General features: G+C 40.3%; 1 protein-coding gene across 3 annotated transcripts; it reads right to left on the bottom strand.

Annotated features, from left to right (window-relative positions):
• Positions 1 to 13,256: 13,256 nt before the first annotated feature.
• On the bottom strand, positions 13,257 to 60,641 carry LOC124255824 (sodium-dependent phosphate transporter 2-like). Of its 3 annotated transcripts, none has more exons than XM_046689761.1 (14): positions 60,538 to 60,641; positions 39,333 to 39,562; positions 32,056 to 32,157; positions 31,235 to 31,375; positions 29,825 to 29,910; positions 27,451 to 27,547; positions 26,823 to 26,942; positions 25,981 to 26,073; positions 25,223 to 25,251; positions 24,743 to 24,803; positions 24,362 to 24,426; positions 24,040 to 24,164; positions 22,269 to 22,454; positions 13,257 to 18,613 (listed from the first exon to the last, which is right to left on the bottom strand). In XM_046689761.1, exons 2-14 carry the CDS (start codon positions 39,520 to 39,522, stop codon positions 18,376 to 18,378), a joined length of 1,533 nt encoding a protein of 510 aa, XP_046545717.1. In that variant the 5' UTR covers positions 39,523 to 39,562; positions 60,538 to 60,641; the 3' UTR covers positions 13,257 to 18,375. The 3 variants fall into 3 exon arrangements, with proteins under 3 accessions (XP_046545717.1, XP_046545716.1, XP_046545718.1); XM_046689760.1 differs by lacking the exon at positions 60,538 to 60,641 and adding an exon at positions 51,388 to 51,501; XM_046689762.1 differs by lacking the exon at positions 60,538 to 60,641 and adding an exon at positions 51,388 to 51,501 and having other exon boundaries at positions 24,362 to 24,423.
• Between the last annotated feature and the right edge of the window lie 11,066 nt (positions 60,642 to 71,707).

The following is a 71,707-nucleotide window of genomic DNA, read 5'->3' as shown; positions in this document are numbered from 1 at the left end:
AAAGGGAGACAACTCGTGCAGCCCTACAGTCAACAGACCAAGTGTTTGAAGATTGTGTTCTCCGCGTGGGAAGCTCATGCAAAGCACATAATTGTAATAATACAAGGAAAAAGCTGTGTCACCAAAAGTTGAATACTCTAAAAAATTGCTTTCAGGGAAACGAATTTTGTTGAAATGAATACCATCATGATTACTTGAACATACACGTACTGCATATCCCTGTGATGTTTTCCTGCAGACAGTTTTGCCAGTCTGATTGAATAAGATGAAAGCAGGTTGAACAAGAATAATTAGATTGCAACAGGATTGTAGGAAATGCACGAAAGGCTACCAGTGTAGGAACAGAAATACATAATGTAAACCCAAACAACAAAACGGAGAATGAGTGAAAAAGAAACAAGCTCCCGATGGAGAACTCTCATTTGACTGTTCAATAGAGGTTAGATGCTAAAGATGGGATTGTATATGCTGCAGTTAAAATGTCACTATATGTCCATATGTTATCTTACAGCATGAACAGTCATACAAAATGGACTGATTGTTGACATTGATTAAACTAGACAAGTACCTAAGGGTTAAGGGTTTTTTATTCTAGTGTGGGTCATTTGTGAGAAGAAAAAACCCCAACATTCTTTGGATATATACAATACTAAATACGGGTAAATGAAGAGGAAACAGTATGTATTATGATATTGAATAAGACTCAGAGAGAAAGCCTCTGTCTTCTGTAAAATGCCTTTTGTCTTGTTACTTTGAAAGTTAAAGTCAAAACCTGTCCAAAGTTGAAATGCCCAAACTACAAAATGAGCAAAAATAGGAAAAAGGTGAGTATCGAGTTGGCATGGTGGTATCCCCGCGGTTCGACCGAGGTTTCCCCAACGAGGATAGATCCAATGCTTTAGGCTCAGTGGAAGTAAGTCGGCAATCAATCCACCATGCTACGGCTCACCCGGCAGAGATACAGACAAGTTGTATACTTATATTTACAGGTTCTGCCCTGTAATACTTCCATTTGATTGTGCAATTGACTGTAAAGGGAGACAACTCGTGCAGCCCTACAGTCAACAGACCAAGTGTTTGAAGATTGTGTTCTCCGCGTGGGAAGCTCATGCAAAGCACATAATTGTAATAATACAAGGGAAAAAGCTGTGTCACCAAAAGTTGAATACTCTAAAAAATTGCTTTCAGGGAAACGAATTTTGTTGAAATGAATACCATCATGATTACTTGAACATACACGTACTGCATATCCCTGTGATGTTTTCCTGCAGACAGTTTTGCCAGTCTGATTGAATAAGATGAAAGCAGGTTGAACAAGAATAATTAGATTGCAACAGGATTGTAGGAAATGCACGAAAGGCTACCAGTGTAGGAACAGAAATACATAATGTAAACCCAAACAACAAAAACGGAGAATGAGTGAAAAAGAAACAAGCTCCCGATGGAGAACTCTCATTTGACTGTTCAATAGAGGTTAGATGCTAAAGATGGGATTGTATATGCTGCAGTTAAAATGTCACTATATGTCCATATGTTATCTTACAGCATGAACAGTCATACAAAATGGACTGATTGTTGACATTGATTAAACTAGACAAGTACCTAAGGGTTAAGGGTTTTTATTCTAGTGTGGGTCATTTGTGAGAAGAAAAAACCCCAACATTCTTTGGATATATACAATACTAAATACGGGTAAATGAAGAGGAAACAGTATGTATTATGATATTGAATAAGACTCAGAGAGAAAGCCTCTGTCTTCTGTAAAATGCCTTTTGTCTTGTTACTTTGAAAGTTAAAGTCAAAACCTGTCCAAAGTTGAAATGCCCAAACTACAAAATGAGCAAAAATAGGAAAAAGGTGAGTATCGAGTTGGCATGGTGGTATCCCCGCGGTTCGACCGAGGTTTCCCCAACGAGGATAGATCCAATGCTTTAGGCTCAGTGGAAGTAAGTCGGCAATCAATCCACCATGCTACGGCTCACCCGGCAGAGATACAGACAAGTTGTATACTTATATTTACAGGTTCTGCCCTGTAATACTTCCATTTGATTGTGCAATTGACTGTAAAGGGAGACAACTCGTGCAGCCCTACAGTCAACAGACCAAGTGTTTGAAGATTGTGTTCTCCGCGTGGGAAGCTCATGCAAAGCACATAATTGTAATAATACAAGGAAAAAGCTGTGTCACCAAAAGTTGAATACTCTAAAAAATTGCTTTCAGGGAAACGAATTTTGTTGAAATGAATACCATCATGATTACTTGAACATACACGTACTGCATATCCCTGTGATGTTTTCCTGCAGACAGTTTTGCCAGTCTGATTGAATAAGATGAAAGCAGGTTGAACAAGAATAATTAGATTGCAACAGGATTGTAGGAAATGCACGAAAGGCTACCAGTGTAGGAACAGAAATACATAATGTAAACCCAAACAACAAAAACGGAGAATGAGTGAAAAGAAACAAGCTCCCGATGGAGAACTCTCATTTGACTGTTCAATAGAGGTTAGATGCTAAAGATGGGATTGTATATGCTGCAGTTAAAATGTCACTATATGTCCATATGTTATCTTACAGCATGAACAGTCATACAAAATGGACTGATTGTTGACATTGATTAAACTAGACAAGTACCTAAGGGTTAAGGTTTTTTTTTATTCTAGTGTGGGTCATTTGTGAGAAGAAAAAAACCCCAACATTCTTTGGATATATACAATACTAAATACGGGTAAATGAAGAGGAAACAGTATGTATTATGATATTGAATAAGACTCAGAGAGAAAGCCTCTGTCTTCTGTAAAATGCCTTTTGTCTTGTTACTTTGAAAGTTAAAGTCAAAACCTGTCCAAAGTTGAAATGCCCAAACTACAAAATGAGCAAAAATAGGAAAAAAGGTGAGTATCGAGTTGGCATGGTGGTATCCCCGCGGTTCGACCGAGGTTTCCCCAACGAGGATAGATCCAATGCTTTAGGCTCAGTGGAAGTAAGTCGGCAATCAATCCACCATGCTACGGCTCACCCGGCAGAGATACAGACAAGTTGTATACTTATATTTACAGGTTCTGCCCTGTAATACTTCCATTTGATTGTGCAATTGACTGTAAAAGGGAGACAACTCGTGCAGCCCTACAGTCAACAGACCAAGTGTTTGAAGATTGTGTTCTCCGCGTGGGAAGCTCATGCAAAGCACATAATTGTAATAATACAAGGAAAAAGCTGTGTCACCAAAAGTTGAATACTCTAAAAAATTGCTTTCAGGGAAACGAATTTTGTTGAAATGAATACCATCATGATTACTTGAACATACACGTACTGCATATCCCTGTGATGTTTTCCTGCAGACAGTTTTGCCAGTCTGATTGAATAAGATGAAAGCAGGTTGAACAAGAATAATTAGATTGCAACAGGATTGTAGGAAATGCACGAAAGGCTACCAGTGTAGGAACAGAAATACATAATGTAAACCCAAACAACAAAAACGGAGAATGAGTGAAAAGAAACAAGCTCCCGATGGAGAACTCTCATTTGACTGTTCAATAGAGGTTAGATGCTAAAGATGGGATTGTATATGCTGCAGTTAAAATGTCACTATATGTCCATATGTTATCTTACAGCATGAACAGTCATACAAAATGGACTGATTGTTGACATTGATTAAACTAGACAAGTACCTAAGGGTTAAGGTTTTTTTATTCTAGTGTGGGTCATTTGTGAGAAGAAAAAACCCCAACATTCTTTGGATATATACAATACTAAATACGGGTAAATGAAGAGGAAACAGTATGTATTATGATATTGAATAAGACTCAGAGAGAAAGCCTCTGTCTTCTGTAAAATGCCTTTTGTCTTGTTACTTTGAAAGTTAAAGTCAAAACCTGTCCAAAGTTGAAATGCCCAAACTACAAAATGAGCAAAAATAGGAAAAAGGTGAGTATCGAGTTGGCATGGTGGTATCCCCGCGGTTCGACCGAGGTTTCCCCAACGAGGATAGATCCAATGCTTTAGGCTCAGTGGAAGTAAGTCGGCAATCAATCCACCATGCTACGGCTCACCCGGCAGAGATACAGACAAGTTGTATACTTATATTTACAGGTTCTGCCCTGTAATACTTCCATTTGATTGTGCAATTGACTGTAAAAGGGAGACAACTCGTGCAGCCCTACAGTCAACAGACCAAGTGTTTGAAGATTGTGTTCTCCGCGTGGGAAGCTCATGCAAAGCACATAATTGTAATAATACAAGGAAAAAGCTGTGTCACCAAAAGTTGAATACTCTAAAAAATTGCTTTCAGGGAAACGAATTTTGTTGAAATGAATACCATCATGATTACTTGAACATACACGTACTGCATATCCCTGTGATGTTTTCCTGCAGACAGTTTTGCCAGTCTGATTGAATAAGATGAAAGCAGGTTGAACAAGAATAATTAGATTGCAACAGGATTGTAGGAAATGCACGAAAGGCTACCAGTGTAGGAACAGAAATACATAAGTAAACCCAAACAACAAAAACGGAGAATGAGTGAAAAGAAACAAGCTCCCGATGGAGAACTCTCATTTGACTGTTCAATAGAGGTTAGATGCTAAAGATGGGATTGTATATGCTGCAGTTAAAATGTCACTATATGTCCATATGTTATCTTACAGCATGAACAGTCATACAAAATGGACTGATTGTTGACATTGATTAAACTAGACAAGTACCTAAGGGTTAAGGTTTTTATTCTAGTGTGGGTCATTTGTGAGAAGAAAAACCCCAACATTCTTTGGATATATACAATACTAAATACGGGTAAATGAAGAGGAAACAGTATGTATTATGATATTGAATAAGACTCAGAGAGAAAGCCTCTGTCTTCTGTAAAATGCCTTTTGTCTTGTTACTTTGAAAGTTAAAGTCAAAACCTGTCCAAAGTTGAAATGCCCAAACTACAAAATGAGCAAAAATAGGAAAAAGGTGAGTATCGAGTTGGCATGGTGGTATCCCCGCGGTTCGACCGAGGTTTCCCCAACGAGGATAGATCCAATGCTTTAGGCTCAGTGGAAGTAAGTCGGCAATCAATCCACCATGCTACGGCTCACCCGGCAGAGATACAGACAAGTTGTATACTTATATTTACAGGTTCTGCCCTGTAATACTTCCATTTGATTGTGCAATTGACTGTAAAAGGGAGACAACTCGTGCAGCCCTACAGTCAACAGACCAAGTGTTTGAAGATTGTGTTCTCCGCGTGGGAAGCTCATGCAAAGCACATAATTGTAATAATACAAGGAAAAAGCTGTGTCACCAAAAGTTGAATACTCTAAAAAATTGCTTTCAGGGAAACGAATTTTGTTGAAATGAATACCATCATGATTACTTGAACATACACGTACTGCATATCCCTGTGATGTTTTCCTGCAGACAGTTTTGCCAGTCTGATTGAATAAGATGAAAGCAGGTTGAACAAGAATAATTAGATTGCAACAGGATTGTAGGAAATGCACGAAAGGCTACCAGTGTAGGAACAGAAATACATAATGTAAACCCAAACAACAAAAACGGAGAATGAGTGAAAAGAAACAAGCTCCCGATGGAGAACTCTCATTTGACTGTTCAATAGAGGTTAGATGCTAAAGATGGGATTGTATATGCTGCAGTTAAAATGTCACTATATGTCCATATGTTATCTTACAGCATGAACAGTCATACAAAATGGACTGATTGTTGACATTGATTAAACTAGACAAGTACCTAAGGGTTAAGGGTTTTTATTCTAGTGTGGGTCATTTGTGAGAGAAAAAACCCCAACATTCTTTGGATATATACAATACTAAATACGGGTAAATGAAGAGGAAACAGTATGTATTATGATATTGAATAAGACTCAGAGAGAAAGCCTCTGTCTTCTGTAAAATGCCTTTTGTCTTGTTACTTTGAAAGTTAAAGTCAAAACCTGTCCAAAGTTGAAATGCCCAAACTACAAAATGAGCAAAAATAGGAAAAAAGGTGAGTATCGAGTTGGCATGGTGGTATCCCCGCGGTTCGACCGAGGTTTCCCCAACGAGGATAGATCCAATGCTTTAGGCTCAGTGGAAGTAAGTCGGCAATCAATCCACCATGCTACGGCTCACCCGGCAGAGATACAGACAAGTTGTATACTTATATTTACAGGTTCTGCCCTGTAATACTTCCATTTGATTGTGCAATTGACTGTAAAAGGGAGACAACTCGTGCAGCCCTACAGTCAACAGACCAAGTGTTTGAAGATTGTGTTCTCCGCGTGGGAAGCTCATGCAAAGCACATAATTGTAATAATACAAGGAAAAAGCTGTGTCACCAAAAGTTGAATACTCTAAAAAATTGCTTTCAGGGAAACGAATTTTGTTGAAATGAATACCATCATGATTACTTGAACATACACGTACTGCATATCCCTGTGATGTTTTCCTGCAGACAGTTTTGCCAGTCTGATTGAATAAGATGAAAGCAGGTTGAACAAGAATAATAGATTGCAACAGGATTGTAGGAAATGCACGAAAGGCTACCAGTGTAGGAACAGAAATACATAATGTAAACCCAAACAACAAAAACGGAGAATGAGTGAAAAGAAACAAGCTCCCGATGGAGAACTCTCATTTGACTGTTCAATAGAGGTTAGATGCTAAAGATGGGATTGTATATGCTGCAGTTAAAATGTCACTATATGTCCATATGTTATCTTACAGCATGAACAGTCATACAAAATGGACTGATTGTTGACATTGATTAAACTAGACAAGTACCTAAGGGTTAAGGGTTTTTATTCTAGTGTGGGTCATTTGTGAGAAGAAGAAAAAAACCCCAACATTCTTTGGATATATACAATACTAAATACGGGTAAATGAAGAGGAAACAGTATGTATTATGATATTGAATAAGACTCAGAGAGAAAGCCTCTGTCTTCTGTAAAATGCCTTTTGTCTTGTTACTTTGAAAGTTAAAGTCAAAACCTGTCCAAAGTTGAAATGCCCAAACTACAAAATGAGCAAAAATAGGAAAAAAGGTGAGTATCGAGTTGGCATGGTGGTATCCCCGCGGTTCGACCGAGGTTTCCCCAACGAGGATAGATCCAATGCTTTAGGCTCAGTGGAAGTAAGTCGGCAATCAATCCACCATGCTACGGCTCACCCGGCAGAGATACAGACAAGTTGTATACTTATATTTACAGGTTCTGCCCTGTAATACTTCCATTTGATTGTGCAATTGACTGTAAAAGGGAGACAACTCGTGCAGCCCTACAGTCAACAGACCAAGTGTTTGAAGATTGTGTTCTCCGAGTGGGAAGCTCATGCAAAGCACATAATTGTAATAATACAAGGAAAAAGGCCGTGTCACCAAAAGTTAAATACTCTAAAAAATTGCTTTCAGGGAAACGAATTTTGTTGAAATGAATACCATCATGATTACTTGAACATACACGTACTGCATATCCCTGTGATGTTTTCCTGCAGACAGTTTTGCCAGTCTGATTGAATAAGATGAAAGCAGGTTGAACAAGAATAATTAGATTGCAACAGGATTGTAGGAAATGCACGAAAGGCTACCAGTGTAGGAACAGAAATACATAATGTAAACCCAAACAACAAAAACGGAGAATGAGTGAAAAGAAACAAGCTCCCGATGGAGAACTCTCATTTGACTGTTCAATAGAGGTTAGATGCTAAAGATGGGATTGTATATGCTGCAGTTAAAATGTCACTATATGTCCATATGTTATCTTACAGCATGAACAGTCATACAAAATGGACTGATTGTTGACATTGATTAAACTAGACAAGTACCTAAGGGTTAAGGGTTTTTATTCTAGTGTGGGTCATTTGTGAGAGAAAAAACCCCAACATTCTTTGGATATATACAATACTAAATACGGGTAAATGAAGAGGAAACAGTATGTATTATGATATTGAATAAGACTCAGAGAGAAAGCCTCTGTCTTCTGTAAAATGCCTTTTGTCTTGTTACTTTGAAAGTTAAAGTCAAAACCTGTCCAAAGTTGAAATGCCCAAACTACAAAATGAGCAAAAATAGGAAAAAGGTGAGTATCGAGTTGGCATGGTGGTATCCCCGCGGTTCGACCGAGGTTTCCCCAACGAGGATAGATCCAATGCTTTAGGCTCAGTGGAAGTAAGTCGGCAATCAATCCACCATGCTACGGCTCACCCGGCAGAGATACAGACAAGTTGTATACTTATATTTACAGGTTCTGCCCTGTAATACTTCCATTTGATTGTGCAATTGACTGTAAAAGGGAGACAACTCGTGCAGCCCTACAGTCAACAGACCAAGTGTTTGAAGATTGTGTTCTCCGCGTGGGAAGCTCATGCAAAGCACATAATTGTAATAATACAAGGGAAAAAGCTGTGTCACCAAAAGTTGAATACTCTAAAAAATTGCTTTCAGGGAAACGAATTTTGTTGAAATGAATACCATCATGATTACTTGAACATACACGTACTGCATATCCCTGTGATGTTTTCCTGCAGACAGTTTTGCCAGTCTGATTGAATAAGATGAAAGCAGGTTGAACAAGAATAATTAGATTGCAACAGGATTGTAGGAAATGCACGAAAGGCTACCAGTGTAGGAACAGAAATACATAATGTAAACCCAAACAACAAAAACGGAGAATGAGTGAAAAGAAACAAGCTCCCGATGGAGAACTCTCATTTGACTGTTCAATAGAGGTTAGATGCTAAAGATGGGATTGTATATGCTGCAGTTAAAATGTCACTATATGTCCATATGTTATCTTACAGCATGAACAGTCATACAAAATGGACTGATTGTTGACATTGATTAAACTAGACAAGTACCTAAGGGTTAAGGTTTTTATTCTAGTGTGGGTCATTTGTGAGAAGAAAAACCCCAACATTCTTTGGATATATACAATACTAAATACGGGTAAATGAAGAGGAAACAGTATGTATTATGATATTGAATAAGACTCAGAGAGAAAGCCTCTGTCTTCTGTAAAATGCCTTTTGTCTTGTTACTTTGAAAGTTAAAGTCAAAACCTGTCCAAAGTTGAAATGCCCAAACTACAAAATGAGCAAAAATAGGAAAAAAAGGTGAGTATCGAGTTGGCATGGTGGTATCCCCGCGGTTCGACCGAGGTTTCCCCAACGAGGATAGATCCAATGCTTTAGGCTCAGTGGAAGTAAGTCGGCAATCAATCCACCATGCTACGGCTCACCCGGCAGAGATACAGACAAGTTGTATACTTATATTTACAGGTTCTGCCCTGTAATACTTCCATTTGATTGTGCAATTGACTGTAAAGGGAGACAACTCGTGCAGCCCTACAGTCAACAGACCAAGTGTTTGAAGATTGTGTTCTCCGCGTGGGAAGCTCATGCAAAGCACATAATTGTAATAATACAAGGGAAAAAGCTGTGTCACCAAAAGTTGAATACTCTAAAAAATTGCTTTCAGGGAAACGAATTTTGTTGAAATGAATACCATCATGATTACTTGAACATACACGTACTGCATATCCCTGTGATGTTTTCCTGCAGACAGTTTTGCCAGTCTGATTGAATAAGATGAAAGCAGGTTGAACAAGAATAATTAGATTGCAACAGGATTGTAGGAAATGCACGAAAGGCTACCAGTGTAGGAACAGAAATACATAATGTAAACCCAAACAACAAAAACGGAGAATGAGTGAAAAAGAAACAAGCTCCCGATGGAGAACTCTCATTTGACTGTTCAATAGAGGTTAGATGCTAAAGATGGGATTGTATATGCTGCAGTTAAAATGTCACTATATGTCCATATGTTATCTTACAGCATGAACAGTCATACAAAATGGACTGATTGTTGACATTGATTAAACTAGACAAGTACCTAAGGGTTAAGGGTTTTTATTCTAGTGTGGGTCATTTGTGAGAAGAAAAAACCCCAACATTCTTTGGATATATACAATACTAAATACGGGTAAATGAAGAGGAAACAGTATGTATTATGATATTGAATAAGACTCAGAGAGAAAGCCTCTGTCTTCTGTAAAATGCCTTTTGTCTTGTTACTTTGAAAGTTAAAGTCAAAACCTGTCCAAAGTTGAAATGCCCAAACTACAAAATGAGCAAAAATAGGAAAAAAGGTGAGTATCGAGTTGGCATGGTGGTATCCCCGCGGTTCGACCGAGGTTTCCCCAACGAGGATAGATCCAATGCTTTAGGCTCAGTGGAAGTAAGTCGGCAATCAATCCACCATGCTACGGCTCACCCGGCAGAGATACAGACAAGTTGTATACTTATATTTACAGGTTCTGCCCTGTAATACTTCCATTTGATTGTGCAATTGACTGTAAAAGGGAGACAACTCGTGCAGCCCTACAGTCAACAGACCAAGTGTTTGAAGATTGTGTTCTCCGCGTGGGAAGCTCATGCAAAGCACATAATTGTAATAATACAAGGAAAAAAGCTGTGTCACCAAAAGTTGAATACTCTAAAAAATTGCTTTCAGGGAAACGAATTTTGTTGAAATGAATACCATCATGATTACTTGAACATACACGTACTGCATATCCCTGTGATGTTTTCCTGCAGACAGTTTTGCCAGTCTGATTGAATAAGATGAAAGCAGGTTGAACAAGAATAATTAGATTGCAACAGGATTGTAGGAAATGCACGAAAGGCTACCAGTGTAGGAACAGAAATACATAATGTAAACCCAAACAACAAAAACGGAGAATGAGTGAAAAGAAACAAGCTCCCGATGGAGAACTCTCATTTGACTGTTCAATAGAGGTTAGATGCTAAAGATGGGATTGTATATGCTGCAGTTAAAATGTCACTATATGTCCATATGTTATCTTACAGCATGAACAGTCATACAAAATGGACTGATTGTTGACATTGATTAAACTAGACAAGTACCTAAGGGTTAAGGTTTTTTTATTCTAGTGTGGGTCATTTGTGAGAAGAAAAAACCCCAACATTCTTTGGATATATACAATACTAAATACGGGTAAATGAAGAGGAAACAGTATGTATTATGATATTGAATAAGACTCAGAGAGAAAGCCTCTGTCTTCTGTAAAATGCCTTTTGTCTTGTTACTTTGAAAGTTAAAGTCAAAACCTGTCCAAAGTTGAAATGCCCAAACTACAAAATGAGCAAAAATAGGAAAAAGGTGAGTATCGAGTTGGCATGGTGGTATCCCCGCGGTTCGACCGAGGTTTCCCCAACGAGGATAGATCCAATGCTTTAGGCTCAGTGGAAGTAAGTCGGCAATCAATCCACCATGCTACGGCTCACCCGGCAGAGATACAGACAAGTTGTATACTTATATTTACAGGTTCTGCCCTGTAATACTTCCATTTGATTGTGCAATTGACTGTAAAAGGGAGACAACTCGTGCAGCCCTACAGTCAACAGACCAAGTGTTTGAAGATTGTGTTCTCCGCGTGGGAAGCTCATGCAAAGCACATAATTGTAATAATACAAGGGAAAAAGCTGTGTCACCAAAAGTTGAATACTCTAAAAATTGCTTTCAGGGAAACGAATTTTGTTGAAATGAATACCATCATGATTACTTGAACATACACGTACTGCATATCCCTGTGATGTTTTCCTGCAGACAGTTTTGCCAGTCTGATTGAATAAGATGAAAGCAGGTTGAACAAGAATAATTAGATTGCAACAGGATTGTAGGAAATGCACGAAAGGCTACCAGTGTAGGAACAGAAATACATAATGTAAACCCAAACAACAAAACGGAGAATGAGTGAAAAAGAAACAAGCTCCCGATGGAGAACTCTCATTTGACTGTTCAATAGAGGTTAGATGCTAAAGATGGGATTGTATATGCTGCAGTTAAAATGTCACTATATGTCCATATGTTATCTTACAGCATGAACAGTCATACAAAATGGACTGATTGTTGACATTGATTAAACTAGACAAGTACCTAAGGGTTAAGGGTTTTTATTCTAGTGTGGGTCATTTGTGAGAAGAAAAACCCCAACATTCTTTGGATATATACAATACTAAATACGGGTAAATGAAGAGGAAACAGTATGTATTATGATATTGAATAAGACTCAGAGAGAAAGCCTCTGTCTTCTGTAAAATGCCTTTTGTCTTGTTACTTTGAAAGTTAAAGTCAAAACCTGTCCAAAGTTGAAATGCCCAAACTACAAAATGAGCAAAAATAGGAAAAAAGGTGAGTATCGAGTTGGCATGGTGGTATCCCCGCGGTTCGACCGAGGTTTCCCCAACGAGGATAGATCCAATGCTTTAGGCTCAGTGGAAGTAAGTCGGCAATCAATCCACCATGCTACGGCTCACCGGCGGCAGAGATACAGACAAGTTGTATACTGCATCACCGTACGAGCTGTACTCGTAACGATCAACATGCACCATATATACACTCGTGTGTACAACTACTTTTTGTAGACAAATTAAGTGTTAAAAAGAGGAAAAAGAGAGAAAATCCAGATGGAGCCCTAATCAACACTTTATTTGTAGCTGGGGCAAAGTAGACTTCCACAATTATTGGAGACTTTTGATTCATTTTGTTAATAATTCTGTAGGTTCTGGTAGACTGTTTCGTTTGGTTGCAAGTGGCGCATATGTAGTGCATGTTGTCTTTATGTTAGGTAGAAAATGCTTCCATGGCATATCTCAGCTCTCCATGAATGGACCCAGATTACATTTGATCTTCAGCAACCCATGCTTGTCGTTAGAAGCGACTAACGGGATCGGGTGGTCAGGCTCGCTGACTTGGTTTGCACATGTCATCGTATCCCAACTGTGTAGATGAATGCTCATGCTGTTGATCACTGGATGTCTGGTAAAGTCTCCTTTATTAGAGACAGCCGAAATTTTGCTGAGTACGGCGTTAAACAACCTAAATAGAAACAAACAAGCATCTGCACTGGTATACTGAACTATTCTATTAAAACATCCTAGGTAACACAGGCATTTTGTACTGGGGCTTATTGTATAACGGAAGCTGCTTGGCAAGAGGTGCATTATATCCGAGTGCTTACTCCTTACCAAACGGATAAGAGAAGACAAAACTTTTATTTCGGGAAGTATTTCATCCCAGAATCTCCACATGAGGACTTTTGTGCTCAGCTGACAGTTCCAAGACATGAAACAGCCATGGCTATATTTTATACACAACGAGATGCTAAATGGCACGTTAATACATCCGTATATTCAAATGGCTTGGTCTTTAGTTTAAGATTGTTCACTGTTACGACAAAATAAGAACAAATATTACTATTTTGATTTATTTTATTTCCTTACCATTCATGGTTAACGATATATACTGTACAACCAAGACTCACAAACACGCAAAACAAAAACAGAGAATATCCCCACACAAACAGTACCATGATGATCATGAAATACCTGCAAAAACTGTCATATCTGAAAACTGCACGTTCGTCAATAACCACGGTTTAACTGGAAATATATCTAGTTTAGACCTCATATTGTCATGGAGAAGTAAACCAACGTTTCTCATCACAGTGCTGGTCAAAGCAAAACGTGTCATTTAAACGATGGTTCGTCACGGCGACGAATGATAGTTGGTTTTGTACGGTAAATAGATCCGATTCCAAATTTGTCTATAACTGTTTCCAGATTTTAACGCCGGAACTAGGTTCCCCCTATAAACACTGCCTCCTGAATGCTAAAGTTTGTTTGAACAGAGTAAACAGCTGGTGATCCGCTCCTTAAATATAATTTTAATGAGAAATGTCCCTTTTGGGATTTTTATGCTCCTTGCATCTAGCTTAATAATACGTTACATTACATATTCTGGTTTTGTTTGAGATATAAAGTAGGTGCTTAACGATTATTCGAGAAACCGTAACTGCAGTTGTAAAGCATTTTCAGGAAACAATTTGTCAACTTTATCACCCTAGAAGATTAGAGGGTTGAGCAGAAGGTAACGGATTCATGTGGCGATCGGGAAGTACCAAGGCTAATAGTTGGGAGGAACCTCAAGGTTCTAATCGGGAGGAACCGAGGCTAATAGTTGGGAGGAACCTGAGGCTTCTAATCGGGAGGAACCGAGGCTAATAGTTGGGAGGAACCTGAGGCTTCTAATCGGGAGGAACCGAGGCTAATAGTTGGGAGGAACCTGAGGCTTCTAATCGGGAGGAACCGAGGCTAATAGTTGGGAGGAACCTGAGGCTTCTAATCGGGAGGAACCGAGGCTAATAGTCGGGAGGAACCTGAGGCTTCTAATCCAGGAGGAACCGAGGCTAATAGTCGGGAGGAACCTGAGGCTTCTAATCGGGAGGAACCGAGGCTAATAGTCGGGAGGAACCTGAGGCTTCTAATCGGGAGGAACCGAGGCTAATAGTCGGGAGGAACCTGAGGCTTCTAATCGGGAGGAACCGAGGCTAATAGTTGGGAGGAACCTGAGGCTTCTAATCGGGAGGAACCGAGGCTCATAAACAGGAGGGACCGAAGCTCATAATCAGGAGGAAACGAAGCTCAGAATCAGGAGGAACCGAAGCTCATTATTAAACCTAACTTGAAGAGTCCTAATGTGGAAGAATGAAAGTCCTTACGCAGGAAGAACAAAGGTTCTCAATAGGGAAGAGCCAAGGTTCGCAATCAAGACAACCCATTGATTCGAACCAGCTGCTGGCTGATCCTGGTCCAGGAGGTCATTATGTAAGAAGGTGACATCTTCATGAACAAATACGACGAATGTGAGGCTAATCAAATTCATTTAATTGTGCCCAACATATCGAGGCTAGTTTTAGCAACAACAAACAGATTACATATACATGTACATGGTAATTGCGCAGACATCGTCATTTGATATTAATTCATGTACATATACTCAAAGGAAAACGAAAGCGTAATTCATTAAAAACTGTAATCAATGATGAACACGACCCAATTTTACGTCAGTACTTGAAATCGTCAAAGAGTGAATGAGTATGGTTTTATGCTGCTTCCTGCACGGCATGGGAACCAGAAATGGGACTCCACACATCATAGCCATGATGGGAATCGAACCTGAATCGAACCTGTGACGAGCGAACGCTATAAGTACTTGGCCACCCTACCGACCTAAAACTATATACAAAAGTTCTTCCTCATGCGCTTTTAAACAATTGGGGCGGTAGGGGTTGCCTAGTGGTTAAAGCGTTCGCTCGTCACGCTCGAAGACCCAAGTTCGATTCCCCACATGGGTACAATGTGTGGAGCCCATTTCTGGTGTCCCCCGCCGTGATATTGCTGGAATATTGCTTAAAGCGGCGTAAAACCACATCCATTCTCTCACTTCTAAACATTCACCATATGCCAAACAAAGAAAAGATGGTTACATTTACCTTTGAGTGTACATTCTGTTAATGCCTTAATGCTACCACACAATGCCTGTCAACTTGTCTCGTCTTTGAGTGTAAATACAGAGACAGTCATGGAGTCATGTAACTAAGGAATGGTATATATGCCTCAGTAGTTTACATCAGGCTGCTGCCAGGCCTGGAGTTTATAACCATCAAAAATATTGAAGATACGTATGTCGCTCTGGGCGGCATTGAAAGCAATGCACAGATGAAGAGCTAAACCGGGGACGATACTTGACTCATCCGCTGTTTTGGACCTAGTAAACAATTTTTGGCACGGTTAAATGACTGGCATGCATGTCCGTTATGACGAGGGTTTCTTAGATCCACTATGGCTGGAAGGGTATGGCATTCGTGGAATGGCTATATATCACACTGTTTACATTCAGTCTATGTGGACTGGTTTGGAGACGCAGGGTCATGGAATGGGGCATGAGAAATGAACGAAAATTGTGTGTCAACAAGTGAAACGAATCGTGTCAAAGGTTAAGACTAATATTTAGTGATACGTACTCATTTTGTTAACCCTTCATGTTATAAAGAGATTTTTGACAAGGTCAGCTGAGGATATACAGAAGAATTGTAAACCGTTGTTATCAAGGCAAGATGTCTTAGCGTCCTTGACGAGTTTAGGTATTGTATAACCGAGATCACTTCACGTCATCAATGGTCTACCAATGTCGGCATTGAGATGAGGCTTCAGATGAATAAATGATTGATCTGCTTTACACCGTATCAGCAATTTTTCAGCTTTTCGCGGCGAGGAGCTCTAGATGAGGGTTGACAGTGAGGTCAGTGATTTGTGTGGGGGTAGGGATCCGCATTGGGGTCTGATGATGATGGCTGGCGATGGGTATATATATATATAGGGGTGGGGGTGATGGCTGGCGATGGTGAGGTGATGGTTAGGACGGGTGAGGTGATGTTTAGTAGGGGTTTAGTATCACCACAGCCGCTTGGATCAGGACTCGTCAACCACCGGGCAGTTGGAATGAAGAAGGTTGAGCAGCTTGTTAAGGCACTAAGTGAGAGGTAGGTTCCATCTACCTACGTCGGACAGTCGTATCAAGGTATCAAGGTATTCATGGTATGGTACGGTCTTCATTACAACCCAAATACCACGAAACAGTCACGTAGGACATGGAGTGTTACATGATTATCTCACCTTAGGTCAAGGACGTAAGAGTACGGATTTGTTTTTCTTATTACATACCATTTTAATACTATATCGACTACGTTTACAGTGAGTGGACGAGTTGTTATTACTTTTTGGAAAGAAATCTTAAACTATTCTAATTGTTTTCTTCAAAAAAAAGAAGCAACAATTTGTAAATATCTTTTTGATTTGGTTTTAGTCAGGAACTTAACACGCATGATCTAATCACGAGGTGAACGGATCTTTATGTACACACGTAGATGGGTCTATATTGTGATGATTATCAAACACGGTGATGGATAATCAAACACGGTGATGGATAATCAAACACGGTGATGATTATCAAACACGGTGATGGATAATCAAACACGGTGATGATTATCATACACGGTGATGACTATCATACATGATGATGGATAATCAAACACGGTGATGATTATCATACACGGTGAAGATTATCATACACGGTGATGATTATCAAACACGGTGATGACTACCATACATAATGATGGATAATCAAGGGTTAGTATCACGCAGCCGTAGGAATAGTGTGTTGGAAGCGAAGTTCTAGCGATCGACACAACACAGCACCGTGACACAATTCTAGCTGCCACAACCATTTCAAACAGACACAACATGCCGACACAAATTAAACACACAAAAAACAATAACACCTTCTATAGTTTACTCCCTATTAAGCATGCGCCTTGTTTAAAGCATGTATTCCGTTACATTCGCAAAAATATACGCAACATATGTGCAAAATCACATAGGATGAGGTTGATGAACATATAATACATGGACTGACGGATGATGTCACATCACGTTTTGATAATGTGCATATGAACTACCCCAACCATCGGTGTTGGCATGAACAACTCGTCGAAGTGACTGCATTTACAATATATCTGTTTAGCGGAATCTTGTGTACATAGTTTGTACATAACACTGTACACACACACACACACACACACAAACATACCTACCTCGCTACATACATACATCCATCCATCCATCCATCCATGCATACATAAACTGTAACCTATTTACATCTTAAACAACGATACAATATGTTCTGAAACTGTACATGAAGTCATGTCAGCAATGTGTAAAAATGCAATATAATGCAACATCATCAATGTTTATCTTATTACAAGTATAAAGTATATTGGTAGAAAGCCCTTTATCTACTTCCATTCCTACAGTTAAGGCAGTGTAAACTCATTGAATAAAATTCAATGGTATTAAAATAGGGGTGCTGAATAACGATGCAAATCGCTCTCTGCCTACAAAAACCTAGCCCAGACACCTTTCACACCAATCAAAGTTTTACACCAAGCACAATGTCAAAATATATCACCTTTCTATAACGTAAAGACATTCATCCCAAACACACCTATTCATTCAGAAACCAGATTCCAACATCTCACAACAAAATATAGTAGGGTCCAAGTTTACAGAAGATGAGATTTCTGGAACAATTATTGAGAATATAATTCCCTCGACGCCAGTTCTCTTTCTTGGACCCGTTAATGTCTCAAGATGGATCCACCTACTTCTAAGACTTCACTTACATCGGTCCGTCTGGTAACATGGACCCTCTTGTAGCAAGGCATAGATAGCAAGTGACGTCTGGTAGCATGGACCATGGTTTCATGGCACGTACCCATCTCTACGAAGACTTATATATAAAAGACCTGCCTGTTATTGAAGTACAGATTTTCCACTGTGTTCTGTGTAAAATAGTGTTCGTCTTCGTCAATTTCCAAACTAAACTACAGATGCGAAAACCCTAAGTTGATGTCGTTAGAGATTACTCTCTGAGTCCATCTTTATGACATCAACATTATCACGTGGTCTGACCCATCCAATCAGATGAGTTCTCTCAAACCAGCAAACGCTGCCGCACTCAGTAATCCAGAGATTGGCAGGGTCACTAGCCAGGCTATGATGATGTTTCGGAACAATCTCCAGTCCACGTTTTCATTGGACCGAACTCGACCGACGAAGACGATGCTGCCCACTTTGCAGTGGGTTGTGCTGATGGGGATGCCGATGTTGGAGGCGATGAGAACGGTGAGCGCTGAACCTATCTCTATACAGAACCCGCTGAAAACCAAAATTGACCAAGTTAGCTGGTTTTGTCGTGAACATTACCCCCATATCAGACACAGTCCCTATTGTGTAGGGGACTTTCTTCGTAACCAACATTCTTAGGTGGAATTATTTCTGAAAAATGTAATCACTTTCAACCGTTCTTCTCTATGGTGCCATACGACATGTAGACCACTTCAAACCAGTTTGAGCGGCAGAATAGCCTAGTGGTAGAAGCGTTCGCTCGTCGCCAAGACATGGGTTCGAATCCCCACTTGGGTACAATGTTTAAAGTCCATTTCTGGTGACCCCTCCGTGATATTGCTGGAATAATACTAAAAGCAGTGTAAATCTAAACTCAATCAAATTAGACCGGTTTACCGTACTGTAACTGATTTGGACGGTGTTGTTTTAGGCAGACATTTTCCATATTAACATAAGAACTCTAGATCATGTAACATTGGACCCTTCTAACACACTTCGTAACACACCCACCTCCGTGATTCTATAACTCATCTAGATGGCGTCCCCTCATGTTAGATCTCACCTAGATCATGTTACATTGGACCCTTCTAACACACTTCGTAACACACCCACCTCCGTGATTCTATAACTCATCTAGATGGCGTCCCCTCATGTTTGATCTCACCTAGATCATGTTACATTGGACCCTTCTAACACATTTCGTAACACACCCACCTCCGTGATTCTATAACTCATCTAGATGGCGTCCCCTCATGTTAGATCTCACCTAGATCATGTTACATTGGACCCTTCTAACACACTTCGTAACACACCCACCTCCGTGATTCTATAACTCATCTAGATGGCGTCCCCTCATGTTTGATCTCACCTAGATCATGTTACATTGGACCCTTCTAACACACACTTCGTAACACACCCACCTCCGTGATTCTATAACTCATCTAGATGGTGTCCCCTCATGTTTGATCTCACCTAGATCATGTTACATTGGACCCTTCTAACAACCCACTTCGTAACACACCCACCTCCGTGATTCTATAACTCATCTAGATGGCGTCCCCTCATTTTAGATCTCACCTAGATCATGTTACATTGGACCCTTCTAACACATTTCGTAACACACCCACCTCCGTGATTCTATAACTCATCTAGATGGTGTCCCCTCATGTTAGATCTCACCTAGATCATGTTACATTGGACCCTTCTAACACACACTCTAACAACACACTTCTGTAACACACCCACCTCCGTGATTCTATAACTCATCTAGATGATCTCACCTAGATCATGTTTTGGACCCTTCTCACCTCGTAACACACCCACCTCCGTGATTCTATAACTCATCTAGATGGTTCATGTTTGATCTCCCTAGATTCTACATTGGACCCTTCTAACAACCCACTTCGTAACACACCCACCTCCGTGATTCTATAACTCATCTAGATGGCGTCCCTCATGTTAGATCTCACCTAGATCATGTTACATTGACCCTTCTAACACACTTCGTAACACATTCCGTGATCCTATAACTCATCTAGATGGTGTCCCCTCATGTTTGATCTCACCTAGATCATGTTACATTGGACCCTTCTAACACACTTCGTAACACACCCACCTCCGTGATTCTATAACTCATCTAGATGGCGTCCCCTCATGTTAGATCTCACCTAGATCGTGTTACATTGGACCCTTCTAACACACTTCGTAACACACCCACCTCCGTGATTCTATAACTCATCTAGATGGCGTCCCCTCATGTTAGATCTCACCTAGATCTTGTTACTATTGATGCCAAACCATAACATACATAGTACACCCAGGTTTTATTACCTTAAACCGTTCCCGACAGTGTTATAAAACAGGACACCTAGACAAGTCAAAACATTGATTGCACAACAGTCTCGTTTCCTGCTGACTGGGTTCCGTCCTATTGCGGCGACTTAGTACAATAACCAGTCCAGAATTTTGAGACCAACTCATTCAACTGGATATATAAATATTAATCAGTATTATTTGATACATCTAATTACTTGCATATTGCAACACTAAGCTCCTTATAATCCTTGCAAACACGTCGTGCAGCGTGCTCTGTCGTACAGCGTGCTCTGACAAACGGAAATCTGGAAATAGTGGAAAGCTCAAAACGAGGCTCTGCCTAGAAACATTTGGCGGTCTGGTACGGATTTGATATTATATCAATCGCATTGTACGTTTCAAAACTACATTTGATAAGCGCAAAGAACACATAACAGTTGTAGCCAGTGAGCCAGATGAATTGTGTTTCATTGTACGACCTCTTCAAACAGGGCCAGTCTGTGACGTCTTAGTTAACGACATGCTGCCTATTTCAAGCAAACCTCATAGAGTTATGTCCCTTGGAACGCTCTTAACGAATATCCGATAAAGCAACTTGTGGTCGAGGCCAGTTCGGCAAACACGGGCAACACCGCGTACGACAGTTTTCTATGTAGGGAACAATCGTTTACATTCCATATATGGCAAATGTTATAAGTTTGGAAGCTGTTCGCCTCAAAGTTAAAATTATCGATTTCATACAAGTCGTAAGGGATAATAAGTCTATTATTGCATCAATAGGAAGATAAAGTGAGTGCATATGCCCCCAATATATAAAACATAGGCACAAATATTGTCGACAATGTGTGACATTGTGCCTTTAAGACCGTTCTCCCTCCATCTTAACACAAGACATTCCCATCTTGATACTCGTGACACCTCGATATTTCACTTTACACAGTGTTTACACAGGACACCTAGATCATATTACTAAAGTACTGTCAGAATTAGAAAAAAACTGTTTTTTCACATTTATATCTACAATTTAGGTAGTTAATATGTGAAAGTGTGAAATATCTGTTGAACTAAGTTCGGCCTAACTACAGTCTCAGTGTGAGGGAGATAGGAAATGTAAAAAAAAAGGATTTTACTGAGGAGAGCTTAGTGCAGAAATGAGCAATGTGGGTTTTTATTTGGAGCAGACCATGGCTTTATGCAAATAAGTGTGCGATGATATTGTATAACAAATGAGACTTATTGAATGTCCATTATGAAATTAGACCTAGCTTCATTATATACGATAGCAGACGTAAAAAATAACAACTTTAATACTGAAACTATTAAGGATGTAGATACCATTGTGTCTCACTATCACTATAAAAAGAAACAGGTAGGAGGGGTCGTCTCAAAAGCAAAACCAAGACAGGTGTTGCCGACGGTAGTTGGGGTCGGGCTTGGGGATAGAGATATTAGCTAAAATTAGAGAATCAATAGAGACATATTCATTAGACATGAAAAAGCATAAAATATATTTAAAATGACCCCTTGTGTCTGTGGGCAGCACGTGCATTTCATGTTAGGTGAGTCGACGGTCAGTCGTCATACCTGGCTGAGCGACCTAATTGCCATCTATAGTCTGATCTATTGTTTTCAGCATCTATTCGTATTTTTTCTAAGTTTTGCCCGATTTTACGAGTAAACATGCTTTTCTGGATATCCTACTACGCATCCCCCTGAACGCCCAGTAAGGCCGATATGGGCTATTTCGACATATGCTATTTTCAATTGTGTCAATTTTAGGGATACAGAGTAACAGCCTAAAAACAGGTTTTTTTCCCTATTTCCCACAGTACTTTAGTGTCCAACCTTCGTCAGTGATTCCATGACTCACCTAGTTGGTGTTACTTTGGACAGATCTTCTCCCATGGTCTTCATGACTCTCCTGCCAAGAATACACAGGCCGACTGAGATTCCGACACCCCCATACAGCAGGATCCATACGGGAGTGGCCGCCTTCTGGGATACAGTGCCGTCGATTGAGATCATCCACAGTGCCACGACTGGGCCAATTGCATTACTGGACAAAAGGAAACAGTTGCCATTAACACCATCAACACATGTACTTATATAGACATCTGTCTGCTTCCTAGTTTTTCAGGGGCGGTGTGGTAGTCTAGTGGTTAAAGCGTTCGCTCGTCACGCCGAAGACCCGGGTTCGAATCCCCACATGGGTACAATGTGTGAAGCCCATTTCTGGTGACCCCGCCGTGATATTGCTGGAATATTGCTAAAAGCTGCTTACTCACTCACTCACTCCTAGTTTTTCATTAACTTGATGAAGGAGAAAGAATTTACACCGAAACGTTTGTTCCTCAAACAATGAAGTTAATATCCATTTTACATCTGTTATCATTTCTACAGCAATATCAACAGCAATCGCATCTGTATTTTCATAACTGCTAATGTTAAATTTTTTGAGGACCTGCTGTGTTATCAAGTTGATTTGGAGTGATCTGCAGTCTAAGTAAACTTAGGCTCAGTATTATTCGTTACACAGCTGTACTGAGTCTAAGAAACCCTAGTAGAAGGTCGCGTCAGCTAACCTTTTGGACTGACCAATCAGAACACAGCTTACCAAATCGCGAAAGTTAACATTCGAACATACCGTTTGAGACTTTATCTAAAATACTCGAACGAATCCGAATGCTATTTTCCGCACGATCGCTTTCGAGTGATACACATGGAGGACGCAATGAGTAAACAGTCGCTGAAAATAGCGTTTTTGTCAATATTCAAGAATGTCATCTTGCGGAAATATAAGCTAATAGTAACCATGTCATTAGAAACCCCCAAGCGTATACTGCAGGTCAAACACCTGTTTTATGCGGATTTTCGTTTGTTGATAGATCAGTGTCAGCGACCGGGGTAGAGAAAATCCCAAACCCGTTTTTAAGGGTCCCGCCGAACCCTAACAAGTAGTCGTTGTCTTATTGATTAAATCCGTTTGGCCGTCTCGCGCTTGAGTGAGTGAGTTAGTGAGTGAGTAAATAATTGAGCCTCGACCAGATAATCCAGTGATCAACAGCATGAGCATAGACCTGCGCAATTGGAAACTGATGACATGGGTCGCCAAAACCAGCGAGCCCGTCCACCGGATCCCGTTAGCCGCCTCTTACGACAAGCATGGGTTACTGAAGGTACATTCTAACCCGGACCTTCACGGGTGTCTCGCGTTTGATTGAACGGTCATAGGTCGGTCAAAGGTTAGCTGGCACGACCTTCTACTAGTAGGGTTTGTTAGACTCAGTATAGCAGTGTAACGAATAATACTGAGTGTGCTCATTCTATCAAACACTGGTCACTGGTATATTTGAGGTGGTCATGTCATATCTGTTAGACTGCTGCCTGAGCACTTCAGACATTTTGCTTCAAATATAAGGTAACTGCCACATCCAAAATGGTTAACAGAGCTCCATCTTCATCTGACATACATCTGTGTACTTGTGAACTGATTTCTCGAGTTCATTTACTTTGTGTCATCATTCCCTGGGGGTCGTTGGGCGTTTCTCGGTATTTTGCTGTCAATTAGATATTTTCTTTTGATGATTTGGTAGACCCTTGTGATATATGTCAATTTTCAGCTAACTTCTGGGAACACTTACCTGACATCATTTCCACCATGTGCAAATGACCCAAACACTGCTGTGAGAATTTGGAGGAATGAGAAAAGTTTGGCTGTTTCCGGTTTGTCTTCGACATTCTTACGCGCCAATGCCAGTCGCTTCTGCTGGAAACAGGAATGAAACGAAAATGACAATCCAGTTTAGAGAAGTAAAATATGTTTCTAAATGTAACAGATTATGTTCTCGGTTAAGGAATGAGTAATCTGCTTAAAAACAAAGCTTTAGCATTCTTGCAGCTATTCGCGGTGTCATGCTTCTTAGACATCAGAAGGAAATGTTCCATGCATCAGTGTTGACTTACCACATCGTCTGTCGGAGGTTCCTCTTCCGTTTCAGCAATGCTCGCGTCGGCTTCTCCTTTACCTGCTGAAAACAACGTCATCATAAGTCTGTAAGTTTGGACTTTTAGATCTTTTAGAACTATTCATACAATATTATGACTTGGGCCAGCAAGAGTGGACTGCACCGATTTTACAAAGTTGAACCTGGGTCTTCAGCGTCCCGAGCTGAATTGTCTAGTATTTGAACCCACGCCCATCCTTTCATGGCAGAAGTAAAGGCCGTAACAGCCATAGTAAAATATATACAGGCGAAGCAGTTACTATCGGGACTTTGGCAAATTCAAAATCAATTTATTGATATATATGGGTGTGTGCTAAATACAAATTCAGAGAGATCTCACCTTCAAGTTCGCCATTGAGTAACTGCTTTTGCTCTTCTTTCTGGTTGTGTGCGCCCTTGTCCTGAAACAATCACGTGTTAATGAAGACATATCCCGCTACAGTTTACGAGCTTCAATATATACCTACATGTAGAGCCCCATTGGGTAAACGCTGTTCAATACTTCGCTTAAAATTATCCTTTAGTCTGTGTCCCAGACACTTGAGAGAAAATAGATAGTTCAAATCGAGTCCAGAATGTCAGGGCACATCTATGTTGCAATAGCTCTGAAATTAAGACTTGTTCTGGGCTTCTTTGGATTATAATTATTGTTTTGTTTTTTTGCAGATAAATATTTATTAAATACGATGACTTAAATTCTGGGACTAAATGTCTAAGTATCCTTGTATGATTAAAATAACATGTTTAAATGGTTTGAAAACATTTTTTTGAAAGAAACACATTGCAAAAGTAGTTACAGCGGAAAACATTGTGCACATACCTTTGTGTTGTGGTTGCTATCTCCAGTGGCTGAAATAAATAAGAATATGTTTGAGTTAGTAACGATACTAGATAATGAGCACTCGCTAATGTACTTCATTTATTCAAGGATGTATGGTTGTGTCAATCAAACTAGATGGAGGGTTTTATGAATGAGTGAACTGGGTTTAACGTCGCTTGGAACACTGTTCCAAGTATATCATTGCCTGTCACCTTGATGAGGGTGGAAAGCCCGAGAAGATGCAGGTCTCAGGCATTTACCACTTTGATGGAATCGACTGGTATAGTGTGGTACTGACTGGTACAGTATGGTACCGACTGGTACAGTATGGTACGGACTGGTACAGTATGGTACCGACTGGTACAGTATGGTACCGACTGGTACAGTATGGTACCGATGGTACCGGCAGACATAAATTTGTTTGTTTGTTGCTTAACACCGCACTCAGCAATATTCCAGCTATATGGCGGCGGTCTGTAATAAATCTAATGTGGACCAGACAATCCAGTGATCAAAGCAGGAGCATCGATCTACGCAATTGGGATACGATGACCTGACCACCCGATCGAATCAAGACCACTTCTAACCTGGGTCTTCACGGTTTGACAAACAAGGAACCATAATCAGAGAGCGAACGGGATTCAAACCCACATTCACACAATTCAAGGTACCTCGGGACCAATTCTGCGGCGCCTTAGACTGACGTGCCCGATTGCGGTACTAGCGATCCGATGTCTTCAACTGTTTCATGTTCTTACCTGACTCTAATGTGGATGTTACATGGATATCCACTTTCTGCTCAGTTTTTCCCCCTTCTTCGGCTTCAGTGAGACGTACAGTGGCGGTATCAGCTGAAATCACAACGAATGACTCATGCAACTAGCCTCCACTTAGAACATGAAACAAGTATAAAATGTGAACGTCAGAGACTAATCAGGCTCGATTACAGGGTCATGAAAAACAGGACATTTCTTTACAATATATTGTGCTTTTGTATTTTGGACATGGGGAGGGTCATCCCAATATATAACAAGCATTACAGGAGGTAATTATTTGCACCATGTAAGTGCATCTTTTCTATGCGAGTCAGTCGAGCCAATCGCAGCATCTAATGCCAATGTTTACATTTGTAACGGGTTTTCAGACTAATATCTCTGAAGTCTTTGAAGTGACGTATTTTACAGACAAAAGTTCCTAAATTATATTCATAAAATATATATAAAAAGGAGCCTAGGAACTTTCTACATCCTCAGAAACTGGCATGCCATATCAAGATTTCTTTGGGCTGTATTGGGTATATTTCTTTCAGAGTCTATAATGACTACGGATTTTGCTGAACAGGGTCCCGATCCACAAAGCGTTCGTAGCGCTACGACATTCGTAAGCCTATGATGAACTATAGAGTAACGACAGGTCGTAACGTTACGAACGGTTTGTGGATCGGGACCCAGGTCAACTCATGTTTGATGAAGAAGAGGAAGGACGCCCTTAATCCAGGTGGTTTCCCTCATGAGTCGCTATAGTGTCTTTGTGTTTCCTGATTTTCTCAAGTGGGTTCAAAAACTGAAATCTTTCAAACACCAAACATATGTCAACTGACCCAGTATTCTATTCCGTTGCCAGGGAACGACGACGAAGTACACAAGCAGCGCCACCACAAGGCCAAGGCCGAACGAGAGGATGAAGACACCATACAGCGGAATACGATCAAAGTATAACACTGAAACAAGGGATACAGTTGCCATAGATCCATTAATAATATTGCAATAGGTAGATATTCTGCAGTAGCAAGTATCCGGAATCATGCAGGACATGAGATACGTCAAGGCTTTGTCTCATAAACAAGTGAGTGAGTGAGTTTTTGTTTTACGCGGCTTTTGGCAATATTTCAGCAATTTCCCCGGCTGATAACATGAGTAATATGCGTTGAAGCAGTAACCTGTTAGGCAACTGGCAAGGTTACGCATAGTTACATTAACAGTTGCGATCGGGCTTGCTGTTTTTAAACAGTAAGAGCATAATGTCAGAAATATAGTGAATGAGTCGGTCCGGTTTTAACCTGTTTGGGCGATATTTCAGCAATATGACAGCGGTGGTCACCAGAAATGGGATTCTCTCATTGTACCTGTGCGGGGAATAGAATCGGCTCCTGGCTAACTAGCGAAGGCTTTAGCTAACATCTCCGCCCCTTCGACAGAAAATGAGAAACTTATTGATTAAGAACTTACTTTCAGAACCATCGTAGAAAACGGAAAAAGCGTTGATGACCACAGTGAGGCCATAAAATACTGGGAGAAGACGTAGACCAGGTTCCAGGGGCTTGTCCTGGTGGAGAGAGAAACCGCGGGATGCTAAGACATGTCATGTGTCGACATTCTGCTATTCATCATAGTGGGGTGCTAAGACAATCTTTCACATGTCAACATTCTGATATTCATCATAGTGGGGTGCTAAGACATCCTTCACATGTCGACATTCTGCTATTCATCATAGTGGGGTGCTAAGACATCTTTCAAATGTCAACATTCTGATATTGATGATAGTGGGGTGCTAAGACATCCTTCACATATCGACATTCTGCTATTCATCATAGTGGGGTGCTAAGACATCCTTCACATGTCGACATTCTGCTATTCATCATAGTGGGGTGCTAAGACATCTTTCACATGTCGACATTCTGATATTGATGATAGTGGGGTGCTAAGACATCCTTCACATGTCGACATTCTGCTATTCATCATAGTGGGGTGCTAAGACCCTTTAACTGTCGACATTCTGATATTGATGACAGTGGGGTGCTAAGACATCTTTCACATGTCGACATTCTGCTATTCATCATAGTGGGGTGCTAAGACATCCTTCACATGTCGACATTCTGCTATTCATCATAGTGGGGTGCTAAGACATCTTCACATGTCGACATTCTGATATTGATGATAGTGGGGTGCTAAGACATCTTTCACATGTCGACATTCTGATATTGATAATAGTGGGGTGCTAAGACATCCTTCACATGTCGACATTCTGATATTGATGATAGTGGGGTGCTAAGACATCCTTCACATGTCGACATTCTGATATTGATGATATTGGGGTGCTAAGACATCTTTCACATGTCGACATTCTGATATTGACGATATCGGGGTGCTAAGACATCCTTCACATGTCGACATTCTGCTATTCATCATAGTGGGGTGCTAAGACATCTTTCACATGTCGACATTCTGATATTGATGATAGTGGGGTGCTAAGACATCTTTCACATGTCGACATTCTGATATTGATAATAGTGGGGTGCTAAGACATCCTTCACATGTCGACATTCTGATATTGATGATAGTGGGGTGCTAAGACATCTTTAACATGTCGACATTCTGATATTGATGATAGTGGGGTGCTAAGACATCTTTCACATGTCGACATTCTGATATTGATAATAGTGGGGTGCTAAGACATCCTTCACATGTCGACATTCTGCTATTCATCATAGTGGGGTGCTAAGACATCCTTCACATGTCGACATTCTGATATTCATCATAGTGGGGTGCTAAGATATCTTTCACATGTCGACATTCTGATATTGATGATAGTGGGGTGCTAAGACATCCTTCACATGTCAACATTCTTATATTCATGATACCGCCGCCATATAGCTGGGATATTGCTGAGTGCGGCGTAAAACTAAACTCACTCACTCACATTATTCATGATAGTGGGGTGCTAAGACATCCTTCACATGTCAACATTCTGATATTCATGATAGTGGGGTGCTAATACATCCTTCACATGTCGACATTCTGCTATTCATCATATTGGGGTGCTAAGACATCCTTCACATGTCGACATTCTGCTATTCATCATAGTGGGGTGCTAAGACATCTTTCAAATGTCGACATTCTGATATTGATGATAGTGGGGTGCTAAGACATCCTTCACATGTCGACATTCTGCTATTCATCATAGTGGGGTGCTAAGACATCTTTCAAATGTCGACATTCTGATATTGATGATAGTGGGGTGCTAAGACATCCTTCACATGTAGACATTCTGCTATTCATCATAGTGGGGTGCTAAGACATCCTTCACATGTCGACATTCTGCTATTCATCATAGTGGGGTGCTAAGACATCTTTCACATGTCGACATTCTGATATTCATCATAGTGGGGTGCTAAGACATCCTTCACATGTCGACATTCTGACATTCAAGATATCCCCCCACCCCAACCCATTAAAACACAGTATCACACAGGTTAGTAAAGCATAACTGACATATTACGTAATGTGATATTTTTAATGACACTTCCTCACAGAAGTACCAGTTCTCGTCCCGGGACTTGCGCCCTCAATCCCTGAGTGAGGCATCAAATGTGTGAGTCGGTTCGAATCCCGGGTGGGACTGGACCGGAAAAAGGTACCAAAACTTGCACTCTAATGAGAAACAGTAATCACATTTGTATCCTACGTCCTACCATCTGTTACATTTGACAATTATCTAAAAGTCATTGTGTTTTCAGGTATGCATTTCGGTTGAAAGCATATCTGAAGTGGCCAAACTCTGAATCGCCATGTGACGCGATGGGGTTCACTAAAATGAACTGACCTTACTCAGGACCAACTTGCGGACGAGGACGAACAACACGGACGATACGATACCGGACATGACCGGGCTGATGAACCAGCTACCAACTGAAAAATGATACACACACTTTATAGAGTGGAGCTGTTGAAGTATAAAGAAAACACTAAATTTAAGGTGAATATATTTCACAAAGGAACTAAATGACTGGGAAAGTTGTATGGATATACTTCTACATTAACTTCTAACTGTCAGTCAATGAAGACAGATATACGGTTCACTACCATGGTTGGCATATTATGGTAACTAAAGATTAATGAATGTCAAATAATCTAAGAAATATTAGCCGAGCTTTTAACTAGTAGGTAATTAATACGTAGGTATTATAAGAAATATGGAAAATGTCGGGTTAAAACAATGTATGTGTATATTAGACACCAGCGTTCTTGGACACGACCAAACGCATTTCATTAAAACGCAAAGAAAAAATTATATTATTTGTACATTGAAAGAAAGTGTCAATGCCAAAAGTAAGATAGTAACTCCTTTTGTCTTAACCGTAATTCAAGCAGGACGGCTGAAGTGACAATTAATTAAACTTATAATTTAGACATCAGCAACTAATCTCTTTGGAGCTTATAGATTAGATTTCCTTACAGTCTACCCAAACATCTTTGTTCCTTACATCTCCGTATCTTGCCACATTTGCCTACAAAATTGACAAATCATTATACGAAAACTGCCTTGTCTAAAATATAACCATGAAACAAACGAACGTAAGTTTCTTGAACATTCACGTCAGAAAACGACATAGTCTTGCTTGTTACGATGACCATGCGCAGGAATTCAGACTACTTTATGTGCTACACTAGTTTTACTGCTGAGACGCAGTCACGGAGTACAGAAATAGATAAGAATTGATCGATAATAACTGCAGTCCTCCATACACGTGTTTACTAGAGCGTACCCGAGTAGTACACAAAGATAGATTTCCACCTTGGCGATAAATTGTGTAATTGTCAAGCGAACTGAATGACATAAGTTAATATCTAGGATGCCTTTGAACAGGTAGACAGTAGAGATCTCTCACAAGGCCGTACGGTGTCACATATACGTAAGGCAGTGAGGATTATTCAAATTGCTTTAGCATTTATTCGTTTTCTTTCACTTGGTCATTATTTTCTGATATCGTCGGCTGTCCAGTTTCTAAAGGTCCTGCTTTATCCAGTGGCCCTGTAGTAATATGTCATACGAATCCAGGAGACTTTGTGAAATGTTGTATTAGTTGACGCAGTGATTGTTCTTTAACCTTGAACACTTGGAGGACTGTCGTGGATCCGATCCGAGTAGACCAGGTGACCCTGTAGTTGGAGAGGGCATGTGTTTAATACAGCCAAGGTCGAACATGGGAGTATCAGTCAATGCACTACTTACTGATCATGCCCAGCTTCACCCAGCCAATCCCTCGGGCGCCATGAGCAACGACAGAGAAACCTATGGTGGCCCCCACAATACTGTGTGTTGCGGATATTGGCAGGCTGGCTATCGTAGCCCCGATCAACATCACGCAAGAACCTGTGGAATACATGAGTGAGTGAGTGAGTGAGTGAGTGGAGTGAGTGGAGAGAGGAGAGAGAGAAAGAGAGAGAATGAGAGATGCAAGAACCTGTGGGAACCTGTGAGAGAGAGAGAGAGAGAGAGAGAGAGAGAGAGAGAGAGAGAGAGAGAGAGAGAGAGAGAGAGGAGAGAGAGAGAGAGAGAGAGAGAGAGAGAGAGAGAGAGAGAGAGGGAGGGAGGGAGGAGGGAGGGAGGAGAGAGAGAGAGAGAGAGAGAGAGAGAGAGAGAGAGAGAGAGAGAGAGAGAGAGAGAGAGAGAGAGAGAGAGGGAGAGAGAGAGAGAGAGAATATAATCAACGAATATTACAAATGACTAATGCATGTAAGTGAATTCCTGCGGTACGTGTTGACTTTCAATACATGTGAGTGAGTGAGTTTACTTCTACGCTGCACTCAGCAATATTCCAACTATATGGTGGCGGTCTGTATATAATCGAGTCTGGACAAGACAATCCAGTGATCAACATTACGAGCATCGATCTGCGCAATTAGGAACTGATGACATGGGTCACCCGAGCCTGACCACCCGATCCCGTTAGTCCAATATATGTGAGCTTACCATTTTAATACTAATGTCAACTACTATGGTGTGTAAGTATAGTGCTCTATGGATGTATGAAGTGGAACAAGTTGACCGACCTGAGAGAGCTGCAACATTTCCAACCATAAGTAAGGCTTCGCTGCCATTGTAGGCGTTCACGTCCACGATGCCTTTCCGTATCGTGTCTGACACACGAGATCCTGAAACACAGGAGACATATATATCAACGAGTTATGCATGCTCTGACGTCGTTACTATCTGCACCAGATATTGTCATGAGTAAGTGAGTGAGTTTTACGCAGCTGTTCGCAATATTCCAGTAATATCATGATGGGGGACACACATTGTAACCACGTGGGGAACCGAACCCGGGTATACGACAAGACATGCGAACGCTTTAACCAGTATGCTACCCCACCGCCCCGATATCATCAACAAGAAGACAAAGTCATCAACATCCCCCGCAATGGCAAAATACTCGTCATGAACATGTCAACTAGTTATGACTATGTCAAATGTTTTGGCGTGCATATAGCAGTGAGTGACTTCAGTCTTATGCCACATTCAGCAATATTCAAGCTATATAACAGTGGTCTGTAAAAATAGAATCTGGACCAGACAATCCAGTGATCAACAGCATGTACATCGACCTACACAACTGGGATACAATAATATGTGTCAACCAATTCAGTGATGGTATTGCAAAGTGGAAGGAGAGTATTAAAAGGTTTTATAGTTCTGTTCAAAACGCGTTGCGGCGGATAAAAGGAGCAAAACCGTAATAAAACAAGCGTTGAAACTAAGGTGACATAATCCCCGCCGCAAATTATCAAATCAAACTTAAAAAGTAATGAAAGTGAAGGTCGATGTTTAAGATGAAGTTAAATGTCAACAAAAACATGACCAGTCAACCTCTCTTGATATCTTGCTCTGTAGTTGTTCAAACGCACAAATATTTTCAAGACTCACTTTGACCTTGACATGAATGTCTTAGTGTATGAAATATGCAAAATTAGTAATTATATAAATAAAGAAATTGCTTATTGAAAAACATTCAAGGGAAGTCCTGAAAGTCTATGAAGAAAATCCAGTGAACCGTTCTTGAGATATCTTACTGACAATCTTAACATGCAGTTTCATATGCTGAAATCTTCAAAGTGTTGCCGTGACCTTGAAAATTATGCGAAGGTTACCCAAATCGACTGGGCCTTGCACGTTTCCTAGATGAAGCTTGGTGTCAAATATGAAGAAAATCCAGTGAACGGTTCTTGAGGTATCTCGCTGACAAGCTTAACATAAAGCTTCACATGATGAAATCTTCAATGTGTTGCCATGACCTTGCAAACTGAGTGAATGTCACCAAAATCGACTTGGCCCTGTGCCTTCCCTAGATGAAGCTTGGTGTTGAATATGAAGAAATTCCAGCGAACGGTTCTTGAGATATCTCGCTGACAAGCTTAACATGCATGTTAACATGCTGAAATCGTCAAAGTGTCGCTGTGACCTTGCAAATTAAGAGAAGGTCACCAAAATCGACTGGGCCCTGCGCCTTCTCTAGATAAAGCATGGTGCTGCATATGAAGGATTCCAGAGAACGGTTCTTGAGATATCTCGCTGACAAGCTCAACATGCATGTTAACATGCTGAAATCTTCAAAGTGTCTCTGTGACCTTGAAAGTTATTTGAAGGTCACCAAAATCGACTGGGCCCTGCGCCTTCCCTAGATAAAGCTTGGTGTTGAATATGAATAAATCAAGTGAACGGTTCTTGAGATAACTCGCTGACAAGGGTAACACGTTAAAGTCCCCTTGTGACCTTGAAATGAAGGTCAAGGTCACCAGACCTCACTGTTATACTGCGGTGAACCTAGGTACCAAATATGAAAAGAATCTAGTAAACGGTTCTTAAGATATTCCAATTCGTACGTACGACATACGGACGTACGTACGGATACGGACATACGTACGGAGCCTAATACTATATCCCCCGCTTCGCGCTAAACGCGCGGCGGATGATAAATCCGTAATGACACACGAAAATGAAACCCCGTTTTACTATATATGTCCTATTTTGCGCCATCACTTATAATTTATCTGTCGTAAGAACGGCGACAATATTGATAACTATATTGTCTGTCATCTCCACCTTGTATTTGGTAGTGGATATGTGTATTAAGCTTTTCACATGTCTCATTAATTCTCTCAGTTGTCTTGTCTGTACTTTCAAGGTACCCGTGAAGATACGGGTAAAGATAGGTTGCCATGTGTACGCATTGTCTGCGTAATTGCGTGATGCGTGTATAAAGGCTATGTGATGCGTTAAATTAAGTCTTTTTTTTCTCTACTGGATATTGTACTGGTCACAATTGCTGTCAACAATGCCACCTTGTTTCTCAAAGAACGTTAGAGAACTAACAGAGGATGAAGAGGATGGGCTTATTGCAGGTGTATTGTATTTTCCTGAAATTTCCTTGTAATTGCGTTCCACGTATTGCTCTCCGTGGTGTAGTGGTAAGAGCGTCCGCCCGGAGTGCGGAAGGTCGCGGTTTCGATCCCCGACCGCGTCATACCAAAAGACGTTAAATTATGGTACTTGTTGGTCCCTGCCTGGCGCTCGGCATTAATGGGCACAACAAGGACTGGCCGGCTCGGAGTCAGTATAAGGTGTCTGAGTGGGGTATTCATGCTTCACTGCGGCATGGTATCTCAGTGGGCTAGCACTATAAAACCAGCTTCAGTCTGGGCTAGTACAAGCAAGCCGCACATACACATACACACGCATGCACGTCGTCACATGAGCGAAATATTCTCAAGCACGACGTTAAACCCAATTCCACCACCACCACCAAATATTGCTTATCTTCGTAACATCCTTGTGACCCTACCTGGATGCATCGTACATGACTGGATTGCATCTAACGAGTTCAATTAATTGTTCAAGAATTCGAAGTATCTCGGGTACCGAATACCGTGGCATTTTGCAAATTGTGCGTGCAATGAAAACCACATGACACTGGGAAAATCCCATGGGAATCCCTACTTCTGGCCTCCGTATAGCTGCGTGATGCGTATTCGGACAATTGTTGAGCGAAAGCAAAAACACGCACTACGCTGCACGCGTGCATGGAAACCCGGCTTTAGAATTGGTCTCCAGCAACCCATGCTTGTCATAAGAGGCGACTAACGGGATCGGTTGGTCAGGCTCGCTGACTTGGTTGACACATGTCATTGGTTCCCAATAGCGTAGATCGATGCTCATGCTGTTGATCACTGGATCGCCTGGTCCAGACTCAATAATTTAAAGACCGCCGCCACAGAACTGGAATATTGGTGAGTCGGCGTTGAACAACAAACCAACCAAACCAACCAACTTTCAAGGTAACAGTGACTGTGTAGAATTAACCATGACATAAAGTCAATATATTGATACCTAACCTATTTCAAGATATCCTCAACTGAATAATTGACATCACAATCACGCCTATAACAATAACATATGAATTATTGATAGCACTATATCGAATCAGTGATATCAAGCCCTGCATCAGACTTTTAGATATGAGAAATTAGATCTTAAGAATTGACTTATTGATATTTAAAAATGTAACTGTGACGTCGAAAAATTCTTTTTACATAAAATCGAAACTAACATAAATGATTCATTGGGGGATATGAATACATGAATTACTGATATCATTAACAAGGGAATGATATTAAAACGGCACTGTTTTCCTTATTAAATTACTTGAAGCAAGAACTGGGCATCCTTGTGGTTAAAGAGGTGGGGTAGCCTAGTGGCTAAAGGTTTGGTTGTTTGAATCCCCCATGAGGAAATAGTTTTTGATCTCTCCCCGTACCTCGGGCAGGAATTTGGACAGTATCAGCAGTTACATATTACACATTACAAGTGCTTCATGTCTGAAAGATACCTAGACCATTACAGAGACCGGAGTATAATCCAGAGAAGACAATATGACACCATGGTTATATATAATGAATAACAGCCTCTGTATGCAGATAAGATTTAACACGTACAGAACCAAGTAAAGTTCTATATCATTACCAGGACTCCACAGGAAGAGTGAGTACGGTTTAACAGCGCTTGTAACAATATTCCTGCAATATAACGTCGGGGAACACCAGAAATGACCTTCACACATTGTACTCAAGTGGGGAAATGAACATGGGTCTTCGGCGTGTCGGGCAAACGCTTTAACCACTAGACTAACCCACGCAAACCTCATGGAGTAGAACTGCGTCGTAATGAGCGTCTTTAAAATGCTGAGGGTTGATATGTGGCAGATCAAACTCCAGAACAAATTTAAAGTCTTTGTGCAAAGCGGTGAACCGTGGATAGCCCTTGCTACGATATACGATACACGTAAACCAAAAATGCGAAGTTTGATTGTCTGAATGTAAGGGATACAAGTTTTATCACTTAGCCCATCACTAGGATCCTATGAACCTTCTTTCAAAGTGATATTACGTCGTAGCCCTATCGTATTTCCCATTTGTTTGTGTGGGGAGGCGATCCTATTCACGTGCAATAACTGCATTGCGATCTTGGCCCTCATTGTTTGGCTGGAGTTTGGTCACAACTGGTAATGAAATCGTCAGTGTATGTCTGAACATCGTGTCGGAGTTTCCGTTGAAACCAGTGATACGTTCATTGGGTCCAACTCAAGTTAGAATAATTGGGCACGTCTACATTGCCTCAGCATGAAGAATTGTTCTGTACCCATGTGGGGAATCAGACCCAGTTCTTCGGCGTGACGAGCGAACGCTTTAACCGCCAGGCTACCCCTACGCCCCGAACCTGCTAGAGTAATGTTAATCATTCTTTTCATTTACCAAACCTGCTAGAGTAATGTCAATCATCTACATTAATCAAACCTGCTAAAGTTATGTCAATCATTCTTCACATTCATCGAACCTGCTAGAATAATGTCAATCATTCTTTACATTTACCAAACCTGCTAGAGTAATGTCAATCATCTACATTAATCAAACCTGCTAAATTAATGTCAATCATTCTTCACATTCATCGAACTTGCTAGAGTAATGTCAATCATTCTTTACATTCACCAAACCTGCTAGAGTAAAGTCAATCATCTACATTCATCAAACCAGCTAGAGTAATGTCAATCATTCTTTACATTCACCAAACCTGCTAGTGTAATGTCAATCATTCTTTACATTCGTCGAACCTGTTAGAGTAATGTCAATCATTCTTTACATTCACCAAACCTGCCAGAGTAATGTCACTCATTCTTTACATTCACCAAACCTGCTAGAGTAATGCCAATCATTCTTTTAATTTACAGAACGCGCCAGAGTAATGTCAATCATTATTTACATTAATCGAACGTGTTAAAAGTGATGCCAAATGTTCTTTACAATCGCCGATCGCGCTCGAGTTTTTCACACTTGAAGAAGACGTCCATGTCAACGAACGCGTGACCGATTTAAGACGATTAAAAATCGACAATTTGACATGCGTTTATCTTGATGCCTATCCCTGTAATCTCCAGTCGCTCATGCTCGACACGTGCTCCAAGGTTCGGGCCTGCTGAGGAGCATTTGCCGACATAAACAAGATTACATCCAGGTTCTGACCCGGTCAAAGCCACAGCCCGAGAAGGAGACACGAGCAACAACTTGATGCAAACAGATTGAATTGAAGGCATATCTTGACCCCAGAAAGGGTTCAGTGAAAGGGCATCGCATAGTGTACCCATGCATTTGAGTGAATGTAAATTGACGTCGATGTCGGCAAACATTCAAGGTGTTGAGGAGGTCTGTAAGGCGTCCTTGTAGCCCAGACTTTAATGAGTTGGCGCGTCACGCCGAAGAGTGATTGGGTTCGGTTTTGCGCCGCTTTTAGCAATGTTCCAGCAATATCACGGCGGGGAACACCAGAAATGGGCTTCACACATTGTACCCATGTGGGGAATCGAACCCGGACCTTCGGCGTGACGAGCGAACGCTTTAACCACTAGGCTACCCCACCGCCCCTCACGTCGAAGACGTTGGTTCGATTCCTCACATGGGTACAATGGTTGAAGGTCATATATGGTGAGATATTGGACTAATATTGCTAAAGGCAGAATAAAACCATAGCTATTCACTCACTCTGTCACGAAAACCAGCATAAGCTTAATCCACTCAATAGTGTCACGATAGCAAGCAAACAACAGAGGTACAAAGCCGTATCGCAGATTCCAAATGTATATAGCAGCTAAAGGGTACCTACTAACATCACTATAGATACCCGTGAAGATCCGGGTTAGAATTAATTCTTCAGAAACCCATGCTTGTCGTATGAGGCGACTAACGGGATCGATTGGTCAGGCTCGCTGTATTGGTTGACACATGTCATCGTATCCCATTTGCGTAGACCGATGCTCATGCTGTTGATCTCCAGACTCAATTATTTACAGACTGCCGGCATGTAGTTGGAATGTTACTGAGTGTGGCGTAAAACTAAACTCTCTCACTAAATCACTGTAAATAATTGATTGCGGACCAGTCAAAGAAGTGATGTATATTTTGTTTCATTGTTTGATGTTTAGCGCCACAAATGGGAAAAGATGACACTTGTCAACCAAGTTAGCGGGCCTGACCACCCGGTGGTCTGTAAAACTCGAGTCCAGATATTCCAGTAATTGACATCATGATCATCGATCTACGATATTGGGATACGATGATATAATTCAACCAAGTAAGCGGGCCTGACCACCTGTTAAATTACATTTGTGACGTCATGCCATTGTCTGTTCGCTTCATTACTTTTCAGGAATGGAGCGATGTGTACCATTTTCAAAATAAAACCTTCATTTTGTTATTTTGACATTTAATTTTGATAACAGAAATATTCCCAATACTTCGAATGTAATATAAGTAGGGTAATATCCTCGTAACTCTCCATTCCTTAAAAATAATGTGCCTCGGCTCCATTATTTTTAAGGAATGGAGAGTTACTCGGACATTACCCTCTGCATATCGTTGGTCGCCTACAAGCATTGAGTACATAAGATCCAATCGACCCCGCGTTTTCAGAGATAGACATTTGAGCAACGACTATCACTGTCTAGGTAGGATGAGGCCCAATTAACGAGCTTGACCACCCGTAACATTTTACAAAAGCACTGGTTACTGGGGGTTACTTTTCTAAAAAAATACGTTTCACGCATTTTACACATGTCCGACTTCGAACATGCACTGGTGTAGAAACCAATCGCTCACCATCAGACTTGCCCAGGGCATAGTCACCATGTGGAGAATGAAACAAGTCGCCGTGTTGGCTTGCACAGGACAGAAGCACGTCAACGCACCCATACTCAGAGACACGTACAAGAACATAGCACAGTACTTACCAATAAGGATAGCGCCTGCTACTTCAAATATGGTGGCCAGGATGCATGCTTGTCTCAAGCTTAGTACCTTGGCACCCACAGAAGTACCGAAGGAGTTGGCGACGTCGTTGGCGCCGATGCCAAACGCCAGGACGAAGGCGATGATGAATCCAACTATCACCATCCATAACCATTCTTCCGGTACCAGCATTTTGTAGACAACAAACGTTCACAGAACTATGGCAAAACGTCTGGAAAAGATAAATAAGAGGAAAATAAGGAAAGTGTTCATTTACAAGGAAGAAAGCTATCTTTGCCATCCTATGACAACAAAATGTTTGAAAACCACTGGACACGGAGACCATGCTCAACTGTCTAACCCGTCCGTCACCTGATATTCCAGTTACTTACAACGCGCCATTCGTTGAGACCGTTAGGCGTACCAGGATTTGCTGGTCGAGGTTTTGAGTCAGTCAAGTATCATAATATAATACAGAAGTTGTCTTCCATAACGTATCCTTACATCATAATACAGAAGTTGTCTTCCATAACGTATCCTTACATCATAATACAGAAGTTGTCTTCCACCAAATGTCTTTGCATCATAATATACAGAAGTTGTCTTCCATCAAATATCTTGGCATCATAATAAAATACAGAAGTTGTCTTCCATCAAATATCTTGGCATCATAATATACAGAAGTTGTCATCCATCAAATATCTTGGCATCATAATATAATACAGACGTTGTCATCCATCAAATATCTTGGCATCATAATATAATACAGAAGTTGTCTTCCATCAAATATCTTGGCATCATAATATAATACAGACGTTGTCATCCATCAAATATATTGGCATCATAATATAATACAGACGTTGTCATCCATCAAATATATTGGCATCATAATTGTATCTTTTGTAGCATTACATCAAAAAGGTGGAGAACCGTTGTTACCCCGGCAATGGACAATGCAAAACCAAATATCGTCGTTGTGTCAATTCAAACAGTGTAATTATGTGTAGTTTTACAAATGCAAATCGACCCTGTCTCTTCGTTAGTTAGCCTCTTGAGGTCGGTTTTACTAAAACATAGTTTTAACACATATTGACTGAGGTTTGTAGACACAAAACGTGTCGCTACGCAAATAGCGCGGTATTGATGGGTATCGACAGATGGACGCCCTTCACACAACATGAAACAACAAATGGCATTAGAAAGATAAGAAATGATAGGTATATAACGACGCTTTCACAAAAGAATATCAGAAACAGAGAGACGAACGTTTTTGTGCACACAAATTTCGGAAACGTCGTCAAACAAACGAAGAAGTTGCTCCAGGTGCCATTTAACGGACGAGACACGTACTAGCATCAGTTGGTTGCATACCACAACTAACAAAAGTTTAATTTTTAAAAACATTGAAAACATTTTAACCCGGACATTAAGACATGTTCCCGAGGAAATGCTAAAGTACCCAAAGGAAGACTATTTCTGAAGAGAAAAGAAACGAGGAATTATATAAGAAAGAAGATGAAATCTGTTATTCAACTCTAACTTCGGTGACGCCACATTCTCGGTGTCAGTAAAAGACAGCGGACTCGTGTGTCTAGAAGTGAATATCTTGCGAAACAATTACAACCTTTTATCCAACTTCAGCTTTCCTGTCTTCGGCTGATGAAGTCTGGGACTCTTGTATACGTGTTTGCGCGCAGAACCAGATGTGGCTTACTCCAGACAATGCTTGTCTAGGAATAAATTCTGTCGACTCAAAAACAGAGATAACCCTCGCTGGATGTCTCTGTTGACACAAAGTGTTGAATGAAACTGACGCGTGTTGATAACGAATCAGAGGTCAGTGAATCCGCCAGAGTCCATCGAAATATTTACAATCAGTGAATAAACTCAATGTCACATTACGGCCGAGTTGGCTAATCCATGTTTTGTTTTCTGTATAGATATATCAGACAGTCTTGTTTTGCTTTTTTAAAAATATCTTTTGATTATAGGAATCAATAGTTACAGTTTGGGTATACCCTATAAAGCCACTTTGAACAGGAATTATTGTACATGTTAATGCGCTAGGAAAACAGAACATGCAGGTCTTTAATCTCATGCTAAACCAACGGTCATGACAAGTCAAAGATCATAAACATGCCGAGTCTTGGATTCCAGTCCAAGACCAGCGGATCCTGGCACGGAAAAGGGGCGCAACTCTCAAGTACACCACTGGCCCACCCTTCCCAAGGGACAGGGTCAGGTGCACATTTAAAGCATTAAGTTAGTGATTGATTGTTGGCGCATTTTTTCCAAAACATTCTAAGATTTACTCCGCGTCCTAAATCTCCATCGTCCCGTCCCCTTTCGAATGAATAACAAAAATAAAATAGAAATATAGCAATACCTGTATATACAACAATACATACATAACTAATCAGTAAAAGTCTATTTTACAATGAAAATGTAAAAACAAAAAAATACTCAAACAAATAATAACAACATTCCAGTCTCTTAGGGATAACATTTTCCACGGTCACCTCTTGATTCTCAAGGAAAGAATCATACTTTCATAACCTATAACAATCGTCATTCCTTGGTACGCTCACAAGTGTAATTATAAATCTCAAAATTATCTTACGTCCAGATGTAAAATGTTCATTCGTGATTGTTCGACATTGTCCTTCACCAACCTGTTGCATATATGACTGCATGAGTGAAACACCAGTGAAATGGCCTAGCTACGGGCATCCCTCTCTAAACCAAGCCTGGTAACACGAGTGAATTCGCACTTACCTTGGGAAACACTTGTTTACAAAGGGGGATCATGAGTGAAGATTACTGCTTATCTTTTGTATTAACGAGTTGCGTTTATTTTATCTCAACGAATTACTGAGATCTGGGTTTCAGGAGTCAATTTCATTGGCTAAAGAACAACGGGCGGAGTTTAATCCCGGATGAAACTTACAAGCCCTTGCTGTGTCGGGGGTCGGTGGGGTAGCCTAGTGGTTTAAGCTCCGAAGACCCAGGTTCAATTCCCCACATGGGTACAATTTGTTTCTGCCAGTGTGTATATGTTACAGTCAATGTCTACAATCAGGCAATGTGTACAATGACTGAAATAACCAGTCAATGTGTACATTGCCTGATTCACTCAGTCATTGTGTACATTGTCTAAAATTTCCAGGCATTGTGTACATTGCCTGATTAATTAACCCAACTATTGTACAGATTGAACAGGGATTATTGACGACAAGATTGCATGGGTTTCGTTCTGTGGGAGGCTTCTTTTAATAAAGTATAGTTTATAGTTTAGACAAGATTAGCACAGGTTTTTCCTTAGAGCACAGGCTTCCTTAGAAATGCTATAAAATGTTTATATTTTCTTATTAGACTTGACATTTTCTTCTTGTCATCCAAAGTCTTCCCTAGAACATCTCTTGAGTAGACCACAGTCAGATTCAAAGAAATCTTGTTGACTAAAGAAGAGTTCTTTAATTTGATTGAAGAAGTCATTCATTCTAGTTATCATCAAGAAGAGTACGAGATCGTGCAGTGTGGTGATGTCCTGAGTTAATCAGAAGAGAAAGCCAGAATCAGAGTCTGCAGTTAGCTATTTCACTCATATTGATGAGATGTTTGATATCATAAACGATGATCTTCTTCAAGTGCTTCAATCAACTACATCAGAAGAGACATCAGCGGTAGAAGCATCCCAGACAACATCAGCAACAGACACATCGCCTGAAGCTTCAAGGTCAGCTCAGAGATCGTCCCATCTCAGACAGGGTACAACATGCCAGTATCCTGTCATGCCGGAAGAGAGCTGCTGATGGTGTACTATCACACGCTGAGAGAATGATCAAGCGTAGCCGTATAATCAATGTTGCTGCTAACCCTGGGGACAATGTGACCGTCCCTATGTCCATGGTTGATAGGGGAAAAGGTGATCCACGTAACATTATGGGTGTGATTCTAGACAGGAGTGAAAATGACCTCTATAAAATTGGTGTACAGGCAGGTGTCCTGAAAGGTAGATATTCAAGGAATCAATTTGACATTTGCACTCAGAAACTTTACGCTCTCAATGACATTTCAACAGAGAGGGTTATGCAAGGTGTAACTGTTCTAAAAGTTGGAAACAGTGTGCTACAAAAATAAGTGTAAATGTTACAAGTTGGGTTTGTTGTGTAACAGCAGATGCCACAACAGTGCCAATTGTCCAAACAAAAGTTGCTGAAGTGGGAAGCAGTGTGCCACACGTGTGTTACAAGTTGTTGTTTGTGTGTAACAGCAGATGCCACAACAGTATCAATTGTCCAAACAAAAGTTGCTGAAGTGGGAAGCAGTGTGCCACACGTGTGTTACAAGTTGGGTTTATTGTGTAACAGCAGATGCTACTATTTCATGTCTCTAACTTACTTTTATATTGATTTGTATTTTTGTGTTACGTAGCTGATACTATTTCTTTTACATCAGAACATCATGTGTTTACATACTGTTTGAAATAAAGTCAATTGTGCTTCAATTAATGAATTTGTTAGATATTCGCCACTTATTCATTCAAACAGAACGAAACGCATGCTAATCTTGTCTTCTCAATAATCCCTGTTCAACAATCGGTCAACCTGCACACATTTTTTGTGTACAATATCTTGACACATTAATGAAAAACTCAGCACAATTTCAAGACATTACGTGAACGTTTGCAGTCCATTCAGACTCTTTGACTTCAGTATCTAGTGTGACCACCACGAGCGGCAATAACTGCAGCACAGCGTCTATGCATGGAGTGCACCAATCGATTGATGAAGGCCATTGGCACCTGGAACAACACTCTGAGAAAGGCCTGGCGCAAGAAATCGGCTGTGTTCGGCCTTGGTATGACATTATTCAGTCTCCTCTGAATTTCATCCTAAAGATGTTCAATTGGGTTTAAATCAGGACTAAAGACTGGCCACTGCATAATGTTGACACCACTCTGCTGTAGGAAGTCCCGTGTAGATCTGGCAGTATGGGCCCGGGCGTTATCATGCTGGAAAATGTTGTTCCGGTGACGTGCGAAATGTGGTATGACGTGGGGTCTGAGAGCTTGGTCGATGTAGTGCACCGCTGTGATGCCGCCTCCTCTCCCTGGACCAAGGTTCTGGAACACCACAGGCCCCACACTCTGGTTCAGGCCTGTTCCACCCCATACCATGATGCTTGCACCTCCCCATGAGTCTCTTTCCATAACACATTGGTCTGAGTAACGCTGGCCACGTCGTCGCCATATTCTTGTTCTGCCATCTGCAGTTGATACGCAGTACCGACTCTCATCTGTGAACAGAACAGTTCTCCATTGCCTGTATCGCCAGTTTTGGTGTTGTAGGGCAAACTGTAGACGTTCACGACGACGACGAGGGGTGAGGATAGGTCCACGGTAAGGTCTACGGCAATGGAGGTTCGCGCTGTTAAGACGTCGGCGTACAGTACTGATTGGTCTTCCGTGTGTTCCCACTGTCTAGCGTGCTGTTTCGGATGCCTGCATGACGGGATTCTGTACATGCTGTCGCACAACATGGCGGTCTTGTCGTCTTGTGGTCACCCTTGGTCTGCCAGTACGGGGGCGATCATTTGTGGTGTTGGTGGCCCGGAAACGTTGCTTCAGCCTGTAGATGGTCCGAACGTTGGAAGTGATTGGCAACGGCTTGTGCAGTGTGGCCAGCTTCAAGTCTTCCTAGTGCCTGGTTCCTTGAGCTGTCGTGAGTCGCGGCATCCTGCTGACGTTGTAATGTGAATGTTTCAACCAGCTTTGGGGGTGCATTTTATAGGGCTGGTCCTTGTGAACAGCACGTGCATCATGAGTTGCATGAAAACATGGAGAACACAGTACCATCTCCGAGATCAGGTTGCGTTTTTGAGACCATTTCCTGGGATTCCATTCTGAGTTTGGGAAAAAATGTCTTTGCTCAGGTAAAGTTGGAGATGTTGTCAAAAATATACAATCAAAACATTAAATGAGTTTACAGTTATCCGTTTCTGCGAAGGAAACTTCCAAACTGACGTTTCTTTTGCTGCTTAGTATATATATCATGACTTATCGGGTTTGTGACTGACTGAGTTTAGTTTTACGCCGCTTTTAGCAATATTCCAGCAATATCACGGCGGGGACACCAGTGTGTTAATGTTGCCTTCGCAAATCTGGGATTCGAACCCAGAATCATCGGATCCTTGGTCGGCATAGCGAGAGAAGAGCCTTCCCCGACAGGGTCGCTCGTAATGTCGAAGGAAACTTAAACTAATAAGCTAGTGTGCTTTTGGTCTACTAGTCGGTATGACTTGACGAAAACAGGCAAACACTCCCATTGCGTAGCTATTTCTGTTACTACAAAAAACAACGAAAAAACCCCCAAAACGAAGGTAAAAGAGCCAAAGATAAAGGAACTATCATCTCGTATTCCCACGCGTGACTCGTAACAAACGTTTACAGCATATTCTGTTACAACATTGTGTAGTTCAGGACAATAGTATTTCTCGAGTTTCTAGTACAGTTTTGAGACGTAGTTAAAGGTTTTCGATGACCCGGGATTGACAGAGTCTGCGTGCAAAACCAAATGACCTACCCCTGGGTGAATTCAGTACAGTCAATAGATGCATTTTACATTTACACATGCTTAATAATAAAAAAGGTTAATGACATACATTGTCATGTAGCAAAATTCTAAATTTTAAGACTCTAGTTCTAAATTTACATTATACGGGTGTTAATGCTCAGAAGCTCAGATAACAAGTACTTATGAACAATTGTGAGTGTGTGTGCGTGCGCATGTGTCTGGGGTGGGATGCATTAATGCCGTATTATTGATGACACTAACACAAGAGTGGAAATACGGAATTCTGCTTTCGGACTACAGAAGGTTTGTGATTTCTTTGGGGTGTTTTTGTAGTAATATGTACCATGTTGTTTTTTGGTGAAGCATTGACTTCCCTTTGCATGTGTTTGTGATGTGTGCAACCAGTTAGGCCCTGCAGCTGTTTGTCTTAAAATATAACAACTGCTTGAATATCAATATATTTCTGTAATCTTGTAATCTGCTAATTTATTCCCACCCGGGTTCTTGTGTGATGTCTGCATCTGATCTGTGAAGAAATGATGCATGGGGTAATTGTTCATATACGTTTAGTGTTTGAAACTGTTCCCGAGTATTCCTAAGTGAACACCTAAACATTAACTGGATCACGGTGTGTGTGTGTGTGTGTGTGTGTGTGTGTGTGTGTGTGTGTGTGTGTGTGTGTGTGTTCGTAGTATTTCACGTTAACACGCAGCTTAGATGGACTTCAAGAAATGTATATTAGCATAATTACAATTAATTGATTCAGATCTGCGTTTTATCCTTGTTTCAACGTATAATTAGACTATAAAGTGACACTGATCACTTGATAAACAGGACTTATTGTGCTGACAAGATTGTGAATGAAGCCAGTCTTCAGTCGGGACTACAAAGCAGACGTTGATCAACGACATGCACGACTTATCAGCTACGACAATTCCTCCGCTACCGACAAAAACTACATTGGTACGCAGTAAGTAGCAACAGTACAAATCCTCCATCACCAGACGAATACATAGTTATCGTGACCCTCAAGATCAGTAAGGCTTCCAGAGAAGAAAAGAACGTCATGCTCGCTATTACTCTTGGAAACGATGCACTAGAAGTGCTATCGAGACACGGGATAGTCCGTCGGAATACGTGTTCATGTATGTAATTACAGAGCTTACCCAATAACACGTATACGTCACAGAGGTCGTGAGGGCAAGGACATATACTGTCAAGGGTCAAGTTAGGATGGGTCAAGGTCGACTTTGTTTATTATCCTTTACAATGAGACAAAGACAATTACCCCTCTCGACTTTTTACTAAATTCCTATAATTTCAACGAGACCGACGTCACTGAATTTACTGTGCTTTCAGCGCGGTGTCAATCTACATCTGGCATGTTGAATCATCCATACCAGCAGTTCAATTAAGTGAGTTTAGTTTTACGCCGCTTTTAGCAATATTCCAGCAATATCACGGCGGGGGACACCAGAAATGGGCTTCACACATTGTACCTATGTGGAGAAATGAACCGAGCTAACGTTTTAACCACTAGGCTATCCCACCGCCCCTACCAGTTGTTCAAACTCGACATATATTACCTTCAGTGGACGTTTCGAAATAGTGTTATTTCAACACATATACAACTGTAAATGACCGAATATGACTGGCAGCTAACGGTATGTCCGGTATATAAGCCAAAGTACCACGAATTTCTGGATATGTAGGTTTTATATTGTTATAGAGTTATAGAGTTACATTGTGGTTACATTGACAGGGGACGTCCTCCGTGGTGTAGTGGTTAGAGCGTCCGCCCGGAGAGTGGAAGGTTCGCGGGCTCGATCCCCGACCGCGTCATACCAAAAGACGTTAAAATTTGGTACTTGTTGGTCCCTGTCTGGCGCTCGGCATTAATGGGTACAACAAGGACTGGTCGGCTCGGAGTCAGTATAATGTGTCTGAGTGGGGTATTCATGCTTCACTGCAGCATGGTATCTCAGTGGGCTAGCACTATAAAACCAGCTTAAGTCTGGGCTAGTACAAGCAGCCGCACATACACATACACACGCATGCACGTCGTCATATGAGCGAAATATTCTCAAGCACGACGTATAATCCAATTTCACCTCACCTATATTGACAGGCGGACAAAGGCCCATTACCGTATCTCCCAATGCTAGTCCAGGGACGGCTTCTGGTAGATTGTTCTAAGCATTAAGTTACTATTAGTTGTAAAGAATACACCCAACCATTAAAATTAATTCAGATGTTTCATCGACTATTGCAATGTGAAATGGTAACAATAGATGAAATCGTTGCCAAAACAAACACATAATTTAGGATCTGCTCACAAGAACAACAATGTTTGTAGAGGTTACACGGTAACATAGTAGTTTACCTGGTATTGGTCCTGTGTTTGAATCGAATCCAAGGACAAGTGAATACTTTAATCACCAAGCTACCGTACGGGCCTACTTACGTATAAAAATGATTCAACAAACATATGAAGGAGATTATCAGCACAGATCTGTCAACTGTGGGTCATGTTTTCATGAACCGCATTTTCTATCAATGTGTATATGTTATGTTGAGAGAATAATCGAAGTAAGGGTGTCGTAAAAAAAAGTTTGAATAAACGTGTGGTGTTTATACCAATTCACCCAATCCCGTGAAAAAGATAATATATTTAAAAATATTAAATGGAATTTGAGGTCATTGAAAGGGTCCACTTATCGGACGAAAGTCGATACATTTAAAAAAAGAGAGACTACAGTGCGATTTAAAAAATAGACATTGTGTACTTCACGACAACAGCCATTAATCTACATTTGGCAAAGCAGCCAGTACTAAACCTGACGCGAGATCACCAAATGTTTTGTTTTGTTTTGTGGCGTGTATGTTGGAACAATTTTATGAAGAAAACAATGTCCTTGGGATGGTATAATCATAGACGTGTTGCACTCAAAACCATTAGTATTTCTGAACCCGCTGAACAAACAACAGATCCCCAAATTATATCAATAATAAGAATTGTATTCAAATAACCATGTCAGGTAGTCTTTGGTATAACCAAACCAGATCTTCCCGTAAGTAAGACGGGGCGGTAGGGTAGTCTAGTGGTTAAAGCATTCGCTCGTCACGCCGAAGACCCGGGTTCGATTCTCCACATGGGTACAATGTGTGAAGCCCATTTCTGGTGTCCCCCGCCGTGATATTGCTGGAATATTGCTAAAAGCGGCGTTAAACCATACTCACTCACTCCCGTAAGTAAGACACCGGATAGTATAATACATGGTCTTACGCAAGACCGCGCAACAGCATTGGGTCCGCGGACATCGTGGAATAGACTAGTACACGAAGATAGCATGTGCCTTGAAATATCATAAAATAAATACACTTAGTTCATAACGAACACGCTTATACCGAACTGAAGTATACAACGAACTGGGCTTTTTGTCCCGACCACTTACTGTATATATGTCGAAATGCGTATAACGAACTATGGTTATAACGAACTATCATGAGCGGTCCCTTTAATATCGTTGTGACTGTAGTTTACTGTATGCACTATCAATACAAGTACAATAACAAAGGATTTCACCTTCATTGTCATCCACTAGGAACGTGTATCACGTCATTATCATCCACTAGGACCGTATATCACGTGATTATCATCCACTAGGACCGTATATCACGTCATTATCGTCCACTAGCGACGTATATCACGTCATTTTCATCCACTAGAAACATACATCACCTCATTATCATCCACTAGAAACACATATCACGTCATTATCGTTCACTAGGAACGTATATCACGTCATTATCATCCACTAGGAACGTATATCACGTCATTATCGTCCCCTAGGAACGTATATCACGTCATTATCGTCCACTAGGAACGTGTATCACGTCATTGTCATCCACTAGAAACACATATCACGTCATTATCATCCACTAGGACCGTATATCACGTCATTATCGTCCACTAGCGACGTATATCACGTCATTATCATCCACTAGAAACATACATCACCTCATTATCATCCACTAGAAACACATATCACGTCATTATCGTTCACTAGGAACGTATATCACGTCATTATCGTCCCCAGGAACGTATATCACGTCATTATCATCCACTAGGAACGTATATCACGTCATTATCATCCACTAGGAACGTATATCACGTCATTATCGTTCACTAGGAACGTGTATCACGTCATTATCGTCTATTAGGAACGTATATCACGTCATTATCGTCCCCTAGGAACGTATATCACGTCATTATCGTCCACTAGGAACGTGTATCACGTCATTATCGCCCATTAGGAACGTACATCACGTCATTATCGTCCACTAGGAACGTACATCACGTCATTATCGTCCACTAGGAACGTGTATCTCCCCATTACTATATATGAGGAAGAGATATATCCGTCATTGTAGTACATATAGAATTGTATCCTGTCATTACAGTATACGATATACGAATATTCTGTCGTTACATTAATAACGTATATGACGTCATTACAGTATAAATTTTCATTACACTAACTTAAAAACAGATATCCTTTCTTTACAGTATATCAAAAACGTATATCCTTTCATTAGAGGACAACTGGGATGTATATATTATCACATTACACTAGGAAAGCATATTACAGTACACCAGGGACGGTTACTCCTGTCTGTACAATACACTAACAAGGTATAATCAAGCCAGTAACGTACACTCAGTACGTATATCAAGCCATTGCAGTACACTGAGAAAGTATATCCTGTCACTAAACTACACTACGAACACATATCACGGCATTACAGTACATCTCACTCACAAGAAAGGATATTAAATCATTACAGCGGATTAAGCACGTATATCAAGTCATTACAGCTAACGAACGCATACTAAGTCATTAGAGCTTATAAAGAACGTATATCAAGTCCTTATATAATTACAGCTCACTGAGAACGTACATCAAGCCAGTACATCTCCCTAACAACGCATATCAAATCATGGCACGGGAATACGTCATTGCAGTATCAACTGAGAGCCCCATCACGTCACTGGAACAACTTTGCTTAACCTCGGTGTACAGTTGTTCCCAGTCTCATCAGCCCCAGTCTGGCTCTTATTTTGAGAATGGAGGGGTAAACTGTAACTGGGAGATCGCTTGGCATTTCATGGTAAAAAATATGCCGCAGTTTCTGATAATCCCTCCTGATCAGAAGAGTGAGAGGTTGAATTTCTTGGCCTCAGCCACTATGAAAGATACGTCCCCTCACAGCAGCCTGTGGACGATCTCACATGGTGGGATATTTAATCTCATCAGCACGACTCGATAAAGCCACAACATTCAATATTCTGTAATTACTAAAGAGAAATGAATTATTCAGTTATATACGAATAAATTCTAACAAACATTTGAATGACTAGATGTACGTATATAGAGTTACGAAATAAGGCCAACAGATATTCGTAAATTTAAAAACAAACCCGTTGCTGATCAGGTTGTCCCAGTCGGTTCCCAGTTGCGATCGGTTCATTCAACAACCTGGACTCGACCCACAATTTGATCTTAGGAAGGTCGTACAAAAACATACATTTATGAAAGTACCAGAGTAAAGATCGCTTATATAGTGAGGCATTGATTGATACGGAAATGTTTGATTACATACCTAAAGTACTGATTACAAAAATCCGTCGGTCATAACAACGCGTTGCGTTGAAGATAATAAGAGGGAGACAAACAGGACAATGATGTCACAGTTACGTTGCTATCTTTCTAGGTTACGGGAGTGATGGTGATAAGTGATTTATCAAGGGCAAAGTGACTCAATGTTTACCTGATAACATGTTCACTGTTTGTTCTGAAACTCGGAAGATGAAGTTTGTTGAATAATATGTTTGTGTGTCACCACCTGTTTTGATTAAGGTGGAAATAATATGTTGTTCAAGCACTTTATGATTTAAAAAAATATGTCACTATTAACTACAACCAACAACAGCTATCGGTAAATCATTAGACTGATATTACCAGTAAATCATTACACGGAGTGAGTAATGGTTTTGCGCCGCTTTTAGCAATATTCCAGCAACGTCACGGCGGGTTACACAGATAGAACAATCAGAACAAGTACAAAATTAATGTAAAACAAGATATTTTATTGATTACATCTTCTTTATTATATTATGATGTGGCGTTTCAGTATAAATTCTTATAGCGTTGCCAAGCTAAAGTGAATCAAAAGAAGAAGAGGTTTATTCTTATAAATCACATGTTGTGACATAGAGAACATACAGATAGTTTACACACTGAACAGTATGAGCTTATACGTAGCAAAATTAAAAGTTACTATTATGTACATGATAGTGAGTGAGTTAGTTTAGTTTTACGCCCCTTTTAGCAATATTCCAGCAATATCACCGCGGGAGACACCAGAAATGGGTTTCACACATTGTACCCATGTGGGGAATCGAACCCTTGTCTTCGAGGTAACGAGCGAACGCTTAACCACTAGACTACCCCACCGCCCCATGTACATGATAGAAGCACTACAGCACAGAACAGGCATGCACGTCTAATAGGGGCTAACACAAACAACCATGAAAGAAAGTAACAACAACAACAAAAACAACAACAACAGTCGATATTGACAATTAATGCAGTCACAACTGGAGGAAGCCAGCTGTAAGTGACACGGAACAAAAGACAACCGTGCCATTCGAAACAGACAAATATACACATAAAAAAACCCCATTATCGCAACACCTATGACTTTAAACAGCCACATAGCCATTCATATTCACATCATAATTATGTTTGTAAGACTATCATGACTCTTCCAGCGCACCATACATCTATTTTAGATATGCACCTGATACAATCAAACTCGAGCATCACGTGCAATACGGATACCAGTCATTAAGCAAATACCAAGTTTCAGTGAACTGTTCTTACAGGTCAATAACTTGGAAATCAATTGTTATCGATGTTGATAAGCAAATACGAGGCATCCTCAATGACAACTGCTCAATAATGGCAGGTATACGGTCTGCTGGCGTGTGACTGAGCGCCGCAGCAATTGGTTGTCGTCACCCATCGACTATCGGTCTGAAAACATCAGCAAACTATAACGTTAAGGACCGTCAGCATTCCGGTCGACCACGAGTGACAACTCCTAGTGAGGATACCGCCATTCTTATTATCACAAGACTTCATGCGTTCATGTCAGGTGGCGTGTTAAACACAGAGTGGCTTCCACGTCATGGTCTGTCCAACAAAAGGATCCAAAATGGGCCTGAAATAGCAACGTCCGTTGTTGTCCCAATAGCATAAAGCAGCACGACTAGCTTAGTGTCAAACTCGACATCATTGGAATTTGAGGTCAATGAGAAAGGTCCACTTGTTGGACGAAAGTCGATTTCTTTTGTGGATGACTGACAGCCGAGCAGAAACACTGCATATGCACAACGCAATATTTTGGAGTAAGTATTGTTTGTTGGGGGTTCAGTGGTGGTGTTGGTGTGCCTCCCACATTACTTTTAACCTGACCATTAGACAATCAGACGAAATTCAGAATGGACAACGGTACATCGCGGGCATTCTAAACATGGGTGTTGTACCACATTTCGATGACCATCCTCTGAATACAAGGCCAGTCTTCATGGATGACAATGGTAGGCCACATCCTGCATTCACCGTTGGTGATTTCTTACGGCGGTAGCATCTCTACCGTTGGAGTCTAACATTCCAATCCCATAGTGCATGTTTGGGACATTATGGCGTACAGAATACGCCAGTACAAAAACTTGATGCACTGGAATAATTCAACTATTAACATTGAAACGCAATATACCTCAACGTCAATTTCATTCTGATACAGTCAATGAGGAGGGTCAGGGGTATTCCTGCAATTTGTGGAGGTTACACGCGATTTTGACATTGTGATCGGTTATTGATACTTCAGTTCTTAGTTAGTGAGTGAGTGAGTGAGTGAGCGAGTGAGTTTAGTTTTACGCCGCACTCAGCAATATTCCAGCTATATGGCGGCGGTCTGTAAATAATCGAGGCTGGACCAGACAATCCAGTGATCAACAGCATGAGCATCGATCTGCGCAACTGGGAACCGATGACATGTGTCAACCAAGTCAGCGAGCCTGACCACCCAATCCCGTTAGTCGCCTCTTACGACAAGCATAGTCTCCTTTTGTGGCAAACATGGGTTGCTGAAGACCTATTCTACCCGGATCTTCACGGGTCTTGAGTTCTTCAGGATTGTATGTCAGAATCATGTAAATGACCGCACTTGTTAACGTCCTATCGATGATATTAGCACACAAAAAAAATGTGTCATGTTGCCATATTTGTTTCTCTGCATAAAGTACAGTTTTTCATTCTTTGTGTGTTTAGATCTGCCATTATTCATTGAGGGTCAATGTTTCCAGACAGTAAGTATATTTGAGGTATGGATATGGTTTATGGTAACTTACTGACAATTAAGTCTGTCATGCAGATCCCTGAAACAATTATCTCCAACAAAGCCCATGCAAGTCCAATGAAGAAAGTCTCGGAGCTCCTTTTCATTAAATTTTTGTTTTTTATTATCTGTAAAATATGTTCATTTCAGAAACTAGTTGTCAGTCTAATTCGACACTGTGAAAAATATGGAGTGCTGCGATACTTTGTCTGTGCGTATATAATGAAAAAAGAGTAAATATTATGAGGAGCAAGATGAGGATGATTTATCACTTGGCACTAACTTTGATGATGATGATGATGATGATGATGGTGCTTGTAGTGAGTGAGTTTGGTTTTACGCCGTTTTAGCAATATTCCAGCAATATCACAGCGGGGGACACCAGAAATAGGCTTACACATTGTACCCATGTGGTGAATCGAACCCGGGCCTTCGGTGTGACGAACGGACGCCTTAACCACTAAGCTACCCCACCGCCCCGACGGTGCTTGTATCAAAATACATGGTGCTGTTCATACTAATACTACTACATCGTTAAAATCGAATATAAAAGGCCATATGGATGGTGAATATTCTGAACAACGTAAATTTGACCATTCATATTAAAAATGGCGTCGAAGTGAGCGTGCCAGAGCCGAGCCGCACGTCTACACGGAATGTAGACTTCCTGTGGACACAACACGTGAATGATTCACACACAGCAACTTCCAGGTCGCCACGTGAGCGAGGCACGTCCAGAAGGCACCCGTGGGTCAGTAAATATTGCTTTGAGCCGCATCAACAGTGCTGGAGCTATTCGAGGCTCCAGTACAGCATCACACTGCTCGAAATACGCGTCTTTCAACAACAAATAAAGATTCTATACATCAGTTACCGAAAATAGACAACATACCAACACAAGTATCAACATCTCAAACGTCATTGCACTCGGACGAAGTTGGTAGGTTGGTTTGTTGTTTAACGCCGCACTCAGCAATATTTCAGCTACGAGTATATTGCGGCGGTCTGTAAATAATCGTGTCTGGACCAGACAGTCATGTGATCAACAGCATGAGCATCGATCCACACAATTGGGATACGATGACATGTGTCAACCAAGTCAGCGAGTCCGACCACCCGATCCCATTAGTCGCCTTTTACGGCAAGCATGGGTTGCTGCAGGCCAATTCTAACCCGGATCTTCAACTGACGGTTGACTGGCGAAAAATTGTTGGGTTCTGTTGCTTCATCAAAACGTCGAGGTATAAATGCATAAATTATAAGAAATATTCAGCTGAGTAAGTCAGTTTAGTTTTACGCCGCTTTAAGCAATATTCCAGCAATAGCACGGCGGGGGACACCAGAAATGGGCTTCACACATTGTACCCATGTTGGGAATCGAACCCGGGTCTTCCGCGTGACGAGCGATTGCTTTAACCACTAGGCTACCACCCCACCCCAATATTCAGCTGAACGGCCTACCAAGTGTATTTAAGTCGGTCATATCTCTTCTACATGAAAGTACTGGAGTCAGCTCATATAAATAACACTTACACTAAAAAAATCTAAACATGTTGAATGTAAAGTGATCGATTCAGTTCCCAATGCTTTTGACAAAGTACATCGTTTGACTGTCATCAGTAAATATTTACACATAGAAACAATAGTAGGCCCCATTTTTGATAATAGTAGGCCCCATTTTTCACGGCAATCAGTAAAATTGTGCATAATGCACCAAATATATACCAGTAGTGATTCGGCGGACCAGGTGTTGGAAACAGCAGTGAAGCACGGTGCGAGCAGTCGCAGCGCCTGTCAGCGCAATGCACTGTGTGCACACTACGATGAAAGGATCGACATTCACGTCAAGATTTCACCTACAACCCGCATACACTGGCACTATAATTTATTTGAACAGTAGGGTGGTCGATCATGGTTACTGATTTTGCTCTGTGTACTGAGCACTGTGAAATAAAGCATATAGCAACGCAAGCAGTATCTTGTCTTCAAAACAGTTTGTGTCTATTCAGCATATTTTTCGGTGATCGAGACATCAGCAGCCAAATCGGTTTAAAGTGGAATTTGTTTCTATTTATGAAATAGCAAGTACACAAATAGTGGGGCATACACTTTACCGAGTGTTGTTAATGAACTTTGCAAAATTTGATTTTGTCAATTTCATAAGCACTCATTGCACCAAGTACAAATGTAGAAAGATCCTTTGACTCGCTAATGACAAGTACAGCTCATTTGGGATATTACATCAACAACTTCAGATATTATAAATTTAAAATCAAACGCAAAATAATGAAGTGAGACGTGTATAGATGATTTTCCTCCTCTGCTCATTATTGACTTTGTCGTCTATATTTGGTGAACAGTCTGTCAAATGTGAGTGAGGGTTTTAGTTTTACGCCGCTTTAAGCAATATTCCAGCAATATCACGGCGGGGGACACCAGAAATGGGCTTCACACATTGTACCCATGTGGAGAATCGAACCCGGGTCTTCGGCGTGACGAGCGAACGCTTTAACCACTATAGCAAGCCCACCGCCCCATATACGGACTCTGAAACAAATATTCACAATGGAGTCCATGCAAGTCTAGAATGTGTGGCAAGTATCGATTATCACAGTTTCTGAAAAGAAGAAAGTCTCTGGGCTCTTTTCTATTGTATTTTATTTACATAACTTAGAAACCGCTGTATGTGTAAAATATGTTCTTTCAAAGAAACGATGTAAGTCTAGTGTTTGAAGTGGTTACGTGGATACAGCACAAGGCCTGTTTGATCGGCATTCTAGGTGTTGGTGAGTCAAAAATGAAACATACAACTTTATTGATGACAACTTCTTGTTTATATGTACAGAGCGACGTTTCGATGTAGATTCTTACACCGTTGTATGTTTCATTATCAAAACAATGTTATCATTCTGAAAAAATACAGTTGCGTGTGGATCATTTCAGGGGTCCATACCCGTGAAGGTCCGGGTTAGAATATTGGCCTGCAGTAACCCATGCTTGTCCTAAGAGGCGACTAACGGGATCGGGTGGTCAGGCTCGCTGACTCGGTTGACACATGTCATCGGTTCCCAATGCTCATGGTGTTGATCACTGGCTTGTCTGGTCCAGACTCGATTATTTACAGACCGCCGCCATATACGTAGCTGGAATATTACTGAGTGCGGCGTGAAATTAAACTCACTCAATCAGGGGTCCAACTGTTGAGTCATATTATCATCAACATGGAGAAAATGGACAAAGTTATACAAATATTTTATGAGGCTATATGTCTTTGGAAACTGGAAATATTAAAGGCAGACTGACCACGTTCCACTATTTTAAGCCGGCCAAGGGTCACATTGATAACGAGCATCGGACATTATCTAGGACCAGTATCTCTTATATAACAGGTGCAAGGTGCAATGCGTTTATCTGTATTGCATGTTTACATTCCACGATGGTCAAATCACGCATGCCACATATTGGTCCACATACCTTACTTGCATACTCACAACTGGTACCCGTGAAGATCCGGGTTAGAATTGGTCGTCAGTAACCCACGCTTGTCGTAAAAGACGATTAACGATATCGGGTGGTCAGGCTCGCTGACTTGGTTGACACATATCATCGTAGATCGATACGCATTCTGTTGATCACAGGATTGTCTGGTCCAAGCTTGATTATTTACAGACCGCCGTCATATAGCTGGAATATTGCTGAGTGCGGCGTAAAACAAAACTCACTCACTCGCAAACTGGTCATCCACTATATACAATTATCATCGATGCTTCTGTCAAATTAAATGATATAATAAAGTTCACCGTAACAACTTTACAGTCAGTTTAATCGGTAAATACGAGTATTTGTGATAGCTGGAAAAGGTACAAAATAAGGACGACAGACAGTCACAAATCATTCGATGGCTGTCTAATACTTTACTTTACTTTCTTCTATTTTGTTAAAATATTTATGCTATCATGTCCTAAGTTTAATCCATCGTACCTAAAGTATATGTTACGACTTTTGGCACTACCGTCAGGTTTAGGTGGAACGTGTCAGTGTTGCGTGTTCTTCAAATATTCACAGGTACTACGGCTTATAATAGATCTCTTCAATTCTGATTCAACCTTACCACGCTGTCTGAATATGTACTATGACTATGTATATTGTAATTAACCACTCGGATAATGTATTCGAGTGTGCCGGGTGTGCTCTATTCAATGACACGTAAACTGTTGTATGAGATTGTGTACTTTGATATTTATCCCGACTTTTGTAATTCTTTTATAGCATCGCTGTTCTTGATATGTAAGTACTCCTATAAATGTTTGTAACGTGCTATAAAACTTGATTGTTTATATTCTAGAGAACGTTAAAAATCGGTGGCTGTCAACTAATAAACTCATTGTTTATTCACTCGGGTTTTGTGTTGTGTGGGGGTTGGTATAGTGGTACCTCTTGCCAAGCGTGCTGATTCCCCAATACACTCACGTGTTAATATCATCATTAATATGTATAGTATGAATCGGGAATTTACTGGGGGTATTCAAAATACGTTAACTTGAGTGTGGATTGTAGCGTGTTTTGAGTGGAGTTTTTTATGAAACAAACAATTCATTCTCCCTTCCTCTCTCTCTCAATCGATCGATCGATCTCGAATGGCTCCAATATTGGTTAAGGCAACCAGTTATACTTTTTGAACGACCGTGAACTATTTTAACGTTCTCTAAGTGAGTGAGAGAATCACACACAGTTTTTTAAGGTATTTTGTGAAATTTCAGACCATTTCTAAACTATATCGAGGTAAAATATGGATATACATTTTGTATTCACTACATATACTGTCAACAGCGTGTGGAGAGCATACTAGTGTTGTTATACAGTGAATACTGATATGCTTCATTATGTTCTGCCGTAGATCTGGGATAGATAGTCTGTTTCATCATCCCTCAAGCAATAAGTATCTCGGACACCTTAAGTCGCCACACACTCAACACATGACGAGGTAGACATGCGTGCACCTGTCCTTAGTTCTGACACAAGTTGAGTGATCTTGGCGCTTAAAGTTGCCACAGTGAACTGGGCGCCATGACGTGAGCAGCCGTAGGGGTGAATTAATTGCCTGTGTGTGGGGGTGCGAGCGTCCTTACTTGCTTTGTGTTGTGAATGAGACAGAGCGTATTACACACAAAACACACACAATCTGAAGGTCGAATAGATATTATTCCACTTGTACACTCAATTTCCACTGAAGGGTAAATTTCGAAAATTGCGTCACTTCCCTAAATAATCGTTGACTCCGATAGGGTATTTAAAAGGGCAACGTACCTGTTTGCACGTAACAAGAAGGCGTGAAGTATAATCTCTCCAGCCAATTACACTGCTGTAGCATGAATATCGCCTTCACTTCAAAGCAAACATGCATAGGTAACATTACATAACGGCGCTTTCTTCTTTTGCCACGTGTTTTTCACCGACTGAGTCCGTAATTTACATCATCCCTGGTCTCTGATTATACATATTATGTATGACTGAATTACAGGATTTCTGAAACATTTCGTTCGGGAATGGCGCGAACACAGCTGGTTTACACAAAGGAAGTGTATATATGGAGAAAGTGAGCAGATCGGAGAGAGAGTCTTTATGAAACTCATAATTAATTATCGGTCTTGTATGGATGTCAGAATATTGTCTTACATATATGAAACTATCCCTAACCACATGTGTACTTTTTCAATCATTACGTGTCAGCAGAGACCATATAATATATTATATGGTCTCTGGTGTCAGTACACGTGTTTGTCGTCTGCTCCATCTATCTATCGTATTCGCCATACACAATGCATCACTGTTCGCCAAACTCAAACGCACAGCCATGTGAATTTTCATTTGATTGAAGTACTAGTTGTTGGGTACATTTTCTTGTGTAACCTCAAAACCCAGTTCTACTAACATGTGCATGTCTACTAACATCTCAAGATAGAACACTGTAAATTTAACCTCTGAACCCTTTCCCCATAAAATAGACTGAACCACGGGCTATTTTTAGACTTCACTCATGGTCGGACCGAGTAACACTTGTGATGTACACATTGCAAGCACGTGGGTTGGAGAAAAAATATACGAGAGTGGGTTATTACTACGAGTTCAATGAATAAAATTAGTAAATAATCTCATGATCACTCACCATAAAGTCATGATGTTCTTATATCCACAAATGATCCTCCCAGGGGATGTTTCAGCGGTTATTCAGCTGCGCGTGTTGTGAAAATGTTGACCGGTGCCGGCAGTTCGCGCGAACCTATTGCCGGAAGACAGACGGGACAGTCCACTTTGGGATGGAGGGAACGATACTGTTCGATTTATTGGTGGGAGGGCAAACAATGTGAAAATATGTTCAAATATCGGAATATACAGATAATTGAACGAATGTAAATGTACAAGTGTCACGTACACAAAAATGTCGGGGAACGTCAACAGATAAAATGTCGAAACAGTCCCTCTATTATGAACAACAATGTACTCTTTCGTGGTTTATTACAGCCCGGACCTCTCATAAAATGTTGTCTACATCTGTGGAAAGTGAGGTGGTGTGAATTGGTTCAAATTATTCATTTTAGTAATAAGCATCTAATAAGTTTGATATACACAACAGCAACAACGATATGATATTTGTGCAATTTTTCCAGAAGCGATACCGAATATTGAACACTTTGGAAATAAAAAAGGTTTGAGAAGAGTTTAAACGTAAATCACAATGAAACTGAAAATGCACCTCTGCAGATTTCAGTACTTAATGGCATATCTAATCACCTTAAATTCTCTATCAAGGTCAAAGTTCATAAGCGGAAATTGCGTAAAACGGGCGACAAGTCGTGACAGGTGTAATCGTTCCCAAAATGAAAAAAACCCAAACCAACCTACAGTTGGGGGATTCCCCTCGCTGAGTTTAGTACGAGTTCATTGTGTCTGACGCGCTGAAACTTCAGCTTTGGGGCCAGATCCCAGTTTGCCATCCGCTGGTTCTCTGGGTCGGTTTGCTGTACACGGCCAGGGTGTTGGTAACAACAATACAATTGAAGATTGTTTTTTTAAAAACAATTCACAATGTCAGGACCAAAAGTTGTTGCATCCATTCAAGAATGTATGCCATGTATTTCTTTTTGTGTGTGTGTGTGTTGGGTGGGGGTGGGTTGGGTTGGGTTGGGTGGGGGTGTCGCAGAAACAATAAATCATACTTTTATCTGTCTAAGAATCACATAGCAGATAGAATCGACAACCAAATATTAACCAAATCATTAAATGTATCTGGAAAATAAATGACATTCGAGACCACTTACAATTAGCAACATTCATGAGAGAAATCATGCAACGTTTAGAAGTTTTGCACGGACACAAAACACACTCTGAGTTGAAATGTTAACTTTGGACGTTTCAGTTTCTGTAAGTACAGTACTTAAGAAAAGCCTTTGATTTTGTAAATAGAAATAAGCTTTTATATGTACTCCTCACCAAAGGTGTCCATGGTAAAATGTTCAATTGCTGAAAGATATGTATGACAAGGTATCAGCTTGTGTTAAAGTTGGAAATAAGAGATCTGAAATCTTTAACACATCATCTGGGGTAAAGCAAGGTTGCATGCTTAGCCCAGCTCTGTTTATACTTTTTATCAACGAGCTTGTGGATGAAATGAATAACTGTGGATTAAGAGGAATATTTGTCAAAGATGGTTTAAATGATATTCTATTACTACTTTTTGCAGATGATGTTACCTTACTTGATGACACTGTTATTGGTTTACAAAGAAAACTTGATACATTGTATCGTTTTTGCTCAAAATGGGGTTTAGAAGTTAATCTTGACAAATCTTGTATAGTAGTATTTAGAAATGGTGGATATCTTAAGAAATCAGAAAAAATGGTTCTATAATGGAAACCAAATGAATGTTGTATCACACTATAAATATCTAGGTGTTGTTTTTACCACAAAATTGATATGGTCGAGGACATGTGAAACACTAAGTCTTCAAGCACAAAAAGCCTCGTTCCCTATATTTAAAATGTTCAAAGATCTTCCACATATATCTTTGAAAGTTGCTTCAGCAATATTTCATAGTAACATATCCCCAATATTATTGTACGGTAGTGAAATCTGGGGGCATTCATATCGTCCTCACATTGAGAAAACTCAATGTTTCTTTTTCAAACGTTTTCTGTGTGTTAATAAAAATGTTTCTTCCAATGCTGTACTTGGTGAAATTGGCAGGACCCAATTATGCGTTAAATATTACGGCAGATGTATCAAATATTGGTGCAGAATATTACATATGGACAATAATCGACATCCCAAATCATGTTATGAAATGTTAAAGTTGCAAGACGATAGTGGTAGCTGCAACTGGGTTACGCATGTGCGTCTACTTTTATTCCGAACTGGATTTTCTTACGTTTGGATTTTACAGGAATGTGGGAATATAGAAACGTTTATAAGTGAATTTAGACAAAGATGTCAAGATATTGACATTCAAAATTGGCACTCTAGGATAACATCATCTTTTCTAAAAGACTATGGAGCAATCAAGTCTGCCCTCGAACCTGAAAAATACATATTGGAACTTTGTCATAACAAGGACCTTATACGCATTTTATGCAAATTCCGCTGTTTAAGCCATAAGTTAAATGTTCAACAACAACGTTATAATAATAATATAAATTTCAATGTATTGATTTGTGACAAATGTGATTTTAATGTTACACAGGATGAATTTCATTTTTTACTTGTGTGTCCATTCTATTCTGTACAAAGAAAACTGTACTTACCTAGTTATTACCATACGTTCCCATCAAGATTAAAATTTAAACAAGTTTTAACAACAACAAATGCACATCTATTGAAGTCAATAGCATTATTTCTAAAGCGTAACTTGCCTGTATGAAAATGAACTAATTACATTGTTTTTGTCTGTCCATCCGCACAATATTGTTCTTATACAGTATGTTTGTACTCTTGGTCATGTGGCCTCAAATACTAAATAAACTTCTTCTTCTTCTTCTAGGTTTAGGGAAAAGACCCATCTAGCGGATATTTCCATGATACAAATCGTGATAAAGGCCAATGTTTGTCTGTGAGACCTAAAATCGAATGGGAAAAAGCTAGCACAAGTATAACGCAGGTCTGATTTGTATTGAATGTTTTACACACTATCGAACAGCGTATGCGCTAAGCTACTTTCTAACTAACTAACTAACTAACTAGCACGAACTAACACTATCACACTAACAGTAACGGTAACACTAGGCTACTATTTTGCAGTAACAGAACCTCTACGGATTCACATACAGCTTCTATAGCAACGACTGGGATCGTTAACCGGCCTTGATTCGGTAAATAGAACCCCATTCGTAACTACTCGTGTTATTCCGGCAAGCCGGATGGCGCCTTCTTGTAGGTGACGGAAAGAAGTAGTTTGGAATGATAGAACCTTTACGGACTGCTCGCGTTCAAAGGGGCATAACTCTAGCAATGCAAGCGAGTTACTCGAGTGGTTGTTGGGACCGTACGTTACATGCTACATAAATATATGGTCGGTGAGCGGTGCACTGGGGAGTTACAAATAATCGTTTACATTCCATATATGGCAAGTGTTTCTGTTTGGAAGCTGTTCGCCTCGAAATTTCAATTATCGATTTCAGGCAAATCGTAAGGGATAATAAGTCATTTATTGCATCAATAGGAAGCTAAAGTGAGTGCATATGCCCCGAATATATATAAAATATAGGCCAAAATATGTCGTAAATGATTGACATGGTGCCTTTAATGAGTTGATTTCTGTAATATTACTCCTTTTCATAAGCTCGTTGTTAGGGGTGAAACGGTATACCGCGGTATTAGAAGAACCGCGGTATTTTGCCTTCGGTTCGGTATACCGTAATGCAATCCAAAAAATCGTTTTTTTCTGTTTTCGTACCGTCATTTTATTAACCTTTTTAAACCTTTTCTAAAATGTCAAGAAATCGAATCATTTTGTCACAATCTATGCATTTCTTTGCTAGACGACCGCTATTTTCCCGGAAGTACGTTCTCATATACCGGACCTAAACGGACCGAACCGAAGGTCTTGTACCGCAATACGTTCCGTACCGTGGGAAGAGCGTACCGTTTCAGCCCTACTCGTTGAAATGTGACTATCCTACAAATAACCTAGTGCTCAAAAGAAAGTATACAGTGTGTTTGACCAAACTTGAAATTGTTACTAAGCAGCAAAAGAAACGTCAGTTTGTTTTTTCCTTCGCAGAAACGGATAACTGTAAACTCATTTAATGTTTTGATTGTATATTTTTGAAAACATCTCCAACTTTACCTGAGCAAAGACATTCCTTCCCAAATTCAGAATGGAACCCAGGAAATGGTCACAAAAACGCAACCTGATCTCGGAGATGGTACGGTGTTTTCCATGTTTTTCATGCAACTCATGCTGCACGTGCTGTTCACAAGGACCAGCCCTATAAAATGCACCCCCAAACCTGGTTGAAACATTTACATTACAACGTCAGCAGGATGCCCCGACTCACGACAGCTCAGGAAGACTTGAAGCTGGCCACACTGCACAAGCCGTTGCCAATGACTTCCAGGTCAACGTTCGGACCATCTACAGGCTGAAGCAATGTTTCCGGGCCACCAACACCACAAATGATCACCCTCATACTGGCAGACCAAGGGTGACCACAAGACGACAAGACCGCCATGTTGTGCGACAGCATGTACATAATCCCTTCATGCAGGCATCCGAAACAGCACGCCAGACAGTGGGAACCCACGGAAGACCAATCAGTACTGATACAGTACGCCGACGTCTTAACAGCGGGAACCTCCATTGCCGTAGATCTTACCGTGGACCTATCCTCACCCCTCGTCATCGGCGTGAACGTCTACAGTTTGCCCTACAACACCAAAACTGGCGATACAGGCAATGGAAAATTGTTCTGTTCACAGATGAGAGTATTGCGTATCAACTGCAGATGGCAGAACAAGAATATGGCGACGACGTGGCAAGCGTTACTCAGACCAATGTGTTATGGAAAGAGACTCATGGGGAGGTGCAAGCATCATGGTATGGGGTGGAACAGACCTGAACCAGAGAGTGGGGCCTGTGGTGTTCCAGAACCTTGGTCCAGGGAGAGGAAGCGGCATCACAGCGGTGCGCTACATCGACCAAGCTCTCAGACCCCACGTCATACCACATTTCGCACGTCACCGGAACAACATTTTTCAGCATAACGCCCGGGCCCATACTGCCAGAGCTACACGGGACTTCCTACAGCAGAACGGTGTCAACATTATGCAGTAGCCAGCCTTTAGTCCTGATTTAAACCCAATTGAACATCTTTAGGATGAAATTCAGAGGAGACTGAATAATGTCATACCAAGGCCGAACACAGCCGATTTCTTGCGCCAGGCCTTTCTCAGAGTGTGGTTCCAGGTGCCAATGGCCTTCATCAATCGATTAGTGCACTCCATGCATAGACGCTGTGCTGCAGTTATTGCCGCTCGTGGTGGCCACACTAGATACTGAAGTCAAGAGTCTGAATGGACTGCAAACGTTCACGTAATGTCTTGAAATTGTTATTCATTGATGTGTCAAGATATTTTACACAAAACAAGTTTTTGATCCGCTTATTATGTCCATTTCTGTAATGATTTGATTACAGTGCCGATCTAAGTTTGAATTTGTACTGACGGTTGTTTTGCTGCTGAGTATATAAATGAACTTTCTTGATAACATTTCGTTTCATAAAATGGCCAAATTTTGTATTAAGTACTAGTTACATTAAAAAGGGATGTAAATAATGTACCATTCAAAAAAAAATAGGGGACTTTCCACTTTGCGAGCATACCACTAGCCAATTCCATGGTTTCACATTACTTTTCAACTCGCTGTGCGCATGCGCAGAGCGTGCGAAATATATCCACTGCATGTTTCCGGTTTGGTCGTATGTTTATCGATAGTGTAAACACTCCAAAGAAAACAAAAATCAAAAAAAATATATAGTTTTATGTCGAATATAACTGATCCCAATTGATTTATGAAACAGAGGCCGGGATTAGTTAAATAAATAGCTTCATTTATGTCAACAAGTTCTTGTATAAAGACATCTCACCACCACCGTCCTTCCCGCACATCCCCTTCTCACAACTAAACAAACACATCTCTGATGGAGTTGCAACCAAAATAGGACATCAATTATTGAAAAGCAGAGGCAAATGGAAGTATGTACTCAGCTATGAACAGTTGTCACAACGTAAATCATTTTCATAACAGCTTTTATTTAGCGTGCATTTGCACTATCGATAAACATACGACCAAACCGGAAATATGCAGTGGATATTTTTCCACACGCTCTGCGCATGCGCACAGCGAGTTGAAAAATAATGTGAAACCAACGAATGCTAATGAGAAAAGTAATATTATGTATCCATACAGATGGAACATTTTCAAAGGAATGGAATATATTGTCACATTTTCCCCTAATTTCTCTTCATCATCTGTTTCTTCCTTGGCTTCATCATTTGCATTGTATCAATCTTGTAAATCCAATATCCCCTACGTTTTTTGGATGGTAGATTAGTACGATCTTCTGTGAACCAACCCAGAGTAACCGGAAGTGACACTCTTGGTCTTTAACAACATGTAAATGACTGAATGCAGGTTTGCATCGCAGTACAGCTTATAACGGTGTAGTTTATCAAGGCGGCATAGCGGACCAGTATTATGAGTAAAGATCCAATCCCACAAAGCAAGAGACAACCTGCTCCACCAGATATCACACAAAATACCCGATCCAGTCAGTCGACGCAACAAACCAAGGCTCTTCGGGACAAATGCTACACCAGGAACCTTACGACCAGATTGCCAACTACCAATCCCTGTTTTGCACTCAATACTTAGATCTACACTGAGAAATACAATTAAATATTGTGGAAATTGTTATCATGCAGATGATGCATATACAGTTAATGAACATGGAACAAATAGCATAGTTTCTATTTGTCTTTATAGCCTTGTGATTATTAACTTTTGTGTGCTTCCATTAAGTGAACATCTGGCGGCATGCTTTTACTACCATCCGGAGAGTGCCTAATGTATTATGTCTGTTGTCTGGCAGTTATCAGCACACATTCACCTAGTGAAGCAACGTTTCGTAAAGTATACAGTTTAGGCGTACGGCACTACTGCTTTTCGCCATCACAAGATCTCAATGCTTAGTGTTTCATGAGCATCACTGAGTGTACAATATCAAACTGTGTACCGTGAAAACAGCGTATATTTTTAATGACCAAACCAATATATGATTAAACTATTGCACTGGGTGAAAAATCAGAGGTATATTTCATTTTTACGAGATAAGTGGTTCGAAATGCACAGACAATAAATCATATAAATCATTAATGTTTGGACAGAGTTCGGATTTGTGTCTCGTGCAATCACATACTTTGGTATATGCCATTATCACATTTTGTACCTTGATAGATCCAAGACACACGGCACTAAGAGTGTTCATACTTTCTTACGAATGTTACAGTTTGAACACAAACGCAGACTGAAATGCGGGCCATTTGTTTACCGCCTAGGTTTGTTCTTGTTTAGGCTCTGTGCATGGCGTACATCTTAAGTTAATGCGATGCTAAAAGGAGTTTGCTGAGATAATAGGTGTCAGAGGTCTCTTTATATTTCGATATATATACAGATATACACACGATGCTCAGAGGGGTATTTAAACACGAAATTTCGATATATGCAGGATTCTCAGAGGCCTATTTAACAGCGACATTTCGATATATACAGACAAACATATGCTTCTAAGAGGCCTGTTTCACAACGATATTTCGATATATACAGAAAACTATACGATTGTCAGAGGCCTATTTAACAACGAAATTTCGATATATACAGATAAACATACCCAAAGTCCTTGCCTGCAGTTTGAAATGTCTATTCAGCACCGCTACAATTAATCCACAGCATGTGTTTCTCTGTTTGCCGAGGCCCTGTGTCACTGACAAATTGTGACACATGGGATCACTGTTGTAACACTCGTGGTTCGCAGATGTTGCACTGTCACGAATATCCGTTCTTTCAGTATTGTTCTTGATAATAATGGAATACACACAATAAATGTCATTGGTGTAAGTACACTACATTGGGCAATCGGTCACTCAAACGTAGACCGTGTTTAGTATGTATGTATATATATGCCCATGATTGAACATTATAGGGACTCACGCAGAGAGAGATTCGTGGAACCGCCATTTTTCACTATAATTTTGTATTTCCGAGTAGGCTATTATCTATCATTTGGGTCATGCTTTTTTAATTTTGTGGGTATGGGTCGACAGTCAAATCAACAGATTCAGATTTGAAGCTGACCGAATCAACATCTCAAACAGAATTATTTTCATAAACAGCTCCACTCAAAACACGCTACAGACCTATGCATATTAGGGGAGAGAATTTACAACGCAGCAGCCGCCTTCCGGAGAGCGGAAGGTCGCGGGTTCGATCCTCGGGTCATACCAACAGATGTTAAAATATGGTACTTGTTGGTCCCTGCCTGGCGCTCGGCATTAATGGGTACAACAAGGACTGGTCGGCTCGGAGTCAGTATAATGTATCTGAGTGGGACATTCATGCTTAACTGCACCATAGTATCTCAGTGATCTAGCACTATAAAACCAGCTGAAACTAGCCCGAAATCTGAATGAAGAAACCAGCAAAGGATTACAAATTAAAGGTAAAATACCAAAAATCAAGCTGATGATACCATTGAGAATGATGTTTTCAGTCCTGATGTAAATATTCCTTTAAATGACATTGATCGCTGTGTTCTTGAGTCTGCTATCACTGATGAGGGACTAAGTTCATGTCTTTTTTATCTGGAAAATGGCAAGTCAGCTGGTAGAGATTGTGTAATTGTTGAACTGTTGAAATCATCTATACATATTATTATGCCTTTTTCAAAGATATTGTTTAATAGTACTTTTAACACAGGTGTTTTTCCCATGGCTTGGACGAAAGCAATAGTTATTCCTTTACATAAAAAGGGTGATCGCAAAACCCCAGATAATTACAGGGGGATTTCTTTATTGTGTATATTAAGTAAATTATATACATCTATTTTAAATGTCCGTATCACGAACTGGGCAAATATATGGAGTAAAGTTCCCGAAACACAAGCAGGCTTTAGACAAGGGTACTCTACGATTGATCATATTTTTACTTTACATGGTGTTATAGAAAAATGTCTAATTAAGAAAAGGAAAAAGTTATATATTGCTTTTATTGATTTTAGAAAAGCCTTTGATTCAATTGACCGTTCTAAGTTATATAAGCGCTTATTCAAATCTGGTTTACATGGGAAAATGCTAACTGCTATAATGAGTATTTACAGCTCGGTAACAGCTTGTGTAAGAAGTGATAACGGATATACTGAGTATTTTGACTGTCCAATTGGTTTAAAGCAAGGTTGTGTTCTTAGCCCTTTATTGTTTTCCTTTTTCATTAGTGAATTATCAGACGACATATCTAGATATGGTAAATATGGAGTGCAGTTATTTCCAGACCTATTAGAAATCATGTTACTTATGTTTGCCGATGATGTTGTTCTTATGTCTGATACAATTCCAGGCTTACAGAATCAACTTAATATTCTACATAATTACACTGAATATTCAGGTCTAAAAGTAAACTTAGACAAGACAAATATTGTTGTTTTTAGAAGGGGAGGGCGCTTAGCAAGAAATGAAAAGTGGTTTTTAAATGACCAACCAATAACAACATTAAATACTTATAAATATTTGGGAGTTATATTTTCATCAACATTTAAGATGAGAAATTGCATCAATGATTTAGCACTGAGGGGTGAGCGGGCTTTAATGGAAGTAATAAGTAATTTAAATGGAATTGGAATAGTAGACCCCAGTGTGTATTTTAAGATATTTGATGCGCAGATACAGCCGATATTACTGCATGGGGCAGAAATCTGGGGAATACATAAATTTATGAAATTGAAAAGGTTCATCTAACAGCTTGCAAACGTTTTTTGAATGTCAGCCCTCAAACACCTACTGCTATTGTATATGGCGAGTGTGGAAGATATCCTCTCTTTATAAACGCATTGTGTAAAACTTTAAACTTTGTATTGGTTAAAGGTTATTCATATGCATCAAGATAGAACTCCCTTGAAAGTGTACAAAATGCAAATGTATTACGATAACTGTGGATATAAGACATATGCTTCATATGTTAGAGAAATACTTTTTTTACATGGATTTGGTTACGTCTGGATGTCTCAGACAGTTGGTGATGCAACTTTATTTGTAAATAGATTCAAGACTGTTGCAATCAATATGTTTGTTTCAATCATGGAATTGTACATTGAATAACAGTTCACGATACCGTATTTACCGAGTGTTTAAAAGTCTGTTAACTCCAGAAAAATATTTATCATGTATCCTGGACAAAAAGTTTCGAAATATTTTGATCAAATTTAGATGTGGGTTATTAAGGTTAAAGTATAATGAGGGAAGATGGTTAAATGTTGAGGTTGCAGAACGTAATTGTCCATTGTGTAAGCTGGATGTTGAAGATGAGTATCATTTTATTTTTATATGTACTGAATATAACTCCCTTAGATTAAAATACTTGCCATATGTATATCAGAAACAACCAAACTACTATAAATTTAAGTCCCTGTTATCAACAAATAATGAAACCCTTTTAAGAAATTTGTGTAAATATATCTTTCATGCTTATAAAATCAGAGCAATAAAACTCCAATAAATTTTCTTTAAACCACACATTTTTCCATTTTAAATGTTTATAAAGGTGTGTATATATGTTTATATCAAATATTATATTTATACTGACACAAATTTACACAATTATCCCTTCATCGTGAATACGAGAATGTCGACACGTTATATATATCTAAGTGTCCCAATAGTGAATACCAGAATGTCGACATGTCAAGTATATCCAAGTGTCTCACTAAAAAATACCAGAATGTCGACATGTCAAGAATATCGACACATCAAGCATGTCACTAAATTTTAGCCCAAATACCAAAGAAATACAAGAATGTCCACACATCAGAAATGGTCAACTATCCCTCCATTGTGGAAACACGAATGTCGATATATCAAGGATATCTAAGTATACTTTCATTATGAATACCGGAATATCAACATATGAAGCATATTTAAGTATCATTCCATCAGGACTATCAGAATAACGGCATCCTGGTATATCTCTCCATCGTGAACACCAGCATGACTTGCCAAGAGATAAAAATCTCCAAACC

This window comes from Haliotis rubra, unplaced genomic scaffold (genome assembly GCF_003918875.1).
Source record: "Haliotis rubra isolate DU_JTF1 unplaced genomic scaffold, ASM391887v1 Scf61, whole genome shotgun sequence".
NCBI classification, from domain to species: Eukaryota; Metazoa; Mollusca; class Gastropoda; order Lepetellida; family Haliotidae; genus Haliotis; species Haliotis rubra.
This window is presented reverse-complemented; position numbering and strand designations above follow the sequence as displayed.

What these genes read in the sequence shown, in the direction of transcription:
- LOC124255824 (XM_046689761.1), bottom strand. Translation starts at nt 39,522, where the DNA reads ATGCTGGTACCGGAAGAATGGTTATGGATGGTGATAGTTGGATTCATC. An exon ending in TTTCTACGATGGTTCTGAAA is followed by an intron (nt 26,943 to 27,450) that starts GTAAGTTCTTAA and finishes CCCTTGTTTCAG; the next exon opens with TGTTATACTTTGATCGTATT. An exon ending in GCAACGGAATAGAATACTGG is followed by an intron (nt 26,074 to 26,822) that starts GTCAGTTGACAT and finishes TTGTGATTTCAG; the next exon opens with CTGATACCGCCACTGTACGT.